Source organism: Limanda limanda, chromosome 23, assembly GCF_963576545.1.
Source record: "Limanda limanda chromosome 23, fLimLim1.1, whole genome shotgun sequence".
Taxonomy (NCBI): domain Eukaryota; kingdom Metazoa; phylum Chordata; class Actinopteri; order Pleuronectiformes; family Pleuronectidae; genus Limanda; species Limanda limanda.
Window position 1 is genome coordinate 8,464,801 of NC_083658.1, and position 70,850 is coordinate 8,535,650.

Sequence of the window (70,850 nt, forward strand, 5' to 3'; positions counted from 1 at the left end):
GTGTGTGTGTGTGTGTGTGTGTGTGGACACGAGGGCGATGAAGGTTTGAGCCCGGCGCAGAGCAGTCGGCCAGGACACGTCTCAGTCACGCACAAACGCTGTACACGCACCTCTCAACCAAACAGGTGCGAGCTAAATGGTTATGAATGGGGCTGCTGGACGATCCGACAAGTCTTTTACGGCCGGTAATGTCGTTTTAATAGAAACATCAGGAGCAGCCGGCCGACCCATCTGTCTGAGAGAGACACGCAGAAGTGATAGAGACGGGGAAACAGCGTAAAAGAAGGGAGGAGAAGTTTCAGGGAAAGGGATCAAATGTTGGAAAAGCGGGAAGAGAGAAATGAAGAGAGCAAGGATTGTGCTTTGGCACTTGCAAACTGTGTGTGTGAGTGTGTGTGTGTGTGTGTGTGTGTGTGTGTGTGTGTGTGTGTGTGTGTGTGTGTGTGTGTGTGTGTGTGTGTGTGTGTGTGTGTGTGTGTGTGTGTGTGTGTGTGTGTGTGTGTGTGTGTGTGTGTGTGTGTGTGTGTGTCTGGCATGTCAGCTGTGGCTGGCTAACAAGCTGCACCCTCCACAGCCTATTATCTAGAGCATGGCAACTGGCCCATACCTGCAAGGTGTGTGTGTGTGTGTGATTCAGAGCGTGGCAGCTGTGTCATACCTGCGAGCGTCTTCGGGGCGCTCCCCTCGTCTGTAATGGAGCCGGAGAGGGGGATTGTGGGAGAGATGAAGGACAAAACGGATATCTTCTGTCTCCCCCTCTTCTTCCCCCCCCACCCCACCCACCACATGTGAAACAGGGCGGCGTGGACGTCTCCTCCCTCCTCCTTGGAGGACAGAGAGGAGACAGGGCGCCAGAGGCCGTACACTTACATTCCGCTCACACATGCACCATGTACACACGCATGGTTGCATACCGATACTGTATGTTTGCATGAATCAATCCATATGTCAAGGACAATATCGGCCGCTCCGTGCTAACCAACTCCTCATGATCCTTTATCGAATGACACGAGAAAAGCGAATCGCTCGTCAATGGCTGAGTAGTGGCCTGCATACTGACAGTTAAAGAGGAGCTTTCAGCCGAGAGCGCCAGATAGTTCCCTCAGGAGTTCCCACACGTAGAGACCAAAACCAAACCCAGAAGAGAGGGAATGTTAGACTTCTGTCTCCCAGGTGGATGAATCGTGGCTCCAAATATTGTTAGAAACAAATTCAGAAACCGTTTATCCTCATTTTGAAGCGTAAACTACCAACAAGATGCCATGTGGTTTTGAAGTTTTGAAATGGAAACAGGACAAACCAATCAGATTTATCCTTTTTTGTCGAAACGAATCATAATAATGATAATTCTGGTGGCTGTTGTGCTTCAGGAGGTAGAGTGGGTTGTCCACTAACCAGAAGGTCGTCGGTTCGATCCCCATCTGCATGCCTAAGTGTCCCATCAAGCCTAGAGAAGCACCATATAAATACAAACCATTTATCATAATAGTCATAATAATCACATCAGCCAAAAAACAAATATTGAATCAAACAGTTTAGATTTGTTGGAAAACAACTACTAAAGTGTTCTAGTGCTGCTGGTTATGTGAATAATAATCTGTTAAACTGTTGATTTTCAGAATAAAATACGCCCAGGTACAGACAGGCAGTGTCTCCTGTTCAGCTGCGTTGAAAATAGACATTCTTTCTCTCCATCCCTTCATTCCTCCTCTCCTCTCTTTCTCCTTCGCCTCACCTCTCGCCATGACCAGAAGAAGTTCTTCTGCCCTGGTGCTCGTCCATCCAACCTTGCAAGCAGAAAACCTGCACACACACACACACACACACACACACAGACGCACACACGGACACATTTCCCACCTACCCACACACACACACCTCCAATGCATGCACACACACACACGTCCCATCCCCCGCCACATGCGTACACACTCACCACCGGCCACACCAGCAGAGGCCTTAGGGCTCAGCCATCTGCTGCCCACCCACCCCATCTCCCCCCCGCCGTAGTGCCCACCTTCCCAACATATGCAGCCCTTGCCCTGGGTAAGGTGTCCGGGGCACTGGCCGCGGCCCGGGCCAAAAGACGGGGGTGAAGGAGCCCATATGCAGCCCAGACGGTGTGAGCTCCGCGAGAGGAAGGGGAGAAAAGACGCGGAGACAAATCGGGGGGGGCGGGAAAGCTCCCTCCTTGAATCTCCACATCTATTTCTCGCTCTGCCTCACCCATATGGCTCCTCTCTCGCCCGGTCCCAGCAGCTCGGTGACCACCAAGGTCGCGGACCCTGCAAAGGGCTACCAGGGCCTCCAGCGAGGCAGTGAGGACCGGAGCAAAGAGATGGAGACCGAATGAGGGGGGTTGGAGGGCGGTAATGATGGAGGGTTTGGCATCGTCACTGAGACACCTTTTTTTTCCATCCTTCGCTTCCTCTCTCTGTCACTTCCCTTTGTTAAATCTTGCCTCGGGGCATCCTCTCCCATCATCCTCTTCCATCCATCCGCCCGACCCCCTGTCTCGTGGATAAGAGGTGTGTGTGTGTGTGTGTGTGTCGGTGGGATGACAGCAGCGGCCGACGTTTTGTTTCAACACTTACATTAATTACATTGACTATTCCACAGTCTTCCATATTTCATGAGAGTTCTTTTGCATGCACAGGCGATGCCCTGCTCTCCCATTCTCTTTAGTCGTCCCGAGCCTCTTTACACGTTCCAGGAAACCCGGCGCTCCTGTCAGTGTCAGGTCGGGTGAGAACGCCAACAGGGAATTGGGCCAGAAACCGTTGGAAATTGCAGTTGTGGCTTCGGCCGTAGTTACTGGCAGTTGGTGGAGTTCACTTTTAGTAAAGTCAGGTGGGTAGATTTCAAGAACAAATAGGAAAACGGGATAATAACAGAAAATGCGTATCTTTGGATGAACGTGGTGAATTTCCCGAACGCTCTCAATATGTCGGTGTTTGGACAACAACATATGCTGCCAGGCAAACCATCATCATTTCTGTGATTATACCTTCACCACAAACTGGTCAAACACAAAATTAAAATGGGATAATAACTTCATTAAAATAGCCCCTGTAAAAAAAGGGTTACACACCAGAATGCATTCACACACAAAAGCAAATGCAAGATAACTTTTATTAAATCTCTTATTCTAATGTAAACTCGTGATGAACACAACAGTTCTGTTCGAAGACAAAAATCCTCCTGTTTCCTTTATCTTCTGTTTTTTTTTAATCTGACAGAAGATTAAGCCGTTATGTACGTGTGTTTGTGTGTGTGTGTGTGTGTGTGTGTGTGTGTGTGTGTGTGTGTGTGTGTGTGTGTGTGTGTGTGTGTGTGTGTGTGTGTGTGTGTGTGTGTGTGTGTGTGTGTGTGTGTGTGTGTGTGTGTGTGTGTGTGTGTGTGTGTGTGTGTGTGTGCGTGTGTGCGTGCGTCTGACGGATCAGTGATTAAATAAATCATGGTAACCTTTCCTGTAACCTTTCCCCCCCACCTCCCCAACCCCTGTCTGACCTTACAAGACCCAAACACATTAAAGACTCCTCTCTTCTCCTTCATCTGCGCCCCCCCCCCCTTTCCTCACCTCCCACCCCTTCACCTCTTCTTCATCTCCTTCGCCTAACTGTGATTCTTCCTCTCCTGCTCCCTTTTGTTTTTTACTTCCCATGGTTCTTCACTTCCTCCTTCCTTGTACGGAGTCTACCAAGTGGGACAAATTGTTAAATTATAAACGTTTTAATAAAGACAACCCCTTTACAATACACTCATTCCTTTTCTCTGAACAAGTAAAAGTAAAAAAAAGGTACTTAACTATAGATTTTTAGCATAAAAGTATGCTAATATCAACTGTAAAAACTAATGGAGGAATGTTGCTTGGATGTTACTTGAAAAAAGCAAGGCGACAATTTACAACTACTTTTAGGAGGTTTAGTGAACTTTTTGTTATTTTAATTCAAGAATAAGAACCTATACCTGTCAGTAATATGCCTCTTACGGTATGCTGAACAATTTATTGAAATCATTTCTAAGTTGAGTTTGCCCCGTGATTGTGAGCAACTCCAAAACCTTCTCTATCTTAATGATCCCATCTCGGACGAGTGGTTAACTTTGGAGAAAGAAAAAATTGTTTTATATCTCCAAGTGGAATAACAACAACCTGTGCAGCTGTGTAGATCCCGAGCTTTATATCTATTCACAGTTTGTGTAAGTCCACTGAGAGCAAAGTTAAACCACAATCAAATTCCTTATGTGTGCACACTGAATCAATAAAGACGATTCTGGTTCTATGTCTTTTAGTTTCTGGGGTTTCTCTTAGTGGTTTTAAACTTAAAAGTTGAGCTTGACAGTTTCTCCTTGGAAACTTTTTATCCTGGAAATGTGATAGTGTAGCATCAGTTTTTAAGGGTAACAGGTCAGAATCACTCATATTATATATCATCACAAACAAGTAGTAACACGTTGTATCTTCTCTCTCTATCCACTGAGCATTATATTATCCATCTTTATCAATATCACATTATCCCTGCGTTCCTTCCATCAAACCCACCTCTGAACCCCCAGGCCTGAAAGCAGCTTAGAGTGTTCCCTTCTTTCAGCATTAATCTGTGTGTGGTTGTCAGTGTGTGTGTGTTTGTGTGTGTGATCTTTAAGATCCGCAGGTTCAAACGACTCCTCACACCACGCCTTGCCACTGAACTCACCGAGAGGTCGCTGAGACACCACAATGTGCACAAGCGTGTGCGTACTAACCTGACTGTGTGTGTGTGTGTGTGAGTCTGTGTGTGTGGGCTGACACCCTGATCTCCTGCTCTAATACCCTGAGGACCTTTGGTTCCTTAACTATAGGAGGTCCTAAGCAGCCGAGTCACACACACCCACGAACAAACACACACACACACACACACACACACACGTGGACACACACACACGTGGACACACACATCTTCAGAGGATATCAAAGATTAGACATCAATCACTCTCACCTCTTGAAGTCTTGAAGAACGAGCACCTCACATGAAAGGTCAGCACGCGCCTGGAGAGCTGTGCCAGGAATCAATATGCAATGACGAAGGTGGTGATGATGAGGAGGGGTGGTGGAGATGATGAAAACAAATAGTAATGACATAACAGCAAAACAGTCAAATATTAATCATCATGAATATAAGTAGAAAGAATAAAAGATGTGGTGGGTAATGGTGCAAAGACGGATCAGTAAATTCATTTAACTTCCTACAATTACTTTCTTCAATGAAGTGCATCAAGTAAAAATGACCTCTACTGGTAAAGAAGAGGAACTGCAGAAATAGTGGCACAGCTCCCTTCAATCTTCTCATCACTTCAGTCTCTTTAGTGGTAGAAGCCTGGAGCTTATGTTTACAGGAAACAATGTAACACTTGTAGGGATCCACCTTATGTCTTTTAAACACGTGAGCTGTGAAGTAACTAGATGAATTCAGTATTCCTAACTTAGTAGACTTAATTAAAAGAATTCAATCCAGAACTCATGAGCTTGAAACTTGGAATCACGATGAGATTGAGGTTGATTATTACAAATAAGTTCAAATCAGCACAGTCCATCATTTGTCACTGTGTTTTTTGACTTTCGCTTTTATTGCCACAGTGGTAGTAACTAAGTATATTTACTCAAGCATTGTACTGAAGAACAGATTTGAGTTACCTTAACTTGACTCTTTCTTTATACTTCCACTTCCCAACATTTCAGAGGAAACTATTGTATTTTCAACTCCATACATTTGATTGGTTAGGATCTGAAGTCTTTCCACACACACACTATACCCTCAGACACTTTCTGCTATAGGACAGTGAATTCCTTCCTCGTCTCTGTTTCCCTCAAGGCCACAAAAACTTTTTCTTTTCAACATTTGCAGATGGAAGAATAATAAGTGCTTTCTCTTCCGCTGGGCTTGAAAACCTCCGTGCAGTAGGGTTGTGCTGAACTTGGTTTGGCCCCGAGTGCCGAGTAACTGATTGAGATAGGAAGCGGCCGAGGCTTATCTCTGAGCGCTTGGTGTTGGGATACGTATGATGTCAGACCAGTTCTCCCAATGCTTTCTAGGCTGTGTGCACAGATAAGCTCTGGGATCTGGAGGAGGTAGAGACATATGCAGGTAGCAAACAAGACACAATTGAAATTGGAGCAAGAGAAAGGCTCTCTTTCTGTTTGTTTGTTCAAGTGTGGGTTTGTTTTTTTGTGCGAGTGTGTGTGTACGCGTGTGATGTTCTCCTACGCCCGGGCTTACTTTAGCTCACCATACTCCCTGAGCAGTGACCGGAGCAGTAAGCCCCCCAATCCAAGCACTTGGAAGTCTGGAACGAGGCGAGGAGAAAGAGGGGGATGGACGGGAAAGAAAGAGAGCGCTGCGATGGGGGAGAAAAAGGATGGAGCGCAAAGAAAGGGAGGACGGGAGGAGAGCGGAGGCAGAGACAGACAGAGCAGCCGCATCATGGAACGGCACAAAACGGAAAGAACTGACGAACGAATGGAACCAAACGAAAGGAGGAGAAGTGTTGGATTGAGGGATGAGAGGGAAGGCAAGGCCACCTCTTCTTCTCCCTCTCCTCCTCTTGTCCCTCCTCTTCCCCCCGTGAGAATGCAGCGCGCGCATGTGTGTGTGTGTGTATCTTCTTCCTCGTCAGATCTGCCGCGCTTTCATTCGCACACAAAGATGGGACGTAGACGTACCTGGCACGGGGGGACGTGAAGGAGCTGGCAGAGGTGTGTGTGTGTCTGTGTGTGTGTTTGTGTGTGTGACAGAGAGAGAGAGAGGGAGGATGAAGAGACACTGGCTCACCTTCCTGGCAGACATGGGTGGCCTGTCTGTCTGAGATGTCCCACTTAACACTGACACACACACTTAACCCGCTCAGCACCAGCCTGGGCTCACGCTCTTCCTTCTTCCTGCTCAACACTGTTGTGTGAGTGTGGATATTAAGTGTTTTATTAAAAAGATGAACGTAACTTCTGACCAGCCACACTTGCCATGACACCTTCCTAACTTTTTCCCTGTGCAATGGGTAACTACTACTGACATTTTCTCTAAATTTTGGTATTTATCACCCTCTAAAATCCGTGAAGTGGACTTTTTCTATGTTCTGCTATACGTGTTTTTTCATTTAATTAGATGTGGAAGTGCATTTGCCACGGACTGAATTCTCAAAAAATTCTGTTTCTCAAGATATCTTTTACTTTTTCATGGTGTAAAGACGATGAAGCTGACCCACTATTTAAACTTTTCACTGCTGTGAGTAACCCATTATCCCATATGCCCAGTTTTATTATCCTTTAAGAATTGAGTATAAAAAAACACAACCTAAAAGTGAGCGAGTCATTTTCCCTCTTTTAATTCATACGTGGATAATTTCCTCCTTTTTTTGTTCAGCAGTAGTTTTTTGGCTCAAAAGTCAAATTGGCGCCCGGCAGCTGCAGCAGGATGAGTTTTTGACGCCAGTGCGAAAATGTGTCCATGCTAAAGAAATTGGAGGGGTCCGCAATGCGACACAAACAAACAGTAAACAAGGAGGCAAAGCAATTGACACATACATGTACAAACACACACACACACACAGAAACACACACACACACACAGAGCAATCCTCTATGCTGCAATTAGCTTGTTTTAAAGGAAACAAATAACAGTAATTTCAACAGAACAGCATCCATAACAATTCACCCCTGGAGGGGATCAGCTATTACACACACACTAACACACACAGGGGAAAAAGGATACACATGCACAAGCACACATGTAGCTGGGTATGTGGAAACAGTCATATTTAAATACAACAGACGGACACACAAACACACAAAGATGCACGTACATACTAAGTTAGTATGCACGTACATACTAAGTTAGTATGTACGTGCATCTTTGTGTGTTTGTGTGTCCGTCTGTGTGCTCGTGTGTGTGTTAGTATTACTAACACACACACAAGCACACACACAGCTCCATGAAGTGTGCTTGAGAGCAGCAGAGAGGGTCAGCTCAAGTTATTATGCTACTTTGTTCTGCCTCCATGGGAAGGCACACACACACACACACACACACACTGACACACACAGTGAATTGTTATCGCCCATGGACACTCAAGGTGCAGATATAAAAGGGTCGGTTTGATAATGGACTCGGAGAGGTGAATTAAAGAACGGGTGAAAACATAGATGGACGGATGGAGGGAGAGCGAAAGACTCTGGTCACTGTTACTTTGCCCGTGTGGTGAAGTTTACACCTGGCTGTATCCCCCCCCCTCTCATCTCTCCATCAATCTCTCCATCCATCTCCGTCTCCTCTCGCCGTGTCGCTCCTCCGATGACCGGCGTGTTCTCTCTCTGAAGAGACCCCAGGGGAACAGGGGAGAGAGGAGAGGGACAACAGAGGGACGAGTGATCTCAGAGGGAGAGGAGGACGGCCGTGCTGCCAAAACTCTTTGAATACCTGAATAAGTCATGATGTCTCATTTTCAACATTCCTTGGATAGCGTTCAGCAGTATTTCCATGCAAATATAGATTTTCTTTTAACATCTCTTTAAGCTCCAGTTAGTTCACAGATCAGTCTGTGAACGCCTGAAAATCCTCCGGTGCACATGGGGTGATCTCTTCAGTCGGATTTAACTTTGACACGTGAAGTTTCAAAGCTTGTAGGGTTTGACAAAGACATAGAATGGTTTTTCCTTTTCACGCACAGTTGAAAATCGTGGGAGAAAAATCTCAAAATCATTATCTTTTGCAGAGTCGGAAAAGTTGGTGGAGCACGACAAAATCATGCTTTTAGGCTGCGGGTCTAGAAGGGAAATCAGAAGATGTTGTCTGCGTTAACATGAGAAATGTGGAGCATCTTGTTGAATAATACTTCACTATAGGTTTCACTAACAGTTAAATACTTCATATTTTGTCTCATCAGCACCATGTTATTCTCGTAATCTCAGATTTTATTTTTAGTGAAATGCAGTAAATAAATCTCAATGAACATGAAGCAGGAACAAAAATGTCATCTTTCCCTCTTGTTTTCTTCTGTTTAGCTCAACGAAACTTTAACTTTGCAAAGTTTTTGCCCTTACTGCTGTTTCCTGACCGCCGACTTGGAAAATTAGCACAATAAAGTGTTTATCTTGACAAGCCAACTCCTTATTTACAGGATGGCGGACGGAGACACGCGTTAATGCACATTAGCTCTCGCCAATTTCCTGGCTTTGGAACAATATCGGGCCCTGTTCACTTTTGACGAATCCAACACGAATGTCCGTCTTGTCGCATTCGATTGTGTCGTCTCTGTTTATACTGAGCATATCTGATCGCTATCAGCATAAAAAAAAGCTGCGATAAATAAAGTTGTGGCGGCGAGCAGGCCGGGGCGTGGAGCCAGCTCGGCGTTCTGAAGCTATCCAGTTTAGCAATTCAAATCCCAGCTTATTTATTGTTTTCCAAACTTTTCCGTGGGGGCCGCCTCCCCCCCCGCCGTCTCACATTTACCATCCACTGTGTCTTCATTACACGCGTTTGATTGGTCGGTGCATGAGTGTTTGTGCGCATACACATTAACACGTGTCGGTGTGCGTCTGCCTTTACACTCCTCTCTGCTTGTGCGGTTGTTTTGCATATGCATGTGCTCCCCGAGAGCCTACGTGTGCCTTTTTTTTCCCCAGACTGCGGGTGAAATTTATGATGTGTCCTTTTTTTCTCTTCCGAATCCAGGAGTCCCCGTCAGGACCCCTAGGCGTCCCTGTGCCCGCCTGCCAAAAACGTCTGCATCTCCTGGACCCCCTCGAGGCAGGGGACAGCCAAATGTCACTTGGACCCTCTACAGAGTGGTGAGGGGAGGACAGGAAGAGGGGAATGGGAGAGGGGAGGGGGGCGGTGGAGGAGAGGGGGAAGGAGACGGGGAAGTGAAAGAGGGGGAGGCAAAAGTTAAACAGGATATATCGAGTGGCCGAAGTGTTTGAGACGACAGGGAGAATACTTTGCAAGTGCTAGTTTTCATCTTTTGTCCCCGATCCTATTTTTGCATTATTTTATCCTCTTGAAACCTTCTTAAAATTATAAAAAATAAAGGTTAAAGGTCATTGAATACTTCAGGAATCATTTTGAATTGCTGCCGATCAGTTTCCTTAAGTTCTTATATCGATTTTCTCCCTCCACCAGACAACCAGCGGCTTTGGCAGACCGCCCCATGCGAATGCAGCACAGAGATGCCCAGCACTCTACACTGGGTAGGTGGGTAGGTGAGTAGGGTCTGCAGTATCACATCTCACCGTGATCACACACACTCACAGACTCACAAGGTGAACACAATACCACCCACGCTGCTGTGGCGAGCAATTAATCGTTGCTATTTGCAGCTCTTGTAATTTTTGGCCAAATCAATGTTGCCGTCGCGGGATTGAACCAACGCAAGACGCCGAGCTCGATGGAGCTTCTACCATCTATAGTGAGGTTTGCCTGATTGGATGTTGAACCTGATTAATGGAGAATGCTGCAAAATTATTTTATTATTATTATTATTATTCCTTGTGATTCCAGTTTGATTATCAGGCTTTCCAGATATGAACCGACAACGTAGACCAAAAGATAGATGTGGGTAAATGGGTTTAAAATCTACTTTACTCTTCTTTACTCGTAGGATTTCAATCTAAACGTGCAGCACACTTGACGTGACTTGACAAGAACGCCTTTCTTTAGATTTGGCACAAACGTTCATTTGGTCTCAAGGAAGACATGACTAGATTTTGATGGTCAGAGGTCAAAGGTTAAGGTCTTGTGACTCCACAAAGCAGGTTTTTTGGGCCTTGTGAAGGCGCAGGAATGTGTCGAGGGAATTTCTTCAATTTGGGCACCGACAGTCACGGTGACTATGTGTTCTTTCTTATTTCGTCACATCTACAAAATTCAACATTCTATTTCTTGAAGACATAGACAAAGAAATTTGGCTTTGGACGAGGGTCAAAGGTCACTGTGACCTCGTATGAGTCTGTATGTTTGTATACTGAAACTACACTGATCGACAGAGTTATTGAAATAGGAATTCAGCTTGATTAAACACGTTAACAATGAGTTTCTTGTCTTGCTGCAGCTCTTAGACAACTCTTTCTCTCATTTGAATCAATTAATGAATGAATGCAGTGTAACATTTCATCCGAATAACCCTTTGCATCCAAATTACTTTCAGTCATGTTTTTTTGAAAGTCAGTCAGCCAAAGAAAGAGCCTTTACATCGTTAATAAAGGTCTCATATGTTTTTTTTCTGTCCACCTCCCCCATTCATCATCTGTGTGAATTAGTGGAATTTGTATTGTATGAATGTGTGTGTGTGTGTGTGTGTGTGTGTGTGTGTGTGTGTGTGTGTGTGTGTGTGTGTGTGTGTGTGTGTGTGTGTGTGTGTGTGTGTGTGTGTGTGTGTCTTGCTCCTTGTCCTTGTGTGGAGGACAACCCCAAGAAAAATAGAACATTTATTCATACTGCAGACTGTGAAAGATATAAATCTAGTCCTTTTTTAATAGGAAACACGTTCAGTTTAAGTGTGTGTCTCTTTGTGTGTGAGTGTGTGTGTGTGTGTGTATGTGTAGAGGTACATGAGGTAAATTAAGGAGTATGAAGGGATGAAAACATGTCTTATTCTGGGTCACAGCTGCTGAGATGAAAACACACACACACTTGTAACCTTCTGCTTAACCCTAATTCCCAATAGACCTGTACACACGCACTCTCACACACGCACACAGACACACAAACAAACACGCATATACAATGTCTTCAAGTCCCCCGAGTGTCCTGCCACACTGGGGGATATACAGTATCGAACTGGGATGTCCATAGAACATCCACATGAAAGGAAACAATGGAGCAGCCTTCATACTTTTATTCCTGATTGATACGACGTGCACATCTCTGCACCGATTGTGGGTCAAGTCCACAGAGAAAGAGAGAAAGAGTTAACCGTGACGAACAGATTTAATTTCAGAGTGAAGTAATAATACAACAGACTGAAAAGAGAGTTTTCTCATCACATAATGAATCAAATCGTATTGACTGTTGGGCATTTTTTATGGTTTAGTTTGGTTTATTAGGGGAAACCTAAGCAGAGCATGAAGATGACTCCCCCATCTGCATCTGCTCCAGCTATAGTACAAACACAACTGATGGATATATCAGTCATGGGAGGAAATACTTAGAACCTAACGATATCACAAAAGAAAACAGGGATCTAACTGACCTCCCTCACATAAAAAGAGGAAAAGAGTTCATGACAAAAAGAGCTTTTCCTCTCAGCAGGGACAGACTAGGACTAAAAAATGGCTCTGGAAGTTTCTCACCCAGAACAACCCTGCATGTAATTTATCGTCATACATGTTGCAGCATCAGCTTGGAGTTATTTCTGGGGGGGTTCTCTCTGTGGCCTCTTCAGCTCCGTGCTTTGTGTTTAAGTTCGTAGAGAGAGCGGCCTATAGGATTAGGAATCCTCCGGTAGTCACAAGTTATTTACAATATTAACGACAAAGCTGGTCTGCTTGGGAGTTAGGAGAAGTTAAATGACCTATTTTAAAAAAGGCGACATCAGACTGTCAGCCAATCAGCAGGCGCCGTCTACACACCGCGATGTACTATAAGAAGAAGAGGCACACAACAGGTGAACGCCACCACACTGAGAGCATCCGAATACAAATTGCGACTCGGGGTCATAACAATTTAAATCCCTCAGTCCCAGATTGCAGTATCTTCAGGAGCTAAAGTGCGTGTGTTAAAACGCTGGAATAATGCTGCATTAGGAAAGGCAGGTAAGTTAGAATTAGCAGAGAGAGAGCGGGTGTGTAATTAGACACATTGTCGTTGGTTTACTCTCAGGTGTGTAATTCAAGCAGCCGTGCACATTAGAGAAGAATGAACAGGCCTCAGCTAGTAGCTATCTCTCCAAACAGCAGCTACACTGCAATTACAGATGAGAGATAGGTGTGTGTGTTTGTGTGTCTGTGTGTGTGCGTCCACTAATGGCTGCGTGGACGCGACAGTTTAAATGTGTTCATTTGTAACATTTTATCCCGGTTCACCTCACTCAGCCACCGACGCGCAGCAAACACACACTCAAAGACACACACACACACAAATACACGTGCTCACAAAGCAGAGAAGAGGAAAGAGAGACAAGGACAAGTTAACACAACACAGTGAGAAGAGAGAGAGTGAGGGAGAGAGAGAGTTATCTGCCATCCCATTTCCTAAATAAGGTGGTTTTAAACAAAACTCTGGAACTTTTTCAATTTAGGGATATTTCCCACCTTTTTTATTGTTTCTTGATCAAAGTTTTGTCCTAAATGTATATTTTTTAATAATCTTTTACAATCCCCTTGGCCTTTCTGTCCCAGATATCTCTAAATCATTTAATATTAGTGGATAAATAATCACCAATCAGAATTAGTAGTGCCATTTATTAACAGTTAAAACAGTAGCTTGGCTTCATATTTAGCTAAACTCTTATTGGTGCATGTCACTTTTTTTCCAACTGATCCCTTCCCTACATGGAAATTGAATTTATGAATATTTATTTAGGGTAAGTAACATTCCGGTTGAGTGAACACACAGAGGACTAAACCTTATCCAAGCATTCTGGTTGGAAATAAATAACCATATGTGTAACTTTAAAAGAGGGAGCACGTCCAATGTCCTTTAAATCAAAATGAATTAGCTGCATTATTTGAGCTACTAAAGCCTCAGATAATATAGTGAAATAAATCAAAAGTCTATAAAAATGTTTAATTCCTACTTAACAGGAAGCAGAAAAGCACAAACAGATACGCCTGGTTACTTTATGATATGGTATGTGGAGTCAGAAATAGGCCAGTGACGAAGGCTGCTCATGTTATGTCTCCATAATAATCTGATATTAAGACGTCCTCATGATGCAACAATTTCTCTTGATGCCAAAATGGGGGTCAAGGTTTTCAACTGCAAACTGGAAATTGTTTTTGCTAATGCGCTTTTATCTAATGCTATTTTCCCTCGCGGCTGACTTGTAAAGGCCAATCCTGTAAATACCAACAAGGGACACAATAAAAGTGAATAAAATAAGGTATTTCTGTGGCAAGTCGGGATTTCGACTTAAATCCTCATTCAGTGGGAAATACTCAGCTTTATATATTTTAATGGTGTTCTGGAATTTAATTAATCCACATTTTATTATTGTTTAAATTTATAAAACGTGTGGGGCTAATTAAGGTGTACAACCTACCTCCTTTCAGCACGTTTATCAGCTATTCATACTTCATAAATTAAAGTAACGACAGACGTGAGCATGAATAGGTGCTCACTTAGCTCCCCCTTGTGGTTATTTGCCAACCCTACACTTCAGTCACAGGAGATTGATTTTAAAGGTAATTTCTGTCATTTCAAACAAATGGAGGATAAACATATACAGAAATGTATACAGATACTTTATTAATTTAAAAACGAGTAGAATATAATAAGTAAGAATAAGTAAATTATCAAATTATATTATAGTGAAAAAATCTAATATTGAAATAAGTAAACAGTTGTCCTTCATTCATGGTTCGAACCCAACATTTTCCATGGGTTATATTTGTATAATTATCACATACATTTTAGGGAAATTCTCTTGAGGTTACATTTATGCACATTTTGCAAACTTCCTGCAAAATTTCTCTTGAGGTAAATTCTTTTGACCTTTTCTTGGAACGTTTTCTGCAGGTTACATTTGTGCAAGCAGCAGAAAACTCCCTAAAGGTTCTCCTGAGGTAACACCTTCCAGGAAAGTCCATACAAGGTTCCCTGAAAGTTATAGTTTTGCAGCCTTTAGAAAGCTTTCTAGGAACTTTCTTTACAGGTTGTTTTTGTGGAACTAAATTAAGGGAAGACTCTGCAAAGGTTCTCGTATCAGGTTGAATTTCTGCAATCTGAAGCTATCCACTCTACAGATTATTTTTTGTGGAACCACCAGAGAACCTTCAAGGGACATTATGGGCCCAGTTCCATTTCATGCTGCAGAGACCTCAGAGGAACACTACACAGACCAGGTAAGAAACAAATCATTCTGCAATTAATTTAAACCCTAATAGTATTTAAAATGTGTATTATCATCCTAATTATTGTGTAAATTTAAATGATCTCCTGTGTTTAGTTTAGTTAAAAATAAACTAATCCGTGTAGATTTATTATTTGGCCCTGATTGGCTGTGTTGGGTCACACCCACTACAACAGGAAGTCCTTACTTTTAGTTTGAAGGCTAGTTAGCCAGCTAGCCTGCTGCTAGCTACACAGGGAGGTCGCAGTGATCCAGGGAATGTTTTAATCGCGTTGACAACCGGCCAGTGTCCCCGCTAACAGAGGTTTTAGTCGGATGCAACTGTGAGTACATGTCTAAGTTAGTGTTTGGTTGTGGTTTTGAACTTGTACGGGCTCCTGGAGTCTGAAGATTAGCCGACTAGCTAGCTGGGTAGCTGGGTGTGACGTTAGCCAGGCTGTCAGGTTCCTGTGGGATTAGGCTCAGAGTTAAACCGTGTCCGGTGTCATCTTCCCCGGGTCTCTCCCTCCAGGCACCGTAACATGAAGCCATGGAGGAGCGGAAGCTAAAGAGAAAAAGCCCCAGGACCTCCACCAGCACCGCGGCTCCCACCGGGGGCTCTGGACGGAAGAGCAGCTCCTCCACCGGGGGAAGGCGCGTCGGCTCCGGCTTCAACGCAGGAACCAACCAGAAGAGCAAGAGGAGGTGGGAAGTGGATCTAACTCCTGACAGCTTCATGCCATCTTGTTTACCTGTGGCAGGATTACAGAGCTGATTTACAGGAAGTGTCATTCCTGTGTTCCTGTTTTCCCAGGGGAGTCCGAGACAAAGCCAGGTGTCAGGCGGGTTCTGGGGCGAAACCGAACCCGAGCCAGGGCCCAGGGGCACCGATCATCCAGCACTCCTTCCTGACCGATGTGTCTGACGTGCAGGAGATGGAGAAGGGCCTGCTGGGCCTCCTCAATGACTTCCATTCAGGGAAACTCCAAGCATTCGGTACTTCACACAAAATCCATAATGTCAAGGGAGACTTTAGAGCAGGGATGCCAGGGTGAAATTGGACAGGGGGCCAGATTTTTTCAAGCTTGACCTCAGGGGGCCGGATTACACTTTCGGACTGAAAAGGCCAAACACTGACTCAACACATGGATAGGTAGGTTATTTGAAATTATTCATGAAGGCCTACACATCAATAAGAAATTGCATCGGCACCAAACTAGCCTCACAATGAGGCCTAAAATTACATAGCCTAAAGCAGGAGACAGTTACCCTCTAAAAACGTTACATTTTCCTATTCATGCAAGTAGCCTACATTTATAAATTAGAAATGCAACAAAATAGACTAGGTGCCAACAAAACACATTTCCTATAAATAACAAAAGTGTAAACTGTTAATTACTTTTATTATATTTATTGAAGGCTTGCACATGAAAACAAGTCAATGCAAAATAACGCCAATTAAAAGAAGGCCAGGCCAAGTAGGCCTAAACGAGTCACAGAAAGAAAGCGCCAGAATAAAGTAGTCCAACATTAGACCATGTGATTGAATATCCAGTAGGAATTAGTAAAACAAAACGGTTCTTGAAAAAATAGGCAAATATGAGCTATCTAAAAACTAAATTGGCTCAATAACAGATGAGGCACATTAACTTTGCCAGTCATCACCAGTCACCAACCCATATTTCCACACACCCATGTGCCTTTATGGCACTAGCCTGGCTATCAGTCAACCCCAGCCCCTTTTATTCCCTCCCCCCCATATCACACTGGAAATTATAAAATATATCATACTCTCTGTATATTCTTTGTATACATAAGTCTATATACACATATTTATACATGTGTACATGTTATAATTACTATTATTATATCACTATTACTATTATTAGTATATATACTGTTGCTGCCATTATTACTATATACTGCTTTTATATTGGTATAATTACTATCATATATAAATATATATTATGTTATATTATATACTATATATACTGTACTATTCTTATATACTGTCTAACAATAACATTACCATCTGTTTTTTATTCTTTCTACCTCAATATTTTTTATTTTATTCTATTGTATTGTATTTTATTGTATTCAAATGTACCGGCTGCTATGACAACTTAATTTCCCTTCGGAAAGTTCTCTCTCTCTCTCTCTCTCTCTCTCTCTCTCTCTCTCTCTCTCTCTCTCTCTCTCTCTCTCTCTCTCTCTCTCTCTCTCTCTCTCTCTCTCTCTCTCTCTCTCTCTCTCTCTATCCATCTATCAACCCTCGTCTTCTTCCTCCACTTCCTCATTCACCCCTGACACGCCAACGAACCAGCCAATGAGAGCCTGTCATCCCACACAGCCATTGGTCAAGAACTGTCACATGTCCGACCCCGACCTATTCACAGACACTCAGGACATCTCAGTACTTATTCAACACGGTGTACTTAGCGGAACATTCATAACAACCACATATCAAGCAGTCGAACAGTATTGACACAGTTACAATATGTATTAAAATAAAACGAACCTTCGTGTGTATCTCGACATTTGGAGAATACGGCTTGCTGTTTCTGTAGCGATGATGCTAGCTCGTTTAGCTTTTGAGTCCGGAGTTGCCCTGTGTACTCGCCGTATTTCTCGGCGTGGGTCTCGTAGTGTCGTTTGATGTTGTACTCCTTTAGTACAGCCACTTGTTGACGACAGATAAGACACACGGGTTTGCCTCCTACTTCCCAAAAGAAATAATTTTCTCTCCATCTATCCTGAAAGATGCGAGCTTCAGTGTCGACCTTCCTCTTCTTTGACAACATCTCGATCAGCACTACCGGCGCTGCTGCAGCTGAGGCGGGCAGCAGCAACAGACCGACTAACGGAGTCCACCGAAAATTTTAATTTTTTTTTTTTTTTTAAATTCCATCAAAATTAAATTAAAATTTATATTCTCCCCTTATCACCCTCGGGCCGGATGTGATGTACAGTCGGGCCGGGTCCGGCCCGCGGGCCGTAACCCTGGCATCACTGCTTTAGAGGGATGGTTGGGACGATGTTTAGAAGTTACAGGATGTTAGGGACAGTAAAGTTACAAACAAGACGACAACATGACATCCTCTGACACCAGGTCTCTGTGTTTCCTTCACCTCAGGCAACGAGTGCTCCATCGACCAGATGGAGCAGGTGAGAGAGATGCAGGAGAAGCTGGCCCGCTTGCACTTTGACCTCTATGGCGAGGTAGACGAGATGCCAGAGGACCAGAAGAAAACGGCCTCCGACACCAACATGGACAAGTTACTTCAGAATGTAAGGCAGCCACGGCATTTATAAATGTTGTCAAAGCAGGCATTATTTAAAACATTTTAATAAACAGGACCACTATTGTGATGAAAATCCCCCACAGAACAGGCCGGGAACAGATTAGCACTGCAAATATGTGTCATGCATCATGTTGAGCTCTTTAAGTTGCATGATTCTATTTAAAGCTGTTCATTGGTCGGCTGTTAGCTACTTAGTGTTTAGGAGTTTAGTGTTTTGCATGTATAACAGGAGAAAGTATCAAATGTGAAATATTAAGATCCAAATGTTTTTTTGTCTTCACAGCTCGAGGAGCTGAGTTCTTCAATGTATCCTTTTGACATCAAGTCCTTCATTACTTCTTTATTTCATTGTAATCTTCATGTTTTTCCCCCCCCGTCTGATCCTGGGACCAGGAAATACGTGTTTGTCCTTGACCCTGCGTTTTCCAGTCAGAAGCTGAATCTCGCCGATTCCCAGGAGATCCCGAGGACCGCCAGCATGTGACTTCCTCTCCTTTCGTCGTTTCACAACCTCATCTGATGGATTTGTATTATGCCACACACAGAAGGCGGAGTTTAAACTGCTCACCAGCGTTCCCCGTCTGCACAGCGCGATGGATGTATTGTAAGAAGTCCGAATAAGGATTCACCGACGGTCAACAGTGGCTTTGGTGCATCCTTATTGTGGCTTCTTTAAAGTCAAGTTGTCGTCGGTTCCCTTGTTTCCAAACAGTCTGCTTTTGCAATTCTTCGCTAACCAAAGCGAAGCTGACGATTGGAATCGAACCGACGGCAAACTTTCGATTTTTTTGTAAACTCACTCTGCACTTTGTCGCATATCTTTGTCACAGGGGGGGGAGCCGTGTCTGTCACGCCACTCACTCATCACCCATCGCTACACGTTTGAACATAGAACCTAAAACCCACGTGTAGGTCTGATCTGTGAGATTATAAAAAGTTTAATATATTTCCCAATGTCGTAGTCGAATTGTTAAAATCAGCCAAAAATAACGTTTGACGGGAGAAACTTTACTAAATGTCCAGTCTGTGATATTTGCGTTTGATTTCTTGCTACATTGTGAGTGGCCTGATTTCACCTCCAGCATGCTGCTCGCTCAGTGTTGAATATATTTGCACATATCCATGCATCCATGCTAAGCCCACTCATCGGAGTTGTGTGGGTCGGACACTTTAGGAGACGGATTAATCCAAACGTCGACACCACACCCAGGCCTTAACTTCTTGATTTAATCGTGTTTGCCTTGTCTCACCACGTAGGTTCCGATTCTGATGATGTAATCATTTTTTATGCTGCTTTTTGATTGTAAATCCAACCTTATTCTTTCACATCATATTTTAACCAGTGTTGTTGTGGGGGGGGGGGGGGGGGGAGATGTTTGAAGGGTTTTACTGTTTTAACTGTTTGCTGGATTTTGTTTTTATGGACTTGTTAATAAATGTGTTGTCTGACTCTTGCGGCTCCAGTGTGTTTAATCTGAATATTGTCTGAATAATAACCTGAAAACTTCCGAATTATTACTCCTGCTGGTTTTTGCTGTAGTGTTTGCTTATGTGTCACACTGATGATGAGGAGTACGAACATGAGGAAGGTCCTTCAAACTAGGAAATAAAAGGTTTGAAGTGGTAAATAAATGGGTTTACATGGAACAAGTGTTTTTTTCACATTTACTTGTTATTTCTATAAACGGTTCGGTCATCAGTTCATTGAAAGTCATAAATAAGATCTTAAAAACCTGAAATGAGTTGTTGATTGCCATCCACCAATCAAATATACATTTTGAATAGTTTTAATGATCATTGGCAGATAATCTCACAGTTTATTATTGTCGTCTGATTTTCTTTTTCCGACCGTCGTCCTGTTCTTGTGACATCTCAAAAACGCCTTTGGAGAATTTCTTCAAATTTGGTACAAACACTCACTTGGACTTAAAGATGACGAGATTAGACTGTGGGGGTCGAAGGTCAAGGCTGTGACCTCACAAAACCCTTTTTTTACCCAGTGAACACACAGTCTAAGGTCAAGGTGACAGTGTTTTGGGCCTATAGAACATAATTTCTACAGATTTTCACCAGTTGTCTCAAACAAAACAATTCCACAGGGCTTGATTATTTTTGGAAACTGGTGACATGAGTGACTTGAGCTCATGTTGACAGCCTGCTGTTTGTGTTGTGCTTGTTTACGTGCAGATGGGGGGGGGGGGGGGGTGATGGGAGGCGATGAGCTGTGAAGGAATGTGCTCATCCTTGTGTTGACGCGTCTCTAAGGTAACTGGAGCCGCACAATGGCAGCAGGTCGGTGTGTGATCTCTCCCCAGAGAGGAGCCGGCTCTGGCAGTATGAACTGTGAAGTTCAGTGGGTCACACTGGTTTGAGATCGAAGCGGTGGTCTTCCTCTCACAGTGAAGCCTCGGCTCGCACATGGAGACGGATCTGAACCGGACTGCGGAGGCGGTGAAGCGGTGGCAGCTCAGCGGGGGGGGCGGCCTCCGCTCCGGGACCAGCTTCAGCACCTGGACCCCGCTGGGCAACAAGCGGAGCAACGCACAGGTCAGAGGAACCGACACCGAGCACACACACCACTGACACTTCACAGAATCAACTTTACATCATAGAGTCGTGCTCCTTCAGCCACCAGAGGGCAGCCACGGACAGATAATGGCCTCGTACGTCACACACAGAAAACTGCGTCTTTATGGAGCAGAGGAACAAAATGTAAACTTCCTGAAGTCCATTTATACTTGTTTAGAAACTTTAAAACAACATGAACACACTACGTGCTGTGCTGATTAGTGAATTCATCGTCTCCACCGCGAGAAAACAATTGCGTTTGGTTAATTGGCCCATTTGGAACATGTGCGTAAAACTGCTGCGTATACGTCGCCTCCAGTGGAATCTAACGCTGAGGTAAATGCAATGTTTTTATACTTAAAATCAACTTGAAACCTTATTGTTTTTCCCTTATGTACAAAAGTGACTTTAATTGCGTTTAGTTACATGCAACTTGTGTGAATGATGCTATTTATTTACCCATTGCCATTCCTCATGTTGTCAGTGTGTTTACTCTCACACAAGCAACTTCTAAAAACTACCCCCAATGTAAATTACACACATGCAAACTTTTTACATGTATTCTGATTTAAAAAACTATCCTTGGTCGAAATTGTCAGAGTTAAGGCCCGGTATTGACCTCACTCTGTAAGTAATGGAAGTGAATAGATCATTAATGTGTGGTGGTTCATTTAGAAAGACTGATATTATGAATTTTTACCTTTATGTAAAGATAAGATCATATTTAAGGTAACTTGTAGCTTTATTGATCCATAGTAATAGAAAACTAAATCTAGAAGAAATAAAATACAAGTAGAAATACTACATGCAATATTAGACTGTGTTCTATCCATAAAGATAAAAGCTGTGTGTTTTTCCAAATTCTTTATTGCACCTATTAATGGTTGTTAATCAGTATTGTTTGGTGCAGACAGGAAGTAGTTCTGCTTGTAGTTCTGACTGCAGTTAAAAGATACTTATTCTAACTGAACACATATTCAATAAAAGCAGCCTATAGATATATGTGTAGCTAAAAAGTAAAGCCAGTTTTGACCCAACTTGATTCCTTTATTAAAGGCCTCATGCATCAGACGAACATTTTTCAGCCGTTATCACAGCATTCATCACTTTTTTTTAGTTTTCAATAAGTAACTGGCGATTTGCCGGGCCGGTGTTCTCTGTCATTGTTCTGGAAGCCAGCTTGTAGCTTTTGGCAAAGCGTCCAGACTCTTGTGCAACAAGGTGCAGCATTTGTTCGCTGACGTTTTGTCGCTGTTCCCGTTTTCTCTCAGTTATTCGAGGAGAGAGTGAACCTTGTGCTGCACTGGTTTGACCTGTGGACCGACAAACAGAGGAAACACCTGCTGCACTCTCTGCTCACACGCTGCACCAAGACACAGCTCACGTAAGCTCATTCCTGACCCCCACCCTCACACCTCCGATTGAATGGAATTTAATTTGATTTTAATGACTCAAAGGAGAATTCTCTGATATTCCGAGCAGGTACTGCAGGGATTTACTGAAGGAGAATGTTCCTGTGACTCATGTGGACTTCACGGCGGTCCTTCCACGGTTTCTGTCCCTGTATGTGTTGTCGTTCCTGTCCCCTCGTGACCTCTGCTCCGCCGCCCAAGTCAGCTGGCACTGGAGGGTCCTGGCCGAACAGGTGAGAAGCCCAGAATAATAAGAAATCTATTCGAACTGAAGTTTTGAGCCACTGAGCACGTCTCTCCTCCCGCTCCTCAGGACTGTATCTGGACAAACCGATGCACCCGGAAGGGCTGGTTCCTTCCCTACGCTCCCGGAGAGAAGGAGTACGGAGCGTGGAGGAACCACTACGTCTCCTGCGTCTCCACGCTGGACTGGCTCACTCCGCGGGAGGCGGCTGAGCAGTACGGCACCTTGAACCAGCAAAGCGCTGGGATGACCGAGGAGGAGGAGGAGAGGACTAAAGAGAGAAGGATCAGGGAGATGATCAGAGCAAAGCTTCAGGAGGAGAAGAGTAAGCGAGGGAGAAAACAAAAAGGTTTAATGCTCTTTCCCAAGTAGCTTACATCTGTGGTATTTGCAGGACTGTCGATGAGAACCAGGAAAGCATGGGGCACCCTCACAAAGCAAATCAGAGGTGGAAGTACCCAGATGAGGAGACCTGACTCTGGGATAACTTCCAATTCTTGGCCTTCTCTCTCCTGGCGTCCAAACACTTTTGGGTCTTCCAGCCTCGGTCTCAGCCGGGACGGAGCTCAGTCCATGAGCCTGGAGGGACTTCAGGCCTCCACTTCCTTCAGGTGATCATCCACAATGGTTTCCCTATGATACTGTAAATCAGTTGGTTCAGCTGGAATATTTGAGAAGAATATCTAATGCCTTACTTCATGATTCACTGTTAAAATCTAACCCTTTATCCCCTTTTTAGCGAAAGGCCAAACAAAGCCTGTGGAGCACTGTCCTCCTTCACCCACAGTCCTGCACAACAACACACAGTCTCGCCCACCTACCCCCACACAACCTTCTTATTTCTGATCTCCGACAGAGTTCCTGCTTATGAGGTAAGTGGAAAATACGGAAAAGAGTCATCATCAGCCTGTGGGTGCAAAGCCCTATCTCTGCATGAGATGGAAAAAAGGGGAATCATTGTAGATGTAGAATTACAACTCCCTTCTTTTCCTCCCCATGCTGAACTCAGTTGGTGCTGAGTGGTGTGAAGGCAGGAGTGACTGCGATCTTGTACGACCACAGAGGGACTCTCTCAGCTCTGCTAACCCAGGTGGAGAGGGTCTTATCTGGGCAGAGAGTTCAGAGGCTGGGCCTGCTCGCTCCTGGAGGAACGGAGGAAGTCTATCTGCTTCAAAGTGAGAATTAATTATCCCTTGTATCTTAATGTGTGGGCACACCACTGAGTTTCGTTCCAGTCCAACGTCAGTGCTAGAAGTTTATCTCCTGGGATACGGTCAAACACATCTGCTACAACCATTTCACGGCTTATTTTATTTTGAAACGAGAGAAACCAATGGTTAATCCTCATCTTTTGACTTAAGATCTGTTCCAAGACAAATTATCAGAAACCTTTACTACAGTTTTTGAATCCTTGATTTACCTTCGACCCTCCAGGTTACACTCTGTCAGAGAGGACCTTACTCACCCCCGACCATAGAGGATTCTGGGAAAAACTATGCGGCTGGGTGGCACCGACTGTAGACGGGGGAGGAATCGACATCTTCTCCCCACTGGCTGCATCTGGTAGGAAGATGCTGGGACACACATACTACTCCGTAATTAGTATTTCTGCTTTAAGTCATATTTCCTGATTTCATATTCCCACAGCCTCCGGACTGGCACTCATCCAAACTCTCTCGACTCTCACTGGTTTGGAGGTTCGGGCCCCGATGGGTTTTGCGACCGGAAGTTTCCAGAACAGTGAGTCTCACATTTGCAAGACTTTGAATCTGTTGTGAATGTTGTTTTATCTTTCTTCTTTCAAACACCGCCTTTCCCCCTCTTCTAGTTCTGAGTGAGTGGTCAAACAGCGGCGTGTGTGCCGGGGCGTCGAACCAGCGACCGGCCGCCCCAGCGCTCCACTATGTGACTGAGAGTGTTCTGGAGGGCTGGTGCCGACAGGCCGGGTGGATGGAGGAGGCCCTGGGGGAGCTGAGGGTCGGCCTGGGGCCACAGCTGCAGCAGGTCAGCCTCCAGGCCAGGGGACGGGCTCTGGGTGGGTGTCACGCACATGTAGAATCCAACACGCACACAGAGCTTGTTGAAACACACGTGTACATCCTCTGTGTCCGGTAAGAATCTCTAAATATTGTTTCTAGGTCATTTTCTGTGGGAGAAGATCTGCCTGGAGGAGCTTTCTGTGTCTCAAGATCTAAGTGAGGCTCTAACTGAGGGACTCGCCGCACTCACCCGACAGGAAGAGGTGGGGACCACTGTGTCGTAAAGGAGAAACATTAACCTCGGATCCCAGCCTATCAGTCCAGGTGTCTAATTTCGCATTTCTGCTCTTGCTCCTCCAGACCAGACCTTTGGAGTTTCTCGCTGCTTTTTTCACGAGGTGGAGTGAGGTGAAGGAGAGAGGTGGGAGTCCTCCAGTGGACGAGTGGAGAGATGAAGGAGCAGACGGTTCCTTGTTGGCACCGCAGGGCTCATACAGATTAGCGCCTGAGCTATCACAAGTGCGTCCACTTTAAATTTGTCCACCCAGAGACTGGTTGAAGTAGCACACTTGATCTTTACAGCTCCTTGTTGTGTCTTTTAGACCGGGTTAGATTGGAGAGGTGTTGCTGCCAGAGAGCTGCACCACAGCGAGGGTCTTTATCTGGGGAGACTGGGCGCTGTGCTCAAGGTAAATCCTCCAGAAATCAGGAAATGTGTTGATGATATCTGACTTCAGAGACTATTGTTTCAGGTGCAGTCCATCATCAGAAACTGGTGGAATATTAGGTCATACAGTTGCTTATGAAAGATAGGAACTCATCCTTTCAGAAATCTACGAGGAGTTAAGAGAATTCCAGGTGTTTAAGATATCAAATGAATCATGGTTTCCCCCCAAACTTTATATCAGAATGTTTGTCCATTTAAGTGAAGATTGGAAAACCTATAACCTAAGTATTGTCCCTGCTGTGTGCCGCAGGTGTACCAGGAGCCTCTCGCTGCAGCTCTGAACTCCAACAGAGCCATTCTCAGCTTCGCCGACATCCAGATTATCCTCAGCCCGGTCGCGCACATACTGGAGCTCAACAGGTACACACATACACAATAGTGAGGCACAGTCTCATTTGTGTCCCTGTGTGTGGACGTGACACGATCAGTGTGTGTGTGTTTGTTGCAGAGTGTTTCTGGGAGATCTCCAGGCGAGGCTGCAGCAGTGGGGGGCCGAGCAGTGTGTTGGAGACGTGTTCTTAAAGCTCTGCTCGGGTCTCAAAGTCTACACCAACTACCTGAACAACTACACCACGGCCCTGAGCACCATCGACAAGGTGAAACTAAGGCATTTGTCTGAGGTCATCACTCAGGATTCAAATTATCCCCACCCTATAAAACCACATTTAAATCCACTCAAGGGGATGTTTTTATTAAACATGCTCATAAATATCAGTCCCCAATATATGCCAGATTTCTTTTCATACAAGATCCACAAATTATTCCCAAGTGTCGTGAAAGTACATTCAGTAGTTTTCTATATAATAATAATAACAGTAATAACTTGAGGTTATGCATAATAAAAATAATGAAATCCTGAAAACTTTTATTATTTGCAGTTCCTGAAGTCAGCTTTGTGTTTTTCCCCTTTCTTGTTCTGTGTGTGTGTGTGTCTCAGTGCAGGGAGACAAAACCGGCATTTCGAGCTTTCCTGAAGAGAACCGACAGAACTCTTGCAACCCACATGCTGAGGTAACCACACATACATATGCATATATATATCTTAAATCATGTACTTGATTACAGTCGTTATCCACATCTGACCAAAGACACGGCTGTAAACCTGTGTGTGTGTGTGTGTGAAGCCTCCAGGAGCTGCTGCTGTGTCCAGTGTGGAGAACACAGGAGTACGTGACTCTGCTTCAGGCTCTGTCCTCACACACACAACCCGGCCACCCTGACCACACACACATCTCCTCTGCCCTCAGCACGCTGCGACGCTACAGGGACTTCACACGGAAGGTACAGCGCCCAAACACGTCACACAAATACTACACAAAACCGTGCTCAGTGCAATAATGACACAAATGTTCTTTTCTGTCCGTCTCAGTTAAAGCGTAACTCGGAGAGAGACAGACTGATGGAAGAAACACAGCAGAGGATCCAAGGCTGTCCGGTGAAAAACACCACCTCCCTTTCTCCCCATTTAATTTTCTTCCAAACACTTAAAACACAAAAACTAAACCTGTATTAATTTGATACGAATCTGTTGTGTGTTCACGTGTGCAGAACCTCAGTGAAGGAAACAGGCAGCTGGTAATAACTCAGGATGCTGCTCTGCTCCGGAGTCCAGACGAGCAGATTCCAGACTCTCTCAGGTAACAACCCAAATGATTTTCTTCTTTTTTCAAACTATCTGAACAACTCTCTGAACTTAAAGTAGATAAAAAATAGTATTTCACTAAGCTTGATAGATTTGCTTTAATTAATATTTGTGTTTTGTGTGTACGTGTCTGATCAGGGCCTATGAGCACGTGTCAGACGTGGGCCTCTTTCTGTTTAATGACGCTCTGGTGCTGACTCGGCGAAATGTGCATCACACACCTTTCGCCTTGACTCACCGGAGCACGCACACCTTCCTGGCGTCCGTGGCCCTCACCAGCCTGGCTGTCAGAGAGATCAGACACTCACGCTGTACGTTTGGATCCAAATGAAGATAATACAATTCTAATCACAATTATGATGCATCGTTTTTTGATGAATTGATGTCCCTCCCTGCAGACGTTCACCACGCCTTCGTCCTGGATGGTCCTCGTCGGTCGTGGGTCTGCGCCACAGAGAGAGCTGAGGAGAGGGATCACTTCCTGTCCGTGCTGCGTTCAGCCATCAGCGCCGCTCTGGCCCCACGTCAGTGACACACGGAGGTTTGGACACCACACCACTACTGTTTTCAAAACAGACAAGGAAAGCCTCAACAGATAATAGTTTCATATCGCTAGAAACCCACAACGCCCCTGCTACCTCGTTCTATGGTAGATTCTGAATGTCTTACTATATCTATCACTGAGTATTTCCAGATAGAATAATGCATTTTTATAAGTATATTTTTGAAGTATTTGGAAAGTATTTTATCACTACTCAATCCTGCTGTTTTATTGGCAGCGTATTAGAGTACATTGTCAAACTGCAAAAACTAGATTCCAGTATCTATCAATCATAGCATGATTGATGCTGCTCATCATAATGTCTACTCTCTTGCACTGTGAACCTGGAAACGCCTGAACTGCTGCAGTGGTTTTGTTAGTTGAAGTTGTTTTACTAAGAGGGGAATCGCCTCTGTGAAAACCTGTCGCCCTTGATGTCCTTGACATCTTTTAATGCTGACGCTGACACTGCTCCAAAAATGATTATTGCATCACAAATAGCATTTCTCTTATGAATGACTACTCTTTACTCTTTAATATCTTAAAAAATAGATCTTGTGTCTAGGGTTGCAAAATTCCGGGAATATTCAAAGTTGGAAACTTTCCATGGGAATTAACGGGGATAACCGGGAATATACGGGAATAAACTGGAAATGTTGTGGGTAATTTATACTAACTGTATTTACCTTGTCATATACAGACATAAATATAAACATTTTGTTTTGTCAAAGGCTGATTTGAGCCCTGAGGAAACTTTGGGCACTTGACTATATGCTTTTGCATCGTTGTCATTCTTAACATAGGTCTTTGCACAGTATTTGCAAATGTACACAGCCTTTCCTTCTACATTGGATGGGGTGAAATGTCTCCACACATGAGATGACTAGTCCTGCACACTACAGCAGGCCTCAATAGCCCTGCTGTAGTGTGCAGGATGCTGGGAGTTATCCGTGCATGTGATGGAAGAATGCAAAGTGGAGGGTTGAAATTCAACATGCAGCGTGTGCTACATTCCATACATCTTTAAAATAGAGTTTTGAATGATTTTTTTAATGCTCAGCGTTTAATTTGCGTATTTTTTTTTTTCAAAATTCCCCAAATTCCCGGGCTAAACTTCCCATGGAAACTTTCCGGAAAGTTTCCAGAAATTTACCGGAAACTTTCCACCCCTTTGCAACCCTACTTGTGTCACTGTCTCTCATTGCAACACTTATATGTCCAACAATATACACTAGTGTCAGTGTGAATAAAGATACATGTAAAGATGTTTTCCTTTGACTTTCACTGAGTATGCATGCTTTTCATTAATATTGGCCTTTTTGCACTGAAATATAGTTACATGTTGAATCAGAGACATTTCTCTTGTTCAAGGTATAAAAAGTCTTTATTGATAACCAAAAATAACACAAATGTCACATTCGAGAGATGATCACTATCAAGAAGCCGCGTTACAACACATTCGTTTTACACATATGTACATTATTGCCACTTATACTTAAAAAATATGTGTTCCTTCTTTAGAAATGGATAAATGACTGTTTCATGATCTGTATCTAAGATGGACACAAATACTTACAGTACAAATTAACCTTCATTTTCAACAACATGACAATACATCACATCGGGTGCTCTAATATTCTGTTTCATTTTACTTTGATTACAGCGACACACAAAAGCTGCGACTGTAAATAACTAAAACTCGTTTATTGAAATGAATCTACATCGGAACTACTTTCTACAGATGTTTGTTCTATCAGCGTGTGCACAGACACAATAAACAGCTGCACTATGCAGTTTGCAGAGCACCACAGATGAGGATTGGGGTTATAGAGTTACAGATGAATTAAAGTTAAAAGACTTTTAGAATAAAGCAGTTGTTTTTCTTTTGCAGGTAGTTTCGAAGCAAAATCCTTCATTTTTGATTAAAGTTGCCGTGAGGATGTTTTTTATTGAAAGTGAAATATAAAGTAAGCTGACTCTCTACCCTAAAGGATGAGAAAAGCAAAGGAGTATCATTGATGTCACAGTTTGCGGTTCACTAGATTGGGGTTGTTGTTGTTGTGTGTGTGCGTCTCTTTCTCCGTGGTGACATGTGCGTGTGGCGGCTGACTCTTGCTCGGCGCTCCAGGGTTCGCCGCCGAGCCGCCCGTCCCCTTCTGGGAGCTGTAGCTTCTGGGTTTGGGGATCCTCGTAGGTCCGGATCGTCGGAATGCTTCAGGAGGGATCTGTGGGGGAAGAAATGAGGAAGAGTCAGATGAAGAGCAGCGTGGTTTAAAAGACTACAGTGTTTCCTGAATACAGCAAAGAAAAAGATGAGGAGTGATTGTGATTTGGACTTTCTCCAGAAAAGGCTGAAATGTTTTCAGTTGCTCAGTAAGGATTGTTGCAATATGGATTATGACCACTAGATGGTGTAAAATCACAATATATGGACAGTGAATAACCACAAGTTGTACTGCGGCAATAAAAACACTGTTATGGAAAACCAATATTTTTTACTTCTATATGATACATAAATATTTGTCTTGCATTTTTGTAAGTGCACTGTAAGATTAAAATGTTAAGAAGTATCCCCACTGATTAGATGGCTGTGGAAATGCCTGACAGTGCGTACAGGTTCAGTGTAAATATACTTATAGCTACAGGAAATACTTAAGTAAGAGATACAAATCAAATAAGGTGAAACTTGGAGCATTAATTCGATAAATCAGTACGAAGAACATTTATCTGAACCTATTGACGTACATTTAGTAAATCAGAGTGTATTTTTCACTATTTTCTGTTATGTTTTAAACAAAATTTATAAATTATAAATCAAGAAAATAGTCATAGTTGTCCAGTACACACATACAGTGCATGGAACTCCTGATGGAGGGATTCTTAAAATTGCTTCCTATTAACGAAAAATCTATTTTGACTGTTGCCCCAGTTCATTTTAACAATAATAATAACAGTGCCGGTTTCTAAGGAACCAGTACTTCTCTGTTTTCGCAGCAAACACAAAAAGGGAAATATGACGGGAGACCTCCGCATTTCTCAGATTCTTAAACAACGCACTGCTCCGCTTGCTGTGCAATCAGGTTTCAATCAGCGTGTTTACATGCGCAGCAGGATGCCAGGACACTGAGGTACATCTCTCTTTTGGATTGCTGCGTGCACAATAGAGACCATATCCTGTTTACAGTAACTCTGATAAGATGTTTCCACAGTTATGAGAAACCTCGGCGGCGGCTCACACATCATGCGCTCCCCGTGCGCTGTGTTTACTTCTCGCAAATTCATGAGCAAGATTCAGTGATTTCTATAAACAGCTCGTACGAGCAATTATCCAAAGTGCTCTGTGCGTGTAACCACATGAGCTGTCATCTTTGTCATCAGGAGTTTTGCCTTTTTTTCAGAAAACGCTCTCATTTCTATCTTCCTGGATTTAATGACTAATGTTTAAGAAGATGTAAAACTTCTGAGCGTCCAGACAAATGAACAGTCAGACGTCTGCTCCAGAGACTCAATCCCTCAGACAGTAGTCACCGGGCAATTATCTTCTTCCAAGTTGCCACTGGCACATGATTAACTTCTTCAATCACATCATCACAGCTTGAGTCTTTGTTTCTCTCAGAAGGTAATTGCATTTTTCAAAAGACGCCCTGGTTTGATTTAAAGTCCCTGCAGCAGTTAGAGATACTGGATCTGTTTGCCTCGTTCCTATTTGAAGATTCTCTACATCTGTGTTCGAGTGAGAGTTTCCAGTGTTTCCATGGGTTTCATCACGTCACTGACTTCATTCCCAGCAACCATCCTCTCTCTCTCTCTCTCTCTCTCTCTCTCTCTCTCTCTCTCTCTCAAACTGGAGAATGTTCATGTGGATCTTGAGGTTTTTGAGAATTAACAAAAATCCGCAGTGAACTATATCCTTAAATATTCATCCAGGGTATGAATTTCAGAATAAGTAGGGCCTTCGCTTCAGCAGATCTAATGGGCCAGAAAATCGCTACGGGCTCCACGTCATGGGAGTGTTGTTGATTTTACGTGGAAAGAAAAAAAAGCTTAATGTGCAGCTTTGTTCTCTCATATATCAGCGGTGCAGCGGGAGTTCAACTAAGTACTTCCTCTGCCCGGCGCTCTAACACCGGCTGTTGCCACAGCAACCAAACACGAGGTTTGTTGTGGTGCTCATGCAACAGTGGGAGAGGAGACGTTCACAGCGTCCACACACACACACAGACACACACACACACACAGACACAGACACACACACACACACACACACACACACACACACACAGACCCAGGCCTTTTGAGAGAGTGCCCCCACACCACTGTTTGTTCTCCTCCTCCGGTTTATTGTACCTGTCAGTCAAGGTGAGGAAACCCACCATGCTAATTAGGTTTAGATGTTTGTTTAAATTGACCTCAGCATGTGTTTTTTTGATATTTTATTTCCCCCCCCCCCCCCCCCCCCCATGAATGAGTGTGATTACCGCCCCGGCCTCAGCCAACAGAAGCAAGAACCACTGCATGCCTCTCAATGAAAGGCCCCTCTGGCTTCCAGGCGTGTCACCAGATACTCGTGCTATCAGTCTGGCGAGGACGCCGTGCACAGATCTGTCCTCTTTGGCCGAACCAGATGAGCAGAGTTTATGAATCGACTCAGTGTAAAAGTGAGTCAGGGGGCGATCAAGGTCGCAGACAGCGATTCCAGCTGCTGGACGCTTTCTGGAGTCGTGATTTAATGAATAGCATCTTGTTTAGCCGCTGCATCATTTCATCGCGCCCAGACGGGTTCGGATCCGGTTTCTCCAGCTGCGCTCCTTCCCACTCGTTCAATTTAATGCTTGATTTGATCATCATCTCATCGTCGCACCGGCTTGTGTGTGTTTGTGCGTTCGGGTTGTGTTTGCCACTTTCCTGCAACAGTTGTCTCCCTCCATCTAAATGACACTGAGGATTTGGTGATATTTTACAGTGTATAAATATAAACGTACCTGTCTAGTTGTTATCTGACGTCTAATTCAAGCTCATCTCATTTTCTATGATTGTTTGGAGAATTTTTGAATTTAGGTTTTTTTAGAGGAGGAGCGGATCATCTCAAATCTGCATTTTACCCTGAGGAGTTTTGGACAGTTATTTATTCCGGTGTAGCTGCTGCATCTTCACCTTGGTGACCTGAACTGATAAGTTTTGAAGTTTGAAGCAAAGAATTCATAGTATTTGTAGTATTTATCTATAAGTTACAGTACACTCTAAAACCCTGTCAGTGGCTTTGAACTATCATAATTAATGTGCTCAGGTAATATCCATATATTTATACTCTTATTAAGACCTACATTCTTGCTTTTATTCACATTTACAAAAGGAAAAATTCAGATTTGGTCTTTTTCTCTGAGATGTTCTGTTTCGCTTTGGATTGAGTCACGACACGAATGAGCGGAAACCATCCCACATCCTCTCCCATGTCCTCTCTCATCTCTCCGTCTGCGCGTCATCTGGTTCTGACCTTAAGTGCCGTCCGAAATTCAGGCAAATCGCACGTATGTGTGGTGACTTTTCCACTGTGCGTGCTTCAAACCACACGTTGAAAGATGTTTACACGCGGAGGAACATTCGTAAGTGATGAATTTCAAAAGGACGTGATTCATGGGAGAAAGAGAAAGAAAACAGTTGCTTCGGGTTACAGCCCAGTGGCTCACAAGCTCAGTGAGACTTTCTGCTGAACGGCCCCTGAGGTCAAGTTATCAACAAATTAATAAATGTTTCAAGTTCATTGTGTGTTTCCTGGGGGAGCAATTGTGCAATATGGAGCATTTTTTTCCTTTGGATTTCATAAGAACGATGTGATTTTTGGAGTAGCACCTCTTGTTGAGTGAATGTGAGAAAGCATAATCATGAATACAAAAAACTGTCATTGAGAACCAGAGATCTACTTGTCTGAATTTATCCATTTCTTAAGCAGTGAACACCTTTTACACTCTAGTGCATTCAGTTATTAACTTAATGCATAGAATTCATGAGTGAGTTCACTGGAAAAGAGCTTTAAATTCAATAGCACCACCCTCAGGTTTAAAGGTTTTGAGCCGAGTCTCCACTGTATCATTAAGTAGAGCTTCGAGTTCACATCTCACTGGTTTTCATTCTCGGTCACTGGGTTTCTGTTCAAGAAGAAAACGATGACATCAGCCTATGATTGTGACTCAAGCAAGCAAACACATGTGAGAATCCCAGGATCTCTTTTTTTGGGGGGGTTCTTGTCGTCTGGTAAAGGACGAGCACAACTTTTTTTTACTCTTTGGTATTATTTAATTAGATCTAACACGAGTGTTGACAGGTTTCATGTTCAAATCTGAGCACGTGAATTGCAATCTTTTAATGACACATAGATACACTGGATTTAAATCTCAGGTGTTAAAAAACAAAAAAGGTTACCGTGCATGCACCAAAAGAAATCAAGTCAAACAACCTCTGTCAATCCAATTGCATTGTCCTCCGATTATTTTATTTTTTTATTTTACACAATCAAAACATGCTGGATTTAGTGAGTAAATGAAATTGGCAAGCATGGATGTCAAACTAAAACATAAACAACATGGTTTTTGCACACTTTAATTCTCAGAAAAGTCAAAACAAAAGATTCATAATGCACTATGTGTTATGTGAAGTATAAAAACTGGTATGATACATCAGTGTGAATAGTCGGACTATATGGCCCATTGGCCATTGAGTACAATACAGTAAGTGCACATAAGTTAAAACCCTGGTGTCGTGTCAGAGTGTGTTCAAATGATATTGTTCTCTCATGCAGGCAAACAGTTGAAAAAAATGAAAAACATTCAAACCTTAGTCAAAGCTCATAAATCAAGTAAAACAGACGATGTAAATGCATCAGGGTGTCGAGGTGGGGGTTTAAAGGGTCTTAACTGGAACTGGATTTCATGGGCGTGGTTCAAACAAAGGATGGGATGGAGGGTTTTGGGGGGGGTTATCAGGTCAGTCGTAGACATTACTTACTGTAATCTGTGCTGGCCTTTGGATTGGGGTGGACGTGGGCTTAATCATGATGCTACTTGTGATTTTGCTGTGGCCTTTGGCGGCAGGAGCGCTGCAGTTGGCGAGCACCTGAGTCCTTTGCTCCTGGAGTCCGGCCGCGTGGCACGGACTCAGCGTTTGTGTCGGGGTGCTGATGCTCTGGATGAAGGGGCTGCCGAGGTGAATGTGGATTTTGTTGTCTTCCGTGGTGTAGACGTTGGGCCCCGAGCTGTTGGACCTCTGGACCTGCCAGCTGCTCTGCCTCTCCGGGGTCACGCGGAACACGGCGTGCCCTCCGACGACCTCCAGCGGCTCCGTGGAGAGGGAGCGGTCCGGGGTGCCGGTTGTGACGGACACGATCTGTAGCGGTGACATGGCTCTGTCCGGTGTGACGGAGCCACAAGAGTCTGGGGTCATTGCTCTGGAGTACGTGGCCATGGCGAAAGGCGAGAGGGCCCTGTCCGGTGAACACAGCTCGTCGGACAATGGGGAACCTTTGGATTTGGTTGTCGGGGAGATGGATTTTGCTGTAGGGGATAAGGAAGCGTTCTGGATGATGGTGATTCTCTGTTTGGGTGGACCTCCACTTGTGGGTATGACGGCGGTGCTGGTGAATGACGGGGTGTTTTCTGCGGTTGGGCTGGTGATCTCCAGCGTGGCTGTGTTGTGTCCGTGGTCAGGAGTCACTTTAATGTGCAGAGGCTGCCCGGGACTGTGGGTCAGCACGACATCCCCGGGCTGGACGTGATTGCCGTTCTGCCGCGGCGGCACTTGGCCATTCGCCTGATGCGGGGAGGCGTCTTTGCTTTTCAGGAATGGGACTCGTGCTCTTCTCATGTTGTTGTTCAGGTTATTCACGTTATTGATGAGCGAGGGGCTGCATTTGGAGAGCTGAAGCTCGTTACTGTAGTTTTCGTTATCTTCCGGCTCGCTCTCGTCGTACAGTTTGCCGTTCACCACGGCACGCTCCAGTGGGGCTGCCGACTTGCAGTTGGGAGACATGAGGTCGAGGGGCTCTGTCTGAACTTCCTTGGTGGCAACGTGAAGGTCTGAAAAGCGTCTCCCGTTCATGCCGGGCCGGAGACTTTTGCTGAATCGCCTGTATCTTTCAAGCTCTCGAGTGAGCGTCTCCATTTCTCTGGCCAGTTCTTTGTTCCTGACCTCCTGCTGGGTCAGCTTTCTTTGCAGTGACGAGTGGTCAGTTTTCATGCGGCAAATCGACTCCTCTGTCCCCATGTATTCGTGTATCTTCTCCTTCAAGGCTGACACCTCTCTGCTCAGGTGACTGGACTTTGCCTCCTCCTCCTTCAAGCGCTTGTAAAGAACATGCTCTTGGTTGCATTCTTCCTTTTCAGCCAGTTGATACTGGGAAAGTTCTTTTCTGGATATTTCCAGCTCCTCCATCAATGCCTTTGCCTTCTCTTCTTCGTTGTTGAGTCTTTTCTCCAGTGATTCACACTCCTCTGTTTTTAAGGAGTCGCCCTCGACCACCTTCATGTCCTTCAATTTGCGTCTGAGGCGTTCCACCTCCTGCGTCAAATTCTGAGCTTTGTTGTCCTCCTGGTGGAAGCGGTTACCAATAGGTGTTTTGATGTGCTCCTCTTTAGCTTTGCTCCTCAGGTATTCCCTTTCTTTGGTCTCCATGGATTGCATCCGTTTCTTCATCATGTTGATCTTTGAATCCAAATCCAAGCTTTTTTCCTCCTCCAGCCTCAACTTTGCCCTCAAGTCGTCCCTTTCCTTTGTCGCGCTGCACATTTTCTGCTCCAGCTCAGCCTTTGACCTCAGTGCTTTCTTACTCTCCTCAATGAGCTTCTCCGTGACTGACGTCACCTTGTCCTGCTCAGCCTGAAGTTTGCCGGTGCTGTTCTGGACCTTGCTCTCCATTTGCTTTATCTTCTCTGCCATAGCTTTCCTCTCATCCACCAGCATTACTGTCAGAGTCTTTAACTTGGTCAGATCTTCCTTCAGTGTCAGCTCAGCTTTTCCCAGTTGGGTTTCAGCTGCCTCCAGCTCATTGACCCTGACCTTCAAGACTTCCAGCTCACTGGTCATCACCTTTGACACTGTCCTCTCCTTCTCCAGGTTACTTTTGAGCGAGCCGCACTCTTGTTTGCTTTTGCTGAACGCGTCCTCTAATTTCTCCAAGTCCATAATCCTGTGGTTCAGCTTATCGACCTCCGCCTTTAGACTTCGGCTTTGATTTGCCTCTTTCTCCAGTTTCTTGTTGAGGTCCCGGCAGTGGTCCTCCATCCGGATCAGCTCCTCATCCTTTCCCTCCATTTCAAGGACCCTCTTACGTAGCTCTTCGAGCTCAGACATGAGGCTGGAGTTTCCACAGTCGCCACGGCTAATTTTATCCCTGAGCTCCTGCAGTTCCTCCTCGGCTCGGCGCAGGGTCTTGTTGGTCTCCTCCAGCTCGTCAAGCTGCCTGCTGAGAGTCGACATTTTCTGGCGCAGCTGCCTGCTTTGGGCATCCTCGCTGGTCAATTTGGCGGTCATGGTCTCTTGCTCCAGGTGGTATCGACAAGCTTGGTCACGCAGCTCAGACTCCAAGCGAAAGACCTTTTGCTCCTCTTCCTGCAGACGGGCATTAGCTGAGCTCAGCTCCTCCTGGGCCTGTGAGGCGCTGGCACTTAAATCTTGGACTTTGGCCTTTTGTTGGTTCAGCTGCTCGGTGAGACGCTGCTGTTCATCCACGACCATCAACGCAAACGACTTGAGTTTTGTCAGCTCGTCCTTCACACTCGTGAGCTTTGTGTCGCTCTCCTCGTCCTTTCGTTCTTGGTAGGCCTTCTCCTGGTCAATTAACAGCTTCAACCTGTAAAACAAAACAAAAAACAGGGCAAACGTGAAGATTTTCAGTGATGACGTATTAATTCCCGCTGCAGTTGCATTTCTCCGTTTTTATTACGTTTTTTTGAGACACTTTCAAGTACGTTAAATCATTGTGAAACTAAAATTGTCAGGGCTTTTGTTTTTGACTTATATGAAAGGTGCTTCCCCATTGGGTCACCTCCAAGCAATGGCACATCATAAACACTGTTATTCTCCCTGCCTTTCTGAGGAGGACTCAAGGTTTTTATGTCATGGAAAATTTAACACATCATAAAATACCAGAACTACTTGAACTCTCTTGAGATTGGTAGTCTCAAAATACCTGGGGTTCATTTTTTTTTTTTGTCGCCAACTACTTCTCACACGGTTCGGGAACCTGAGTTGCAGATGTTGAATATTCAGCCTTGAGTTTAACAATCAGTCACTTTCTAAAAGTTTCCATTAAGGGTGCACCAAAGGACCTGTTCAGTCCACTTGGATATTTGGAGAAAAGACGAAGCTGTGACAAGTTGTTAATATTTTAAAATCATTAACTATGTATTCAAGAAGTTAGTGCATTCCTAAACTGCTGAATAAATACGTGTCGAAGAGAGGAAAGGGTCAGAACATTGCGCAATAAGCAACATAACTGATAAATTAGAATTACAAAAACCCAATAGCAGTCTGGTAAAAATCAACGTGACAGTTTTGGCGTGTTTGATTTATATTTCCGTGAATAATTGCGCGTGTACACGAAAAACCCAAACGGGGTGAAACAAATGATGTCGAGTTCCATTACACATGTGCCATTAGTCGGAGTTGCAGCGCTTTGAGTGCAGTGTGTCGCCGGGGTCAGGGCGTCTGGCCCTATGCATGTTGTACAGTACCGGGACCAGAGTCTCCACCGCCCCGGGGGGAGGGATGTTATGACTGCTGTGTGTGCAGCTGCCAGGCATTTCCACACAGATGGCCCACTGGCATGGAACAATCCTTTAATGAAGGGGTTCCTCTACTACCAGCCCTCCTCCCCACTACCAAAAAAACCCCACCACCACCATCCACCCTCCCCGTTTTTTTTTTCTCGTATACATTAAAAGGAATTCCCCCTGCTTCCAAAGGCAATTACACTCCCACAGAGTTTATACTGAAGTGTACACACACACACACAAAGAGAAACGCACACAATCTCAAGGATCGCTTCATCCACGTGCACCCGGGGGTTTTAGGCCATGATGTAAGTTGTGGTAGGGCGGGTCACTTCTGAGCAGCGGAGTGTGTGTCGTTTCTTTCTTCAGTAGCTGCTAAAGGGTGGGAGTGGGCTGGGGTGGGGGCAAATGTAACTGGATCCATGTGTCGTACATGGACAAAACACTCAATAAAATATCATAAGGATGTGCGTAATAATCGAGAGTTCATTATTCGTGTGGTTGGGGTGGATTAGGACACGTTGGGGTGTTTTTAGGGCCATGTTTCAAGAAGCAAATAAACTGTAATTATACAGAATTGAATTTTTTAAAAGCTGCTCCCTGCCAAAAACGGAAAAGCCATCCCTCAGAAAGATGTGTCATTCAGCCAGGGTGTATCGGATAAGTCAAATGCTTTCAGTTTAGTAATACAAAATACATTAAATTAATAATGAATACAAATAACTTATTTTTAGCACAGTGTAAAAGTTAAGTACTTCTACTTTTGGTACTTTGCGTATTCTATGCTTGAAATTCGTGTACTTTTACTCAAGTAAGTTTTTGAATGCTCCACTTTGACTTGAAACTCTATTTCTAAAAGATCTGAGCCCCTTTGTTATCCACCTCTGACATTCTATGTTAACATCGCTGCCTGCCCATCATTTCAGTCTTTACAGTTTTGAATCAAACGCCAATTCCACCGAGAACTCGCTCCACTTGAAGGTCTGTGAATATTCCAGCTGCTCTGACTTTTCTCTGTCTGGCTTTTGTGGATTTACAGTTCCCCCTTGGCTGTGAAGAAATGCTGATAACATATTTTAATCATCAAGACTCTGGATAAGTGTATAAAGGACGTGACTCAAGGAAATATGAGTGTAAAGTGTTATCTAGGAACATGCATGTGTGGAAAAATGTAACTTTCCTTGGGTGGATATTTAGAAACAGTGAGTAAGACTCTTATGAAACCAGCAGACATCTCCCCCTTGGACCAGCCTGTCGCCTGTAATCACTGTTTATTCAATCCCTTATCTCAGACCCCGCTGTTTTACTGGTGATGTCATTGCCGAATTCGAAACAGAAATGTGCTTTTCTCTCTGGTGGGACTGGAAACTTTGTGTATCTCACTGTATTTACACGAGGCCTCTTTACATTAATAAAGGCAAGTCCTGTCAGAGGAAACCGCTAGCAACGTTCAAAACACGGGGCCAGCGAAGCCACATCTGAGGCGGACTCGCGAGCTGAGGGGGATAATGGACAGAATGAAAAGCCCTTAATGAGTAATAATAGCTCCACTGACCAGCTCTTGCAATCTAATGCACGTCGTTCGGAGCAGCTGCCAAATGCATTGAGGGAGCACGTAAATAATCCAGCTGATCTATCCAGCATTCGTCCACATTTCCGTCCCCGTCATGTTTTATCTCGGCCTTTCATACGGAGGTCCGAACACATTGAAAGAACATTAATTTTTCTGGGAGAAATACACTGCAAAGCCGGTGACGTAACGGTTTAATGGCACCTGACCACCCACTCTGCAGCCCGTCCAGCCTTTTGCAAGAGGCACCGAATTTGTAAACACCCGGATTCCCATGAAAGCTGACGCACGACCGCCATTGCTGGTCGTTAATGTTTCAGGGAAAAACGGGTCACGCCAAGTGATTCAGTGGATCCGGGTGCTAAAGCAGACAGCTTAACTTTACACTATTGTTTCTGGCTTTGTTGCAAATATCCTCATTGACTTTCTCTCACGTGCACTTGGGCATCTCTCGCTTTACTCAAAGCTGGAAACTCCGGCTCACCCGCCACACGACGCTGTGTTACAGGTTCCATATGTCAAGGCTGCTGTGGCAAATCCCGACCGCAAGTGATGAGGTTATATATGTTAGAGACTTTTTAACAGGAGACTGGTGCACTGGTGGCTGAATGCCCTCCTGTGTGACAGAGCTTGGAGGGAGGACACTGATTAATGCGGTGGATTTAAAGTCCACACCGGCTGAGTGATTTGCCCCCAGAGTGCAATCTGCATGTGTAAAATACGGAGCAGTGATATTTATTAACTTCCTGGCGGTGGCATTGCAGTCAATGTGGTGGTGTGTTACCAAGAGGCCAGATTTAACCGTCCTCAAATAGTTTTTTAATAAGCTGCTTCCTTACACCCCCCCCCCCCCCTGCCCCATTCAGTATGTTAATGCCACAGATGATTTTCTGTTATTAAAACACTAGTGTGATTTTGTAATAAGTTAATTTCCAGAAGTGACTCTTAATTTCAATTATATAACCGCAGTTAGTGTAATTAACCTCCATGCGAGCTGTTACAATTATGTAAGAGTGAGTCAGGTTTTCTGTATCTTCTGTTAAAACAAGGATTTTTAAGTTGGTTCCTTCACCCACATTCTTACAGGAGAGAAAAGATCTGGATTCTTCAAATCATTCGGAGTCGTCAGATGTTTGTAATAAATTAAAAAGCAAAATACCTCCTGGATTTTATGCTAAAACACAATGAACTTCACGTTTCATTGTTCATCATACAATCATCCTTACATGAGGACCAAGTCGTCTCTATCTTCACTTTTTGTCACTAAGATAACTTTCCTCCAGGATACAGATTTAATCCTCATCACTGTTTAGATAAGTAATTTCTTGAGTCACTTCTCAGCCAGCATGTAAGAACAGTGACTTCCTCAATTTCTTAATAATGAATCAAGTATAACTAAAGGAAATTAAATTTAAATTAATTAAAGTTTCTGCTGAAATTGACATGTATTTTAAGAATTTATATACCTTTAGTAACATTATTTAATGTTGACTTTTGGATAAACATTATTTGAGAGTTAATAAAGTGTTTTTAATTGACACTTAATACATTAAAACCTTTTGACACTAGAGCACCAGCGTGAAATGATGCTCCCCCTGAACATCTCTAGGTTTCCGAGCCAATCAGGAATTTTTTTTAAAGTTTAAAAAGTTTTCCTCCAACAGCTGCTGAGGTTTGAGTGAATGTTCATTGTGCCTACCTGCGCCAAAGGCTTCCCCAGTTCCACTGCCATAAGCTCCGTATGCTGCCGCACAACACCCGACCCTCAACTCTCCCTCTGTGTGCGAGTCCCGCTCTCTTAGTAGCTGTAATGTGGGCATTCCTACAGTCAGACCAAACAATAAGGGATGTGCTCCCTGCCTATGGACCATTACATCATCAACATGCCCTTATAAGGAGTTTTGCATTGCACAGGCTCGCAAGAAGGGGGTGTGCTTGCTCGTATGTGTGTTAGCTCTTGGTGTGTTCATGTGCGAGCGCGTCCCCCTGAAGTAACTGTTTAACTGGAGGATGTGGCAGAGATGAGGGGAAAGGTTTCTCGTTGACGTCTGTAACGTGTGAAATATCTGGCCGGTCTGTCACTCGCTCCGGAGGCAGGGAAGTAGGTGAGGAGAGACGAGGAGTTCGAGTTACACCGTTTCCTTCTGGCTCTTGTCAACTTGAGTCACTTGTTCAGCCAGGGAGGCAGGAGAAAGAAAAAGGAAAAGCTAGCAAACGTTAATTCTCGGATGGGGATTTGTAATTGAGTCCAACGCTGAAGAACAAGACAAGACATCTATCTTTTAAAAAATGGGAATTGTATATTCACGGCCCACACCTAATAGATCCCCTGACATTTAGACTTTCACTGAATGGGATTGTTGCTGATTGAAATCTCAGAATGACAATAGGCTCTCACTTCTCGTCCGCGTGTAGTTTCAGGGAGCGAAGCCAGCACTGCTAACAAAAGGGTTCAGGGAAACCAGAGGCAGAAAACTTCTTGGACCGAGACGTCAATGTGTCCCTCTGACAAGTGCTTCTTATTCTCTCAACATTTGTCCTTCAAATATTTCCACCATTTATATCATTATAATATAACTACAGAAACTCAAAGTACTCCAAATGCAGACTGGCCAATTTAATAAATAGTAATAATTGGAGTATTAGTTTGACATTTTGGGGAATGAAACAGCTTTATGGTTCAAATTATAAAATGAAATATAACAGCCCAATACATCAAGTACTCAAAGAAGCAGACTGGCCAATTTAAAGGTATTATAGTGCATGATAAATTCTTATTATATTAGAGGAATAATTACACATTTAGGGGGAAGGAACAGCATTATGGGTAATGGTAGATGGATTTTGTTACCTGTTAACATTCTCCATGCTCAAGCACTGCGTTTAAAGATATTAAATATATTAAATGAAATGTATTCTGAGCAAATATCATGATATGTATATAAAGTAAGTACTCAATGGCAAATTTGATGTAATTATTACTTTCTCCTTGATGCTCTTTCTGAATTTTTTGGCAATTGTGGAAAAAAGTACAATTAAAACCTCCATTAAACAGTAAAAACTCCACAAAACTGCACTTGACTAAACCACTTGATTTAAAGTACTTTGCTTTTTTCAGCCAGGGGAGAGTTGTGAGAATATCTGAGGCGGGTGTTGGGTAATCAAACATTCTACCTGTGGCTTCGAGCTAATGGCTCCACAAACACAACATTGGATTGCAATCACAGCTTAAGCCAGCGTGCATTTCTCTTTATCAGTGGCGCATTGTTCGCCGCACAATGCCTCAGTCTTTACTTTCATTATCAGATCGTTCTTATCCAGCTCACACATTTCACATTTAAAGTCTCAACGTCATGTGTGTTCCCCCAAATCACTATTAGGTGTTTGTGTTCTTCTTAGATAAAGTCAAAAAATCCACATTCAACAATAAGATTTCAATTTAAACTGCAGATGAGTTCTTGATGAGTTTCTTTTGCTCCAGGCTGTGCACTGCAGTTCTAAATGGTCCCAGCAGTGTAACGGGATAACAGCGAGACTCTTCCTGCCTCCTGCCCGCTAAATAAAATATGTCATGGCTTCACAATGGCTGAGGTCACCGTTTCTAAAACGTTACGAGCTTTGCCCCCAGAGCACAGGGGAGCAGAGATTTACTGGATTAATGTAAAGCTGCACCATGGGGGTCGTTTATGTCAAAGTTAAAACATGTTGTACAAGGTCAACTCATAAATGTGGATTAAACAAGAGGTCCATCAGTGGGCGGCATCCAATATGACCTCATGGCCTCTTTTGAACACTGCTGCTGAATTACAAGTCTGTGGTCGTGTCCTTTTGTTCAGTCGTTAACTTCTGGCTTTTAAGGGTGTAATTAGAGTTAGAATAATGACAGGAACGAGACTGATGTGTTCATATTGGGTCACCTTGAAGTACGCCAGCATCTAGAAGCCATCCTCCCCAACAAACTCGATTTAACCCCGAAAAATGTGAAACAGAAATCCCCTTGTCTACTTTTGAATGGCGACGTCCAAGCAAAGATTAATTCGCTGTCGTCTGAAGCCGCTGACGGACGCCAGCGTGCACACTGTGACATGACGTCTGCTGGTCCAGCGTCAGACGGAGCACAGTTCCAGCGGGAGCCAGACACAACTCCCAAATTCCTAAAGAGGAAGTAAACCGAAAACATGTGTTGTGCTGACTTCGTTGAGAAACAAGGAGTAATGATAACAATTAATCACAGATCCGGACCAGTCGGTGGTGACGGGCGCCGGAGGCCAATGAATGTATCGCTGCACGGGAAAGTTTGGATGCGCACACAGAGGCGCTAGAAGCCAAACATAGCATTTGTTTTTCGTCAGGAGCTCAACATGGTGCCGGAGCAAACACAGCAAATGTAATTTATTTTAGAGATTACTGCAAGTCTTAAACTTGTTATTGAAAACACACCAGCAGAGTGAGGGGTAAATTTCTTTAGGCGAAGTATGGTTTGTGTCACTGGAGGTCGGTTAGGGCCGTCCATTGTTGAGATGTGTGATTTAATAATAATAATGCTTTACGATTTATTAAAATTACTTCTTTGTTTTGTTATGATTTGGGTTGGATTTCAGATTCTGTCATAGCCACAAACCCACTATTTGGAGCTCCCTGTGCTCTGTGTGCTGCTGTGTCCTTGGTCGGATGCTATGGAGTGATACAAGTAACCAATCGGACCCTACGGTCTGGTGCTGTCATAATCAACCAATAAGTGTAATTCTTCGTGTTTGGGGCACATAATGCAACAATCGACACTGTGGCTGATTTAATTCGGACTCCATTTTGTAGGCAAAGTTTTCCAAGATACAAAGGAACAATCTCAAAGGGAGAGAACAAAGTTGGGTCCAAATTCACCCACTCATTCACTAACCCCTACTTAAGGGAAAACATAGTGAGGTCATCGGCAAAAGAAAAAAACTCTTTCGAAAACTTCTCCCACACTAAATGTTTATTTTACACTTAGAATTCATTCTTTTTGGTAAAAAACAGGTTGAACGACTATTTTTAAATGTAGGAATAAACTTGTTTGCCGCGATTTGTGCTTTGATGCGCTGCCCTGCTTGTATTAACATTTTTTTATCGAGCTGTTCCTGCTGCTCAGTCCCCGCTGCGAGTGCAATGCATGATGGGATATGTTGCTCGGGTAGTGACCATCAGTTGTAGACTACATTTCACGATGCATTGTGAGAAACAATCAGTGCACTGTACAGGGTATAAAAAATGTCATTAAACATTCGGGCTGCATTACCAAATAGCGACCTCACTATTTAGTGATTAGAGGCTGAAGGAATGGGAGCACAACCAGAGGGCCATGGTCCAAGTCCACTTGAAAGTACCACAGTTCGATTTCTGAATCTTTTCCCTCAAAAACTCCTTTAAAGAAGCACAGTGAGTCTTTAGCCAAAACGCTGTGCATGGAGAATTGGCCGACTGAAATGGACACTAGGGTTAGGGTTAGGGTAAAGCAGGATTGATTGCAGGCAATTTAAAAACACAGTATTTAAAAATATGCAGCGTCTCAGAGTTCAGCCCTAAAATGTGATGTATCGTAGTGTTTCCTCTCTCTCCCCTTTTTACCCTGTAGCAAACTTGTTTGTTCTTGGAACCAAATTAGATTCTATTTGTGGATGTGGACAGATTCAGGACCCGGAGTTCTGTAAGCTTGAACCAGATGTCATGGATCACACACAAGAGCAGGCCACACAAACATGTTTGCTGTGACAAGCCTCCGCCGAATGACAAATAGTTGGGAGATGAAGATGTGTTATGTAACCCCCCCGCAGGATGACTTCAGTGCTGACAATAAACAGAAAAATGAGGAGGTTTGGGATTTGGTTTGGACGAGCATCGTGTGCGGCTCAGCGGGGCGGTCGTTAAAATCCAGAGGCTCGGCCTTCCGGCGTTTCTTCAGAGCTGGAAATTCCAGGTTTACAAATTACCAAACATGAGCTGCATTGATGAATCTAAGGATGTGATTAGAGAAGCTAGTCCCGCTCCAACTGTGTGTGACCCGCGCTCTGAGGCTGCGCTCGGTTCGAACTGTGTCAGAAGGAAAAGCAGCCTCAGGGCATCCTTGTGGCCTTTGTGGTTAGGATGCCAACCTTGTAATTGCAAAAGTTTTCCATTTTGACTCGGGACCTGAGCCGTGTGTCACAGCTCTCTATTCCTCCCCACGTTTCAGAGCCTGCATCCAAAAGTGTTGCCGTCCATTAAAGGCAAAGGGCAAGAAAACTTTCAAGACACGCGGTTGTGCAAAACAAGTCGAATCTGAATTATGTTTCGCCACAAAAATGCACTAAAGACGCCAATGAATACAAACAGGCACACACACTACATAATGAATGACTGAATAATCCTTTTACAATCAACCACATAGTCCTAAAGAAAAAGTCTAAAAAGGGGCCATTACGTGGTCAGTTTTATGCTAATTTCAGTCTAAACTAATAAAAACTCCTAAAATATCACTAGAAATTTAACTAAAATGTTTTATCCTACACACACGTAACTGTAGAAATCCTAAACGTTCAAAAAATCCTCAAAATGCAATAAATATGAATGGCCTATTTCAATCATGTGTTGTCTAAAGTTTAGTTGTCACATTATTGCTCGTTATCTTTTCTGCGATCTTCGGCTGTGTCTGAACTCAGGGGCTGCATCCTTCGGAGGACACATTCGAATTCTGGGAAAGGTTGGGCCTTAGAATCCACCCATTGGAGCCTTAATTTCTCAAGGATGGAAGGATGCATTTTGAAGGAGCCTTCGAAATGGGACAGTCTGTCTTCTAATGCTGCCTCTGAATTGAGACACAGCTCAGGAGACACACATTTACATTTTCTTTTCCTCATTCGAGCTCCAGTTGGATGCAAACCTGACCTATTACTGAAACTGGACTCTTCTGGATTGTGTTTCATCTCCTCACCAGTACCTGTAGCAACGTGTTAACACCAATACAAGGACTGTATCTGGTCCTAATCCTCGCTTACACTTCAAACACTCAATATGGGATCTCCCTGAGTTCTGTTCCTCGCACAGTCTCCAGCTATAAGAAAAGTACAGCTGTCGTATGAGCACATTAGGTGAAGACACATGTTAAGAGTGTTTAGGTGCATGTGTGTGTGTGCACGTGGTACCTGATATGAGGCGTGAATCTGTAAAACCATGAATGTCCAAACCAGATGGAAACAAGAGATATGGTGGAACACAGTAAGTTTCCCAACCGGTGTTTTTTTTGTTTTTTTTGCCCTATAGCAGAATGTGTGAGTTAAGAATCTGTCGTGTGCACAGCCAGAGACAAAGACTCACACTTTCTCCTGTGAGTGTGCTGGTGCGATTCCCCGCCGCACATCACACAGGCCGCCTCTCTGCAGCCGTCACAGACGAGGCCCGGTCTCGCCCCCCCGAACACTCAGCCTGACACGCACATGCCTGTGCGATACGTACAGAGCCCGGGGGCTGATTACCTGACATACACGCATGACATCATCGGCTTGTAATCAAATCCACATGTCTCTCTCTCTCTCTCTCTCTCTCTCCCTCTCTCTCTCTCTCTCTCCGCTTCTCGCTGGAATTCTATCTCTCTCCAAATCCACCCTTGACTTTGCCTTCATATTCCTCTTTCTGTTTGTTTTTCTTTTATGCCCTTTTCTCCCCCCCCCCCCCCCCCCGTACTCTCTTGTCTCTCCCTCCCTCCCTCACAGCCGTTCCCCGTCTTTGTCTACCACCTCCTTTTTTTTCTGATCTCAGTCTGGGCCCCAGCATGGGCTTCGCTGTTTAAATGGAACGTGATTTTGATTGCCAGGGTAAAAAACTCCGGTGTGGACATTCGCTGGCCTTTTATGGCCAAAATCAGCTTTTTTTACGGCCGTTCTCTGGCTGGAGACCTTTTGTTCGTTGTTGTTGTGATGACAGGTTGTCGAGTCCGATTCTAATCGCCTCATCAAGGTGGACCTGGGTTTTATCCTTTTCCCCTAATTTTGTTGTTTTCATGTTTTCATCCATATTTACGCAACGTTTCCTTTATTCTAGCTCTATCTTTATTCCAGGCACAAGTTGTGTCCGAGCATGTATATGTGTGTGTGTGTGTCTCTGTAAAGGTAATATGACCTTGACCTTTCCCCTCCTCCGGGAGTTTTGTTGCTCTAAAGGTATGTCTGTTACTCTCTTAAAGGAAAAGCAGGGTTTAATTGGGTCACTTTTCTCCTCAGTCACTCAGACACTTCATTTAAAGATATTTATCCTTAAATTTAAACTCATAATTTATTAAGGATCAACTTTTCCCCCTTAAACTTTAATTTATATTTCTGGGGACATTTTAGGGATCAGACCATTCATTACATTTGGCTCAAGAAAAACACAAACATGTGCTCGTTTCTGTTGAGCCTCAGCGTCTGTCCCTGTCTCTATAACTCACTCTGGCTGTTACATAACCAGGATTTCACAGGTTCATGCAACCCCAAGGAACCTCAACAGCACTTTTATCTCCCTGTCTCTCTTATTTAGGTTTTTGTAATGATAGAAAAAAATCTTGTCTGGTGCCGTTTCCTGGTGACAAACAAAGCTGAACGTCTGCGTCTCTTCTATTCTCCTCGACTCGTTTCTCTCAGTTCTTGCGAGAGTTCTTTCTCCGGCGTTGGGAACAAATAGTTCCCTCAACTGAACTTCATAACGAACGCAACACGTCATCCTACCAGTGCAGGATATAAGATCACGGGCAGGAATCAGTCACGTAGATTCAGATTGAAGGGCCGGACGAGGGCCGACAGGTTTTAATTAACAGACTCGCAACAGCTATTCCCTCGGAAAGGATCACGGGTTGGAGTTAGAAATCAAGAGAGGTGTCCTGAGGTGTTTGTGTGTGTGTGTGTGTGTGTGTGTGTGTGTGTGTGTGTGTGTGTGTGTGTGTGTGTGTGTGTGTGTGTGTGTGTGTGTGTGTGTGTGTGTGTGTGTGTGTGTGTGTGTGTGTGTGTGTGTGTGTGTGTGTGTGAGCAGAAAGCGCAGCAGGCGTGCGTCGGCTGCCCCCGATTGGTACAGCTGATAATCATTACCCCCGCATTACCGTGGACTTTGATGTAAATCACAAACACTTACGGAGGATGTTGCGATCACTGTTTGCACAAATGTGGTAGTTTTCAAAGACCCCGAAGGCCTCACGTTAACAAGCAGCCATTGCGTGTGCAGCATGGCTCGGACCTGGCAGCGAGCGGCTTTACATCATGTATCATAGCCAGCGAACACAGAGGTCGTCACATGCGGCGAAAGATCCAAATCTTTACAAAAACACGAATACGCGCCTCTGAGATAAATCATCTTTCTATGCGACAAATTTACAACAGCAAAACCGTTGTCGGGGAGACGTAATGGTCGCCAGCTTACGTTTTCTATTAACATAATGAGGAAATGTTGATTAATGGATCTGGTAGGCTCATGCTGAACACATTAATCCAGGCTGGGGTCAGGAAAAGACCCTGGTCTGTTTCAACACACCCAAATCTGCAGTGACTTGAGACCAGGCCTGTTTATTAACATTCAAACCAGCGACCTTAACCACAGTCATTTTGTTTGCAGAAAGTATTTATTGCTCTGTAAATGTAATTTCCAGCAGGCACGCAGATAGAGAGGAGCAGAAACCTGTCACTTTGGAGAATTCTCACTGCATCACACTCTGCTGCAGATATTTCTTCGCTGACAGCTGATTACAGGTGAAAAGGAGAGCCGTGATTTTGCTCTATATTCTTTCATACGTGTAAATCTGAACCAAGCGATATGTCTTTGTCACACTGTTTGAGTTGTGAAAGCCTCCTTTGACATTTGAGGTGTCCTACACCAATGATTCCCAAGCAGCTCCTCATATTGTTCATTACGTCCTCGTGATGTTTTCCGTGTGTGTGTTCGTTTTAGTCAAATTAGTCATGTTGTTTTAAACGTTACGTAAATCTGGATTGTTACATTGTTTGTAATGGGGGTCCTGGAATTTTCAGTTTTCGGCCGTGACTCATGTGCAGAGCATGGTGGGACACAGCAACTGGAAAATGAAGGCAACAATGATAATCTGGTTCCCAAAGGGCCGATATTTGTGTTTATTCTCTCCCTGAGCACAAATATCTTGACTCATTTTCTTTTAACAAATCATTTGTACGTTTTTTCACCGTCTGTTCTTCAACTACCCCTGGCGCTCAGGCAACTTCAGCTTTAGAGCCAGATTCTTGCTTTTAAACTCACACGCGCACATGGTGTTGATTCCCTTTGGCTTCGCGCCTCTACGCAACAATGGCAACACACAATAGAACTTGTAATTCACACACACATACACACACTAATTTGTACAGCTGTCAGGTGAGCCGGGAGGATCTTCCTCCAGAGACTCTTTGATGGCTTCCTGCTGGATTAGTGTTGATCTCAAGTCTGTGGAAGCAGCACAAGAGCTGCTCTCTAATCAGATTGCAGGGAGCTGAGCTTCCTCAAATAGTCTGAAATGCTCCCCACCACTTTTCCCACCTGTGTGTTTGCGGAGCTGCCTCGTTAATCGTGCATTTTCACATCTTTCTCACGAAATTCCAGCGTCTACAACCGTTCCACCGAACCCCCCCCCCCCCCCCCTTTACCAACGGAGCAACCTCTACCTGGCTAATCTCTTAATGTTTGCCTTCCCAGGGGCAACAACCACATCCCGGGCCTCACCTCCGTCCTAATCAGCCGCTCAGCCTGCACCCAATCAAAGGTTGTGTTTATGCAGTGCGAGATAACTGAGCTTCAAAGACCTCAGCTCTGAGGCTGTGTTTAAAAGGGAGCATACGTCTAAGTGCTGCTTCGACCTGGGAAGATTACAGTGTGACCACCTACCATATAGCACTTCATTTAAAGCTTGTGAGCGACCACCGTTCACCACCAACGCTGCTTTCCTAGCAGCCGGAGCAAACACACTTCTGTTGAATATCACCCCCACGGATACAGAGGAAATTCTCTCATCAGTGTTATGTATGCAACTCCTTCTTGGATATCTTTACTCATTCGCTGACTTATCTCCAAACACTGTCCAGCAATCTTTAAACACAGGATATGTGTTTCCTAATCTGGTCATCCTTTCACAACTTCATTAATGGAAGACGTCCAACAAAGCCTCCGCAAAATCGACTGCGCTGATGGTGTCATTGTGTTGCTATGTCAGCAGCCGCCTGATTAAAGGAGACGCGTCCAGAGGCTGTCATACACGGGGATCAGTCTGGGTTGGAAGAGAGTGTAGATGAGACAAGTTGGAAGAGGACAAGGAGTTTAGATTTAAAATTCATAAGTTCAGGTTTTCTCGTGTTGTGAATTGGCTCAGACGCTCTGAACCCTCTGAGCAGTGGATTTACTGTCGTGTCCAAACAGCACAGCTTTAAACTCAACTCAAAAGATTCAGACTTCTTAAAAGATAGATATTCTAATTTGATTTGACCTCGAAATAGGATTTTGTCAAACAATCAACACTCTTTGCGGTGAATAGATTGTTGCTATCATGCATCATAATTATGCTCATACGTGATAAAAACCTGATCAAACGTGAACAAACATCAGTTCCAAGTTTCAGCTAAAGCCGATGCCAGTGGCCATTTCCATCTAAAGTGAAGGAAATCACATCTGTGCCTCCGTCTGATCCAAAGAACTGGAGCTAAGTGTTCATGTCAGTGGGATCAGCCTGTAAGGGAACACAGACTCTACTAAGAGGCTGTAGATTTCCTTTTCTCCTCCTGATCCGTCTCTACCTTCCACCCATCCGTCTGCTCGTTCTGTCTCTGCCTCCGCGGCGTCTCTCTCTCTCTGGCGAAGACACACCCCCGGCGGCGCTCGCCAGATGGCCCCTCGTTCGTCATTTTATCTGAACCCTCTCATAACGCTCCCGGGCCCTGCAGAGGAGCGCGACCTCAGATGACACGTCGTTTCTCAGACGTAATGGCTCACATGTGAGTGAGATTATTATGATCAGCAGAGATGACAGGTGATCCCTTACAATTTCCTGGGTGTGGGGGGGAATGTAAACGGACTGTACGACGACACGTGAAGGCGACGCAGGCCGGAGAGGTCTCGTAACGTCTGGATGAACATTGTCTGATCTCGCACCACAATTCCTTGTCCCTAATTAACTGAATTACTTTCCCAGTGCCTTCCAACTTGCCTGGCATAAATGTTTCTTCTGGGTGGAACCTGCCAATTCACATAATTGACGTTGCACGCACAGCACAGTGAACAAAAGGAGAGAAAGTTATCCAGTGATTTTTTAAAAGCAAACCATATTTTAACCACTTCCTTTTCACGGTTTATTAAAAGCGTCTCCCCCCCCCCCTTCCTCCTCTTCATCTCTCTCTCTGTCCCTGTCCTTGTCTTCCCCTCTCCCCCCCTTCTCTCACCCTTTCAATCATAACCGCTGTCCCCCGGATCCTCCCACTCGCTGCTCACCTCTCCCTGCTTCGGGAGGAATGTAAATGATAGGTATTCGGAGGGCGGAGGGGGGGGGGGGACGTAGGGTGTGACGCCTGAATTGACTTCAGCGAGAGACGTGATGAAGCGAGTGCGCGAGCGTCTGCGTCTGACCCCCCCCCCCCTTCCCGGAGAGCTCGGAGGGGATGAGACCCCCCCGATGGGCGGGCGCTCTCTATTGTCTGCTCGCTTCCTGGTTCGGGCTTTCATCATCCCAATGACTTCTTGGCAGCGGGCCTCAAATTGTCACCGAGCGAGATTTAAAGTGAGGAGAAGCAGACTCGCACCACTTAGCCGCCACGTCACCACTTGGATTTCTCACATGTCATCCTCCACCATCTGTATTTGTTGTTGCAACGTATTTATCCTCTCAAGACACGTTTCTGTTGGCGTCGTGTCATCCTTTGTTCAAGTGTGTTATTGAGTCATGGCACAGAATAATTGTCCTGGGGGGGGTTGTTTACTTGAAGAGTAGATGCTTGACAATCTGTGTCCGTTCTGAACCTGCCTGTTTGGAAAGGGCTGTCTGCTCAGGCCTGTGGTGATGCCTGTTGCAGTTTTCTTTCTGAAACTGTAAAAAGTGACAAATGCCTTTATTCTGTCTTGCGTTAGACAGAATAAACTAAGATTGACATTGGAACTGAAGCTTGTTAGAGGTGCTGTAATTATCAGTTTCTATCTTGTTAAGGAATGTCATTCCAGTAACGACCAAAACCACTTTTAAACATTCTTTAAAGAAGTTGACATGACGTCCTCCTGTTTTGTTTTCTTAGTGCAGTGCAGACATCCCGAGACCGACTGATGATCGACAGCTGTCATCTTTGACTTGTTTGCTTCTGTAAATGATCTCTAATTTCCCATCAGTTTTTTTATGGAAATAGTCATGAATGGAATAAGTCACCGATCTGTAGAATCTGTCAATGTTCAGTCAGTAGCGGACCACAGACATTGATGCTGTGTCTTCAGCTGCCAGACGTAAGACAAGTGTTACAAAGAGAAAAGCCCACACAGAGATTCAAAATATGTCCAAAAACGATTTTATCTGCTCATGTAAATAATCAAATTTCAGTTTGATAACACTCGGCCTGAAGTGATTAACTGTAAAATTTTGACGCGATAAATAAGTTCAGCTTCGGCAAAAATCCATCTTTTGCCGTTTTTGTACTGAAGCCAGTAAATAGATCACTCTGTTGTAGTTTTTCTTTTTAACCGTGGCTTTGTGCCATGCCAGTCCATAAAGTTTGAAAGCTCTCAAAGAGGTGGAGGAAAACAAGAGCATGTCGGGGGGATAATGTGGTACACTGCAGCCGCTGTGTTGCTAGGTCTCTCGGTTGCATTAGGCCCCCCCCCGTGGCAGAAAACACTTAGAATGTTGATGAAGTGCACCGCTGGGATACCTTAATGCACGTGAAGGGGCTGCCTGAAAGGATCGGATCAGCCAGGTTATTAATGAAAGGACCCGATATTGGAGTTTAGCCCGTCTCTAGTCTGGGTGATGTCACCGTCTGGATAGACAGGACTAGTCTCACCTCGGTGACTGAGCACAACAGATGGCCCGCATCTGGACGGATTCCAGAGAGGCATTTTAGCGCTGAGGGTTATGAGCTTTAGCTCCGTCCACTGGCTTCCAGTGATGATGAGGATTGATGGTGATTTTCTTTTCTTTTAGTGCAATTAGCTCTGGCAGGGTGCCGGTGTCTTGAGAGGTTTTTACAAGTTAGAAAAAAGGGAAAAAAGTAAAAACATCTGTTGGCCGAGTCGCGTTGGATCTTTACATACACTTCTGTCTCCTTTCTGAAGAAGTTATGAGGAAAAGCATGTTTTTTCCTCCTGTTGTTTACGGATTCATAAACACGAACCCAAACATATTTTATATCAACATGACAACCTTTGCTAAATGATACAAAACACGATGCGTGCGTCATTGTATCCAAACATTTGACCCTTTTTCTGTTCATTTCCTTTTTTCTCTCTGAGCCTAACCCTCCACAAAGGGTAATGCCCCATCTCAACATGTCAAAAAAGTGTTTACCATTAATTATCTTGATTGTGGCGGCCTGCAATATTCAAATTTGTCCAACCACACATTTATAACAAACCAAAAACACTTTTCATAATAACATAAGAGGTGTTTTGCTCCATTGCTGTATTGTATTGCGTTGTGCAGCGCTATTGCATCCATAAAGTTTTTACCGTCCACGCAGGCAGTCAAACCTCAAAGTTCCTTCTGTTATGGTGCACATACCTGCAAGTGACATGGAATGCACATAATGTCTTTGACTCAGTAGTCTGTGTACCTGTAACACAGACCAACATTTAATGGGCTCTTCCTTGGGCCATGTCCCACCCCTCCACGAGATTTTACAGGAAATGGTGGTTTAGTTTTTGAATATTCCTGCAAACAACCTCCTAATCTGATGTAATAACTTTACCCACTCAAATGAAAATGCTAAATTCGCATTGTTATTATATTTTAGTGACGAAATTATTTACATGCGCAGCTACGGAGGGTATTGTTTTTCACTCGTGGAAGAATTATGTTCGCAAATATATAATTGTTCTGCATCATTCTGCAGCACTTGTTGTACATACCCACCAGGGACAGTTCCATGCTGTTGGCCACTGAGCCGCTCCACTTGAGTAACCGGGGCTTAAGTGGGACATTTGGTTTGATCCTTAAAATGCATTTAATTCTACCCTTCCCGGCACGAGAGAGGCTAACATTTAAAAACATGATATTAAAATCTGGGAGCAGTGCAGTCCCTCTGAAACGGCTCCAAGGCCTCGCAAGGCAAACGAAGAGCCCAAATCCGATTTTTGTTTTAATGTTATTTTGGGTTGAGCATAAAACCGGCTATAATATACGGCTGCTCGAAATGTGAGCTCATAATTTTCTTTGTTTGAAAAAAAAAAAAAAAGAAAAGAAAAGAGTGTGCCTTTGGAATGAGCTCATGCTATACTTACATTAAATTAGAGAGATCCCGGCATGGCATTTATTTTCCCTGGTGTTTGCTCTTTGTCCAAACCACAGATACCGTACCTCCTCCCTGGCATGCACATGGCCGGATAATAAAGTGTGTGTGTACCAGATCCGGATTTTGAACTTGTATCCAGGTGACTGCACCAAAGAAACCAGGGCAAATAAAACACTCGGCTCTTTGGGGCATCAAACCCTTACTTGTCTCCTCACTGACATGGATACTTCCTCTTTCTCCCACTTCACCAAAACCATGAGAGGCTCCTGAAACTGGATCGACCCTTTAAACCGTTTTTCCACCCTTTAGTCATACTCAACCCCCCACACCCACCCACCCACCTCCCCACCCTCAGCCCTCCCTACCTCCTGTCACTGCCAGCAGCATTTCGAGCCCCAAAGAAACATTTGTCCAGAGATATCAGGCCGCTGGAAAAGTCTGATTTCATCGCTCTAATCTTTTATGGCAAAGCGCACAGGCCTGTCCTGTACACCCCCATCAAAAAACATGATCTCCTGGTTGTCTTTATCCACACAGTGTTACAAGAGTATCTCACTGAGGCATTTTACGGCTCACCAGGTCAACACGACGTCAGGACGGGAGACTTTTTTGGAGTAAAACTAAATTGACTGCATCATTTAATCTTGGAAAAATACAGTGTAATTGAGGTTTTGGGGGCTGGCATCAAAAGGGCCTGCCTTGCTGTGGAAGGGACTTGAGTGCGGTTCAGAGTTTCGGGTGGAGGAAGGTGGCTGTTGTTTGTTTTGCTGTTATGACACTGTGTGAGACACAGTATGCTCGACAATTTGCGGTCCACGAATATAAATGATTTAGGGGTCGCCACCATCGGGCTCGTTGTACCAGTGTATTTATTAGCTTGGCACTGGTTTTCGTCTCCTGCCATAAAAATACAGAAATCGGGGCTTGTGTGAAGTCAGGCATCTTATTGAGGGTTGAGTTACATTTCTGCCGTGTTTCTGCAGAGGCTTGTGGGCTTTGTAAAACACTAAACTGTTAAACCCTTATATAAAACAGATATTTCTCAGGACATTACTCACTGATACATAATAATTAAGTTTTATTAATTTCCTTGAACTCTGAATGGAAGCAATAATAATTACAGTGGGGGGAAAGGTGTGTCTGAAAAGATAATGTTTACTCTCGTATCTCCATCCCGGAGCAGAGCAGTGCCAGCCATTCTCCGGTCTCATAACCCGGCAGGAAAACGCTCTCATCAATCATCCCCTAGCACCTTGCGTTGGATCGGGGAGGAGGGAATTTAAAACCCGACCGCGGCTCGTATTTCTCCGTCTTGTCAAAGCCCAGGATGCACTGGGACAGGGTGGTCCCTCTGACAGCTTCCTCTATTGTTCCCCGGCAACGAGTCAATCTCCAAAGTTCTAGATTTTGGTTTCCATATCGCCGCTCGACACCCGACCGCCTCAGGCTCGACAGGTCCTCCTGGAGGCCGAGCACACAGCCTTGAGATTCTTCTCCTCCCACGGCAACCGCAAAGTCTTAATTTCGTACACAGGGGTTTTACAATGTCCGAAAAACTGACGTCTTGAGATTCCTTTGAGATGATAAATGTTCGAGATCGTGAGATTACCTCACACGAGAGAACCAAACAGCTTTGTCTTCCTTCGTAAGGGAAAAGTAAATTGAACCCGGTTCCATATAAACATCCCTAATTAGCAGTTCCCACCTCCGAATGAGTCGCTTCTCACCCTGAGAAAGTTACAAGGGCTATTTTCAATTTAACACGAATTCCCGTAAAGTCCCGACGGTGGCTGCAGACGAAACGACTGGAGAACGGTGACCTGACACTAAAACAGCAGATTATTTCTATATTTCAGGACATTTGACAATAAAACTCTATCTTTCCCTCTGGAGAGCATTCAGATGTTGTGAAATCAACAATAGCGCCATAAATCACTGACCCCCTGCTCCCCCTTCGACATTTGCTGCTTTGTTTACACACTGAGGTGTCCTCCATCATGTCCTGTAAACGAGATCTGGAACTTTGAGGCCTTTCTCTAAACATTTGTTATACGTCGGGGGAACCAAAAGTGCCAAATACAGTCAGTTTTGTTGCCTAAGGCTCGGGCTAAACTGGGCCTTTCCTCCCAGCGGGCCGAAACAGGAAATGAGATCATGAGCTGTTTTGACAGGAACATCCTCCGTAGACTCATCGCTCATCATTTTATACTTCTTAACTTCGTTTTTGCATCCACTATATATCCTATATAAGTCGAATAATTATGAAGGATTGCTGTAGGATGCCATGTTCTTAATTTTGCATTGAACTCACACCAGTGTCCAATTATTGGAATATTAGTTTTACAAGTTTTTTAAGTGCTCCACATACTAAGACAAACATGTGACCTCATAGCACTTATTAGCAGTATGTTAGCAATTAAAACGTATGTAGCCAAGAGCAGAGCTAAGAAAGTTTCATTTTGTGTATTTGTCAATAACTATAATTTATGTTTTTATAACTTTTAAACAGATATATTAACAGTTGTGTACATGTATGTTATGAAATAATCAGATCTAAATATAAAGGACAATGTGTGTATTTAATATCATTAACTGATTCAAGCTATTATATAGACTATGGAATTAAATGTTTTTTCACCAGGTCTTGAAGCCTCTGAGGCTTTTAGATGAAAAACCCTTAAAAAATGTAATTTAAGTCTATGTTAGTGTGTTTAAATCTGTTATAACCCACTCTCTGTCAATGTCAGGCACAGGGAGTGTTAGAGAAACATGATTTTCCTCCATGTCCGTCATGTTAATGGCTGAGTATAGTACAGCTGTAATCTTGTCTTTGTTGAAAAACAGAAAGGGGAGAGTCAAGTTGCCACATTGATTCACTGTCCCTGTTTGCACAGTTCATCACGGGCACGTCCAGATTGGCCACAATGAGACATTTGATTTGGCAGATCCAGGCAGGCGCTTTTCCTCCCTCCATAATTCACTCACTATCTCAACAGCGACTTGGCCCGGCAGCGCAGGCACAGGCTCATTGTTCGGACGCCGCAGCTGCCAGGCTCCACCACGTAATGTGCGCGCTTTCTCGCCTGCCGCTTCCTTCCCGCCTGACAGGACGGCCGTCGAAAAAAATGGCTTCCCCTTCGCCGTGTTTTGCCAAGCTGTAACTCAAGAAGGTGTCAGCAGCAACAAATGCGAGAAGAGGGTGAAAAAAACAAAACAAGAGAGCTAGTGGGTAAATGAATCCTCTGCGACGTCAAGTTGACATGTTGTTCTTCAGATTTTTCTCTCCCCGCTCGGTGAGATTTGAGTCTCCTCCTTCATTTGCTGTCTCCGGCCCCAGCGGAGGCCACGCACGGTTCACGGCAAGCGAAGAAATGTCATGCTTACTCCACATTAGCTGCATTTTTTTCTCCGCTTGACCCCCCCGGCCCTCCACCCTCTGTGCTATTTCCTTTCACAAATAGGAGATTAGCTCATACATCACTCTCGCGGATTCCCAGTCACCGCAATCATTTGTCAAGCTCTGCACAGTTGACCCGCCCCGTCACACGCTAACGGTTACAAATAAGTTGTCAGGCTGCTCCAGTAACACTGCTTAGGTAATTGTACTGGAAAACTCCATATTTGAGATCTAGACAAACTCATGGGTTTGTTTATGCCATTAATAGTCCCTGAGTCAAATAATCTTTTTGTATAGACGCCATGATGTCTCTTGACCTTGTTAACCTCGCCACAGTTAAACAATCTCCTGTAAATACTGACTTTTCTAAATTGCACAACTTATATTTGGAGAAAAACTAAGCAAAACTGGAAAAAAACGAAATATTGACACTTCTACACCACCTCCGAGTGGTAGATTCTATTTTAAGGCTCTGTTTATAACGAGTCTAAAAATGGTCGGAGCGGAACAAGCACGTCCTTGTGGTCGGTGAGGTCTAATCGCTGCATTCTGTCGGGGAGATGTAATCACATTACGCCATGCGGTGACGCCGCCCCGGGCCTAATTACCAGCCAGTTTACACACGTTAGTGGAGCGATATTTTTCGACAGTGTTGCACACTCTAAGGTACGAGTGCTACACGTGGAAACAATGCTTTCATGTGAGCGGCCGTCTGCTCCGCGTTACCAGCTTCTGCCTTCTCACTGGTTTTGATGGGCACCTGCACATCTGCAGTGCAGAGGTGGAAGGAGCATCTGTGAAGTGTTAATGCACCTTGTCTCTTTCAAATAGTCCCATCATTTCTTATCCGTGAGGTAACAATAAGAAATAGAGGAGGACAGCGATCCCATGTTCATTCCCGAATGCAGGTCGGCAGTGCAGATCTACCGTTTCTTTTACTTTCGAGATAACAACCTCATTTATTTTAAGAATCTGAGAAAATCCCAGCAGCTTTAACTTCTCTGATTGGGAAAATTCTGAAAAATCCACAGTCTGCTTTACTTCACAGGTTAATACAAATGCCCTTCTGGCCAAAATGCATCTCAGACACACATGTCTTTACACCCAAGATTGATCTTAGACTAAGCAAAAAATTATTCTCCAAATAAATCAGCCTACAGAGAAAAAAAGTCAGCGTCCTGCACTCGATAGATAAAGTTGTGCGGATTTAAGGTTTGAGTTAGTGAAGGAGAAGGAGCCCTGTTACAGTAGATTCAGACAGATGAGCCTGATGCTGAGGAGACCGTCGAGCAATGTGATTCGTTATCTGGCCCGAAGCAGCAAAGGGAGTGTTGGCTGACGAACTCAAATTAGGTCAGTAGCCGCTCAGTTTTTCCTAAGAAGTGGGAGCGATAGTGAAGATACACCAACAAAGGTGGGGTTCGAAGCATGGAACACAAATGCAGCGCGATGTGAAACAACTTCTCCCTTAACTTTAATGTGCACATCTACCTCTTTTTGTGTATTTTTTATTTTTTATCTCATCTATTATGACGGTATGAGACCTCAGATTGCAAAGAAAAAAGACGGCAATGAATCCCGATGATTCATTTCCCTTTCCTGCGTAACGTGGATGAAACTTTAATACATGAACCTCATCTGGGAACATAAGTCGTGCCCTTGGTCCCGCGGGTTCGATTTCCCCCATGATCCCACGCTGCTTCATGACGTCATCAAACCAGGTCTTTTGTTTTAATTTGGCTCGAAGTTACAGATGGTACATTTAAACCATGACTTTCCACAACTAACCACATATAAGAATAATCCACATTAGATTTTATAGACACTTAAACTGCTTAAACTTCCTGGATGTCATTGTTATTGACTCATAAAGGCCAAAAACTTTCATCATTATTGGCAACTGAGCCACAAAGACCTCTCAAACTATCACAGTAATCGTGAGTGTCTTTTTAAATCTAAACTATTGAGTTGTTTGACTAAACTGTAAGAAATTGCCTCATAGCATTACCAAGAAAAGTGATGAAGACTTTCAGACTAAACCCAGTCACTATTGAGCCTGGCGTCCTTGTGACGTGTTTAGAGTCGAGGCAGAATGTGTTTGAGACGCTGTGAAGCGGTGACTGCATGTTCTGTGTGTTTGTTTGGAGGCTGTTGCTGAATGTGTCACATTTGTGTGATTTCTGACCTCAACGGGGGGGCTCCGCCGGTGGAGCTTCAGAGAGTGCAGCTGCAAATATCCCAATAACGTCACGTACTGTACAATAGTCCGCTCCAGGGAGAGCGTTCCATCCCATATAAGGACACATTTGACCCAGAGCTTCGGGAACAACACACGATGGAGATGTGTACATCCCAGCACCAGAGATCTACAACATAGCTCTGGGTTTAAAACTAAGCAGGCAATTTTTGCTATCACAAACATAGCTCATCCTCTCATTTATCACATCAAAAGCTCCAAGCGGCTTTGAGCAGGAATGCGGAATATGCACGAGGCTGGAAACCTTTTCGGGGTGAATGCAGGTGTCCGCGGAGTCGAGAAAGACTTAACAGCCTTCACTAAGAACTCAACGATCTTGTGTCGGCCGCACTTGACAAATGAGGCAGATTTTTCGCCTCCTCGCCCACAGTTTTTGGCGATAATATCTTAACGATGCATAGGTGAGGACAGATCCTGCTCATGCATGCAGTGGAATATGCGTAGGTATTAAACAGTGGAACAGCTGCTTGAAAACGTCCTGCTGTCATTTGTGCAAAACCATTTTTCCCCCCTGCCTGCCTCGAACTTGCAGAGGCAGGAGGAGGAGGAGGGATCCTCAGCAACCAGAAAGCCCAGTTCATAAAAGAAACATTTAAAAACGCTGTGTGTCGTTGCAAAAGAACAGGGCAGGTCTGGATAATAAGCATCCCGGCGGTGATGAGGGCATCGCCGAGGAATGTTCTCCATCACATCCACATGAGTGATGTCACCAGCCCCGCTGCAGTTAAGTCAACCAGATGGCATGAACATATACCGCGCGCCCTGCAAATCGTTAAAGGAGCAGGAAGAGGCTCATGCGGTATCACGCTCGCAGCTACCGTGCTTTTTTATCTGCGTTAAAAAAGCACAGTAAAGGTGATTATCACTTACTGTGCCGGTAAATTACACTTTCACCTCCACACACGCACGGCTTACTCACTCAATCTGCGTCGCTCGGCCTGGTTTCCACAGCAAACTCACAACTGTAGGAACTTCCTCGCAATTTTGCGCAAAGAATATAGTGAGTAATAAAATGCAGAAAATTATTATTCAGTAGTTTCGTGGGAAAGTACGAACAACTAATTGAAGTGAGTCACGGGATGTTGCTGAAACGGAATGACGTCCAACACTCAGAGACATCTGACTTTAATCATGATCATACGCGTTAGGTGCCAAGTAGATCAGCATCAACTCCACGATTTATCATGTGTATTCATTTTATAAACAGGGGATGTGGATTTGATGGCAAAATATACGTTGTTTGGTTTAAGTTGTAGTTTGAATGGTTCTTCTTTTTGTGTGGTTGTTACTTCCACCAAGTTCTGTATGTTTGTTGGTTTGTTTGTAGGCAAATTTCACAAAAACATCTAAACAGATTTCCAGGGACTTTCGTGTAACAAAACAGTATGGGAAATCTTTATTTTCGAGAATTTTTCGGCATTTTCGTCATAGTTTTCCCTGGAAATAATACATGGATCTTGATGAAAAATTATGACATCATAACTATGAGTGTGTGAAAGGTGGTGAAACTGTTAGGCCTTGGTGGAGGGGTGCACACACGACTAAGTGCCTTTCTGGTTCCTCCTCGGATTAACACACTTAAAGGATTTTAGTGGAAGTCTTTGTAATATTGCACAAACTTATTTTTTCTTCTTCTTTATTCTTGCTTGTGGTTTTACCTCTGGGCCTATTTGTGTCTTTTTGGGACCAAACTCCCTCTTTGTTTGACTATTTACTCAGCGCCGCTCAGCAAGTGAACCCTGTCCAGGGAAACACGGAGGGAATGTTGTAACAAGATGACCGTCTCTCCTGCTGGCATCGTGTTACCGAGGATCTTTTCACAGCCAGTATGGAACAGATGGAACTATCGAGGGCGTCCAAATCCACAAATCAGATTTTTCTATTAAGACGGAGCTGGAAAAAAAAAGTCAGCCTGTCCTTTGCTGGTCATAAGGATCCAGTTCTGAGCCCTTTTCACCTTTTAATAATCCGTTTTTTCTGTTTATGTTTTTTTGCGGCTGCGTTTGCGAGGTGCAGCTGCCAAATATGAACGCTTACTCTATTAAAAACCTAATGAAAAACCCACACTTAGCAGCAGCAAGTACGAATTCCAACTTAAACTGGCCTCTGTAACATTAGACACTTTGCTTTCCCTTCTCTCTGTGGTACAAACTGATCCCAGAGCAGCTGGCTGGGTAAACACGAGGTTACATCATGAGGGGTTCTGGTATTCAGAGGTCAAGTTGCATGCCGTCATGCTGCAGATGTCAGCGTTGTGAGGGTTTGTAAAGATGGAAGGATGAATTGGAAGTTTGATTCTTGGCTTGTGTCAACACACTGGGTTCAATGCAGCCGATGATGTATCGTAACAATAAGGTTTTTGTTTGTTTTTACGCTTTTCATGAAACCAAAGGACACAGATGGTCCTGACGTTTTCTCCTTGCCCCTGAGTTCCATACAAAAGATGAAAAAGGCCTCTGTGTGTGTGTATCTGTGAGCTGAAGTCATGTTTAAAGGAACATCTGTGGCTGGTTAGGATGTCGCTCTCGCTCTCACACCCCTGCTGCTCCTGCAGTGCCCGCCGTGCGATGAGGTCACCGCTCGTGATCGACTATTAATCAGAGAGGAACCGGGGTTCATCATCCCCGAACCCCTGCCTGGATTTACATGCTTTTCCAGGGAGGAGGTCAGGCACGGAATATGGTGGAAAAAAAGGCCTGTGTGTGTGTGCAATTTGGAGATATAAAAGAAAAGAAAAAGGTTTTGTCCGCTTCCAAACCCTGTTTCAGCTTTCCAGGCCCCAGTGAACGGAAATGATTACATGCGGCTAAAATGCATCACACAACATTTAACAGAGGGAGTGAAATGAAAGCTCGCACTCTGCAGCCCGCTCTCAAAACACCGAGCGCTGCTTCGGCTCGCCCTCAAACAAGCGATAAGTGGCTTTTCCTTTTCGGAGTCAAAGCTTATTGGGCTTTACAGTGTTTTTTTTCTCCTCGCGCTCTGTAATAATGTTTTGGAAAGAGCGCGGAGCAGAACAGAAGCCGCTGAACAAACTCTGGGTTTTGTGCTCGGGCGAAGGACGAAAATGTCGTTTACTTAAGCTCCTCGGGGATTCTCCCTTTCTCCCGGCCCGCGGCGGTCTTGATGACATGTCTGCCTCAACATCTTTAGAGGATCAGTGGACTGTTATACGACAGAAATATATCTTCTCCCCGTCTTGTTAAAACCTGCTCGACATCAGCTCCTGATGTTTTGACAGCAGAGTACATCCCAGGTTATATTATTTTACATTTTTTCACGTTAACCATATTTTCTATAAAAACCTCAAACTCACAAAAGTGACATGACTGCTGCCCGGGCTCTGTTCGAAGGTAGCACTACCTCCAAAGCTCACTTATTAACACCTTGTTATGTGTGGTGTCTATTAGCTGTTAGAATGTCAAATTGTGGTTTCGCAGTTGGTAATGTGCAGAGCAGTAATTTTGGAATGAGTCCCTGAAACGTCAGCTGACGACCTCAGAACGTCACAAAACAATCCCGCTCTTAATCCCCATAAAACCACAAATTGGTTGCATCAACTAATCGGCTTCCCCCGACTCTGGTCTGTCTTTTAGGAATTTGAAAGTTTCGAGCTTTACCACACCGTGTTGTCTACCTTTTTAAAAACACACGTAGACTCTTAGGCCATGGTAATGCAACTGTAGTTTGATCTGCACCGTTTAAGACATTTCCCCAGTTTCTATCCAAGTAATTTTCAATCAATCCAAGTTGTTTTGTATAGCCGGTTTTCAAATATCCCAATTTGTCTCCTAGGGCTTAACAAGGTGAAACATCCTCTGCCCTCAACCCTCAGTAAAACATAAGATAAAGTTAATCCAGAAATAAAAACCCAACCTTTAAAGCATCAAAATAACAGTAAATATCCAAGTGAAAACTTCTGAGACACAATCTTTACACGCAAAGTAACAGCAACAGTTGAAGTTAAAGACACAAATGCAGCTCGGCTCCTTATTTGTGAGCCAAAAAAAGGAGCTGAGCCATATCGCATAACTTATAATTATCCAAATGGCGGCACTGAAAAGCTGTAATGTCTCATGTGAGGATTGTCTGGACCAACAAGTCAGGGAGAGAATGAGGTAAGAGGACACCTCGGAACGCACACGTTTACCTAATAACTCCGCACGCGCTCGAAGTCCTCAGCTACATAAACAACGCTGCGTTTCAACCACTTGAGACGGATGACAACAGCAGATGTTCAACACCGACTCCTTGTACAGGCGCTAATGCCCAAGTCCACTGGAACTTGAGGCTGAAAAAATACACTCATCAACTGTTTCCATGGTAATCTGGCATCTTGTTAAACACGCGCCGTGATTGATGCTTCTAACAGCCATTAGGTTGGTTTATTCTTTTTTTTGTGTTTCTTCCTCTCAGTCGAATAAATCCTTCGCCTTTTTCTCACGCGGTAATTAGCTCGGCCCTGGACGGGGGCCTATTTTTCATGGCAGCCCGTCCTTCCTGACGTGCCCGGGGACGGAGCGCAGGCCGCCGTCCCGCCGCGTCTCTGGTCCAACTCAAACACCCCGCGTGGCGGATAAAGCTCCATGATGTGATTGTCCCGGATGGGTCACGGGGCGACGTCCAGCTGTGTTTCCTTTGTGAGATAAACTGCTGAGGGCGCGCTCGACGTGAACGTCTGTGTAAGAACATGTGATGTTCCTGAGGAAGCCGAGGAAGCTCTGTGTGACACTCAGAAGAAATCAGTGCGACGTGTTCCCACCTCAGCCGTTTCCGTCTCAGCTGGCAATGTCGAACGCCCATTTGGACTAATTCAACCCAGGCTTCTGTCAACGTTACAGCAGTTTCATGGATTGAATAATCTGAAAAAGTTGTCTCCTACTCCGGGACACTCGGAGCAAAATGCCTCCTAACGTGACACAGATGGAATTACAGCTGGGATGAGGCCGTTAGTATAGCACAGTTGACGCAGCTTGGTTGTATTTCATTGCACTTGATGGAATAAGTGTGAGGATTCCGGCCGTGGGACTCAGACGAAGACGAGGCTGCACTTAGGCGTACAGTTAAATACTACCTGCTCACAATGAACATCTCTGCCGTGGCTAAAAATCTGAGCCCGGGCGGAACTACAAATCCAAGCACTCCTAATAAATTCCTAAGAACTCGCACATGTTTAGAGAATCCCCACATCATAACACATTATGCAACCGCAGCATAAACAGTCTGATTTTCAAGTGTCCCCTCATCACGAGCCGCTGCCTCCGAGCTTCCGTGCCAGTGAAATGCAGACTCACTGTAGCCCCGTATGAGTTTTCCAGGGTTCTGGTTTTTCACTCTGGTTCCCCGAATATCCTCAGTGCTGCCATCAAGCCGAGCTGTAGGATGTAAATCTTATCTGTGTATTGCGGCTCGGACCTAAATTCTGTTGACAAAATCCTGCATTGTCTCCAGAGAGAGAAGAAAACTCTTGGTTTTGCTCAAGAGAAATAAAGAACCGATTCCAAGTCAAGTTAAAAAACAATGATCGACCTCCCTAGGGTTGATTTTCTAATGCAATCCTGAAGAAAAGTGAGATTTAATACTAACATTACACAGGTTTAGGAGCTGGACCACTCTTTTACAAGCTGAAAACTGCTCTTGAGCAAGTCAATCTGGTCTCAGTGTTATTCAGAGGCCGCTGTATATCCTCCATCAAGGTCAAGGGAAAAGACAAAATGATTTAAATGATTCAAAAGGCCCCTCAAACTTTGAGAAACACGCTGACATTGACTCGTAAAACACCCGGATTGGTGAGGAGATAATGGATATCGCTTAAATATCAGTTAGATTAAAGTCTGGAACCAATTCTCTGGATTTTATCTGAACGTCATGTCTCAAAACATGACTTAAAACACCTGAAAACACATACATCATAATAATACCTCCTTCACATGGAAGCAGTGGTATTATTTAAATGCAGAATTTGCCCTTTGCAAAGACAGCAGGGTCAGCAACGCTTGGAAGTGATTATCTGTTTTGCATTTTTTTCCGGAAGAGGGTCATAAACCCAATCTGCAAGCGGTTGTGAGTCTCTACTTCTTAGTAAACCGACCTCTCCCGCTCCTGCTCCAGCAGGTTGGTGAACTCGTCGCTCTTCTTCATGAACTCGCCGTGGTTCCTCTTCTCGTCGTCCAGCTTGTACAGGGCCTGTTTGTGCGACTGCTCCACCATCAGCAGCTGCTCCAGCATCCGCCGGTGCGTCTCCCTCTGCTTCTCCACCAGCTTATCCAGCTGAAAAAAACTCAGTCATTGATCGCAGCCATTTCTGGTGCCAAATACTTTAGCTAGAATTAAACATTGGTGTTACCTCAACCATGGGCCTCTCGTAAATGTCCTCCTGGAAGTCGTCTGCCTTGCCCTGGATGGCGTCTCTCTGCAGAGCCTGCAGGACCTTCTGCGGTGTGACAAATCCATATTTGGCCTCTAGCAGCGCCAGGTCGATTTTCTCCGCCTTCAGGACTGTGATCACCTCGTCTCTGGCCTGCAGTTGGAGAGAATAGGCGAAATTGGTTAGATTCAACTTGACAAACTTTAAGAAATCAGTTTGAAAACCTCCACTGCTTTGAAAACAATAGATCTTTCTGTTTTCACCATTAAGCCAATTTGACACACTATAATTAATGATTCGGTCTTAAAGAAAAGCTGCCAACTTTATATTAAGGCAGACGTTGCCTTGTTGATATCATGGAACAACTCCTCCGGGAGATTCTTGGATGCAGAATGACAGGAAGTTGTCTCAGCTGTCGGCTGTCTATGAACACAGGCTTTTATTCTGCTGATCCACTGTGTCTGACTACATGTCTGACTGGGGTCAGTGCCCATGTCTGCAGGCCTGAGGGCTGCTGTCTGGGCAAAATGTTCTCAGGGCCTCCTCCATGTTTCCTCCATGCATCATCTCCACAGTTTTACCTGTAGCTCTCCCTCCAGCAGGCTCAGCAGAAAGACCAGGTCATCCCGGGAGAGGTCCCTGCCCTTCTCCCTGCGACCGGCCTTCGTGGCACCGCTGCTGCTGCTGCTGCCGCTCCCGCCGGAGCAGGTACTGTTCTTTGTTGTCTTGTGGTTCCGCTGGATGGTGCCGGTGTCATCCGGCGGCTCGCGGTACCGGCTGCGGCGCTCGGCCCGTCCCGAGGGCGCCTCGCGTTCGGCAGATCGCTTGCGCGTGTCCGCCTGCACTAGCTTGGCCTTGGTTATGTCCTCCAGACTGTTGCTGCGGGATCGCATGGTCCTTTACCTGTTGATGGAATCAAAGAGGAAAGGATGAGATGATCTTTTCTGAGCCATGTGTCTTCTGTGTTACATTATTTATCATCCCAAACAAAAAACAATACAGGAATACATAAAGTGCAAAATATGAACGCACGCCCTTGACTTTGAAAAACTTACAAGAAGAAAATACGCAGATGCTTTTACTCTGTCAAATATAATCTATCCTTGAAGTTTAGTGCATTCCAGGAGTTACTTTGTGACTGATGAAATGTTTTATTTACATTTTTCTGGCCAGAGCATTTATACATTAGTGGGAATGAATGCCAGTATCACTCTACCGGCCCCAGTTTGATGTCCTACATATCCTGGACTTCCCGTGCACAGACTCTGGATACCAGAAAATAAATCAATACTGTATTAAACAAGCACAGGGCGCATCAACATCAGGAGAAGAGTCTGGATTTCAAATGGCAAGAGAGTGTGTTTGCAAGTCTGAACATATTCGCTACACCTGCAGTTCCACATTTGTCATCCATCCAGCTCAGCAGCACCGTGTTGTCATTGCCCTCCATATTATTAAATATTATTAAATCGGGGTAATAGAGTCGTCATCATCACGTCCAACCGTCAGCCACAACGCGCCATTACGCCTCCGATTCTCTGACGTGCCAGAACGCATGTAGATCCCGGAGCTTCAACGCTGGCTCAACAAATTACCCAAAAGCTGCCGATCGTTATTCACGGCTGATGAATTCCACCAGAACGTGAACTTTTTTTTTATTATTATGAGAAAGTCAGCCAAATCAGTTTGCCAGAGGACTTAAGCAGTGGGGCGACCGCACTCGTCTTGCCGACCCACTTTGTCTGTTTTACAGATGTTGATTGGTGGCCTGATGTGTTTGGGCCGGGAGATGGATCGGAAAAACGGGGCAACATCGGGCGTACGGGACTTAGCGAGCGATGAATCAAAGGCATTGTGGCTACCTACCAGGGTCTGTTTGGAGTACACACTGTGTCTTTGTGACATCTGGTTTATGAATGGCCCATTCAGTGACTCACTGACTTCGATCAAAGTATGATAAATAGATAAATGCTGTAAGCTGCGAGAGAACTGTAAGCTCCTCTGCCAAGTCATTTATTACTTTTTTCGGCATTATGTTGGACTAAATAAATACATCCAAAAAGGCAGAGCAGAAACAAAAGCATGCTGGGACTCATTTCTGAGTGTTTGATGTAAGAGAGAACATTCTGCCCACAGGCATTACATCATCATCCATCCAGCTCGACTCACATTGAAATGTTTCCAAACGAGCCGAGCTCCCGAGCTGCGGTTCCAGCTAAAGACGGTCTTTCACAACAACGCAGTCACTTTTGTTTGGTCATTTGTAACTTGGCAACGCAAAAAAATAATGATGTCAATTTTAATCACGCGCTCCCGACAATAAACACAGACCTGTTAGCTTTTCTTTCATTCACACAGACCAGCGAGATATTCTTTTGATTGTTTGGAGAAGAATTGATTAAATTGTATTTACTTGGATGAAAAGCAAAAGAAGGGATCAAATAAAAAATCGGTGAAATGAAGTCACAGGATTTTATATTAACTCAAACAGCCAATGAATAGAGTGTAAATAAATAAATGAGAGTAAAATGAATATACAGAGAAAGATACAAATTGGTTTCCCATTCCTTTTTCCATGTGCCCACTAATATAACTAACTAGTATAAATGAATGGCAAAACTTAAACTTTCAATTTTAACTACTGAACAATTATTTATGCTACTATACTTATTATGTACTTGTCATTTAGCAGATTATTAAATGTATCCGTATAAAAAAAATAAGAAATGCATAGAAAAACAACCCAACAGTACTATGTAGGTGAAATATATGTTATGTATTAAAATGCAGCTTGTACAGTATATCAATTCGTCAGTAATCAAATCAAATATGTATAATTTTTTGCCAACAATATATCTGTATATCTACATTAATCTAATATTGGATACAGGCCTTTTATTTTTAAGTATTTTTACACTGTGGTGTTGCTATTTTTACTTTAATATGCTAGTTAAACCTAAATGATTCTAAAACACATCAAATCTCCGGCATTAGCACATAAAAATCGTACTGCTCATAACTTCTGCCGCTGCCAATGCAATTTTTTTAAGTTGGATTTAATATCTGATATTGGCAACCAACACCACTTTGATGGTATTTATCTGTGTGTGTGCTTATTGTCCTTCCAAGGAAAAAAGGAAAACAAGGTTAAAATTTAAAGAAAAAAATAGTTTCAGCATCAGTCCATGGCTTGCCACTGAGACATTAATGAAAATCCCACCACACGCTCCAATCGCAGCTTCAGAAACGACCGGTCCGAGGCTCCTGGAGTGTGTGTCCAGCTTGTGTGTGTGTGTGCTGCCCTCTGACAGCTATGTGTAAGAAAGATGGCTGGGTGATTGCATTGTGAACACTCTAGGCACGGCGCCACATGATTCAGGGCTGAGGTAATTCCCTGCCGTCTAACACAGACTCCACATCGACTTACTCAGAGATCTGGGCTGCAGGGCAATAGACAGGGCTGCTCTGAATGTGTGTGTGTGTGTGTTTGTACAGATTTAGGCAACGTGCAAAGATACAGGACTATCCGTGTTTGTGTAATCTTACCCAGAGCATCGTTAGAATGTAGTCGATCAACTCACACCGACTCAAACGTGCTTTTAAGC

General features: G+C 44.2%; 4 protein-coding genes across 5 annotated transcripts; 2 read left to right on the plus strand and 2 right to left on the minus strand.

The window, feature by feature from the left end:
• Positions 1-15,239: 15,239 nt before the first annotated feature.
• ccdc28a (coiled-coil domain containing 28A) lies at positions 15,240-19,773 on the plus strand. 2 transcript variants are annotated; one of them, XM_061066874.1, is made up of 6 exons: positions 15,240-15,365; positions 15,554-15,726; positions 15,836-16,017; positions 18,155-18,309; positions 18,607-18,629; positions 18,753-19,773. In XM_061066874.1, the coding sequence occupies exons 2-6, from the start codon at positions 15,572-15,574 to the stop codon at positions 18,805-18,807; spliced, it is 570 nt and encodes a 189-aa protein (XP_060922857.1). In that variant the 5' UTR covers positions 15,240-15,365; positions 15,554-15,571; the 3' UTR covers positions 18,808-19,773. The 2 variants fall into 2 exon arrangements, with proteins under 2 accessions (XP_060922857.1, XP_060922858.1); XM_061066875.1 differs by lacking the exon at positions 18,607-18,629 and having other exon boundaries at positions 18,717-18,777.
• Positions 19,774-20,741: 968 nt separating this feature from the next.
• Positions 20,742-27,644, plus strand: LOC132997018 (epithelial cell-transforming sequence 2 oncogene-like). Its single transcript, XM_061067388.1, has 21 exons — positions 20,742-20,870; positions 22,163-22,275; positions 22,374-22,536; positions 22,617-22,872; positions 22,942-23,158; positions 23,287-23,419; positions 23,557-23,722; positions 23,982-24,110; positions 24,195-24,287; positions 24,376-24,582; positions 24,686-24,789; positions 24,887-25,045; positions 25,129-25,215; positions 25,504-25,613; positions 25,702-25,849; positions 26,191-26,264; positions 26,378-26,534; positions 26,623-26,688; positions 26,802-26,890; positions 27,034-27,206; positions 27,294-27,644. Exons 1-21 carry the CDS (start codon positions 20,742-20,744, stop codon positions 27,425-27,427), a joined length of 2,907 nt encoding a protein of 968 aa, XP_060923371.1. The 3' UTR covers positions 27,428-27,644.
• Positions 27,645-33,895: 6,251 nt separating this feature from the next.
• Positions 33,896-41,530, minus strand: filip1l (filamin A interacting protein 1-like). The gene is made up of 2 exons (XM_061066978.1): positions 41,469-41,530; positions 33,896-37,277 (listed from the first exon to the last, which is right to left on the minus strand). The coding sequence occupies exon 2, from the start codon at positions 37,160-37,162 to the stop codon at positions 34,418-34,420; it is 2,745 nt and encodes a 914-aa protein (XP_060922961.1). The 5' UTR covers positions 37,163-37,277; positions 41,469-41,530; the 3' UTR covers positions 33,896-34,417.
• Positions 41,531-66,956: 25,426 nt separating this feature from the next.
• On the minus strand, positions 66,957-68,138 carry LOC132997019 (filamin A-interacting protein 1-like). Its single transcript, XM_061067389.1, has 3 exons — positions 67,827-68,138; positions 67,225-67,398; positions 66,957-67,148 (listed from the first exon to the last, which is right to left on the minus strand). The coding sequence occupies exons 1-3, from the start codon at positions 68,136-68,138 to the stop codon at positions 66,957-66,959; spliced, it is 678 nt and encodes a 225-aa protein (XP_060923372.1).
• Between the last annotated feature and the right edge of the window lie 2,712 nt (positions 68,139-70,850).

Excerpts from the sequence above, each read along its gene's own strand:
- ccdc28a (XM_061066874.1), top strand. The coding sequence starts at position 15,572 with ATGGAGGAGCGGAAGCTAAAGAGAAAAAGCCCCAGGACCTCCACCAGC. Across the intron at positions 16,018-18,154 it reads AGGGAAACTCCAAGCATTCG|GCAACGAGTGCTCCATCGAC; the intron begins GTACTTCACACA and ends CCTTCACCTCAG. Across the intron at positions 18,630-18,752 it reads GAGGAGCTGAGTTCTTCAAT|TCAGAAGCTGAATCTCGCCG; the intron begins GTATCCTTTTGA and ends TGCGTTTTCCAG.
- LOC132997018 (XM_061067388.1), top strand. The coding sequence starts at position 20,742 with ATGGAGACGGATCTGAACCGGACTGCGGAGGCGGTGAAGCGGTGGCAG. Across the intron at positions 25,850-26,190 it reads CCCTGAGCACCATCGACAAG|TGCAGGGAGACAAAACCGGC; the intron begins GTGAAACTAAGG and ends TGTGTGTCTCAG. Across the intron at positions 27,207-27,293 it reads AGAGATCAGACACTCACGCT|ACGTTCACCACGCCTTCGTC; the intron begins GTACGTTTGGAT and ends CCCTCCCTGCAG.
- filip1l (XM_061066978.1), bottom strand. The coding sequence starts at position 37,162 with ATGGTCGTGGATGAACAGCAGCGTCTCACCGAGCAGCTGAACCAACAA.
- LOC132997019 (XM_061067389.1), bottom strand. The coding sequence starts at position 68,138 with ATGCGATCCCGCAGCAACAGTCTGGAGGACATAACCAAGGCCAAGCTA. Across the intron at positions 67,399-67,826 it reads TGCTGGAGGGAGAGCTACAG|GCCAGAGACGAGGTGATCAC; the intron begins GTAAAACTGTGG and ends CTCCAACTGCAG. Across the intron at positions 67,149-67,224 it reads ACGAGAGGCCCATGGTTGAG|CTGGATAAGCTGGTGGAGAA; the intron begins GTAACACCAATG and ends AGTTTTTTTCAG.